Source organism: Chenopodium quinoa, unplaced genomic scaffold (genome assembly GCF_001683475.1).
Source record: "Chenopodium quinoa cultivar QQ74 unplaced genomic scaffold, ASM168347v1, whole genome shotgun sequence".
Classification (NCBI taxonomy): domain Eukaryota; kingdom Viridiplantae; phylum Streptophyta; class Magnoliopsida; order Caryophyllales; family Amaranthaceae; genus Chenopodium; species Chenopodium quinoa.
Window position 1 is genome coordinate 79,708 of NW_018743555.1, and position 72,089 is coordinate 151,796.

At 36.6% G+C, this 72,089-nt stretch overlaps 1 protein-coding gene and 1 long non-coding RNA gene across 2 annotated transcripts; one reads left to right on the plus strand and one right to left on the minus strand.

Moving 5' to 3' along the window:
• Nucleotides 1-43,840: 43,840 nt before the first annotated feature.
• On the plus strand, nt 43,841-45,890 carry LOC110740275. Its single transcript, XR_002515007.1, has 2 exons — nt 43,841-44,050; nt 45,409-45,890. It is a non-coding gene; the product is annotated as an uncharacterized LOC110740275 (long non-coding RNA).
• A 3,160-nt stretch (nt 45,891-49,050) lies between these two features.
• On the minus strand, nt 49,051-50,291 carry LOC110681596. Its single transcript, XM_021857750.1, has 2 exons — nt 50,193-50,291; nt 49,051-49,575 (listed from the first exon to the last, which is right to left on the minus strand). The coding sequence occupies exons 1-2, from the start codon at nt 50,289-50,291 to the stop codon at nt 49,051-49,053; spliced, it is 624 nt and encodes a 207-aa protein (XP_021713442.1).
• Nucleotides 50,292-72,089: the final 21,798 nt, after the last annotated feature.

Sequence of the window (72,089 nt, forward strand, 5' to 3'; positions counted from 1 at the left end):
CAATAATAAAAACATGATGTCTACAACATAATATCAATAAATCAATTAAATCACTTACTTTGATGCCTCGTACCTCTTTCTAATAACAAAATACACACGTTAGTAACTTCAAGGAAAATAATAAACAAACAATCAAATTAAATAATTGAAAGAGAGATTTGAGACCAAACCCTCAGAAATTAAAACCTTTCACGTCTAGGGCGAAGGCAACTTCGAATATGGCTAGGTGTTTCTAGATCTTGTGAATGCGGAATTTTGTATGAAAAAGCAAGAAAGAATTTAAGAAAGAAAAGAATGCTAAAGAACTAATGTTTGTTGAGAATTGATGAATGAGAGATGTAGATGATGAATGATTGTAGATGAAAGCTTGTGAATGAAGAGAATTCCTGAAAATTGGTAAATGATAGATGTTGACGATGAATGAAAACGGAGTTTTTGATACGATATTTATAGAGAAAATCAGCCAAAAAAAGATAATTTAACAAAACAGAGTACGACGCTCAGGAAATAAGGTTGGCGCCAACCCTGGCTAGCTGACGCCAGGCACCAGTGGCTAGCGCCAGGCGCCAATAATGGCTAGCGCCTGGCGCCAAGCCTGATTCCAGGCACCAAGGCCTGAGGTTGGACGTCAGTCTTGATTCTAACGCATTTTCAAAAATCCGATAAGTTTACCGTACTGGAGGATAAAATAATATAATTCCTTCGAAAATGCTATTTGATTTTGATTAAAACTCTGAAAAGTCAACAAAGTCAACCTATCAATGCTAATTGAATTAGGAATGAAAAGAACCTTCTAGAAGATTCTAGAAGACTAAAACCATTCCTAATTGCATTAGGAATGATAAATCATATTAGGCCCTCCCCTAGATCATTGGGCCGCACATAAGGCTCAAACCGGGCCCAGTTTGGTAAATTGGCCATAACTTCCTCAATATTCATCGGAATTGGGCTTATAATGTATCATTGGAAAGGTCTTTGCAAGCCCTATCCAACTACACTACTACTGGACCCATAACATGGACCAACCAAACTGTACTGGCTGTTTTCTAAAAATAAAGTTTTTAAAAATAGAGAGAAGAGAAAAGAAATTAAAACTTTCCGCAACACTAGACCTTTCCACACTTTCGTTTCATTCGATTATGATTTGACGTGAAAGGTACTCATCACTGGGTTTGGTTTTGGGGAGACACAAATGGGTGTCTACAGAAGCCCCCACTTTGACTGAGTTTGGAGAAACGCAAGTTTCGAAAAACGAAAGTCAAAGTATCGATAGGGACGGAGAATGATTCAGAACGTTCTGCGATCCTAAATCACTCTTGTAACGCCGATACCTGCAAAACTAGCATTAGTTAAACAGATAAAAGAGTTAAGAAACGTGTATCTTGCACCGTCGAGCACACGTCTCTGAGAGTAACCAATTTGCTGCCGCTTTACTGTTGTTTTGATGACCTTTTGCAAGCTAGAGAATGCCATCCCGCTTGAAAACCGCTACGCCTGTAACTTCTTCCAAATTAGGAGATTGTTTCGCCTGAAACGATCCTCCTCTGCTATGATAATATTCCGCGTCCAAGGGACTACCATCAAAGATTATTTCTTCTTGAAACAATCCTCATCCGCATTGATAATATTCCACGTCCAAGGGAATACTATCGAAGATTATTTCTCTTGAAACAATCCTCATCCGCATTGATAATATTCCACATCCAAGGGAATTCCATCGAAGATTATTTCTCTTGAAATAATCCTCATCCGCATTATGATCATCTTCCATGCCTAAGGGAATATGATCGAAGACAACTTCGCCCGAAATTACCTTCAGTTGTTTGTGACAACTTTCCGCAAGCTAGGGAATGTCACTTTGCTGCTTTGACGTTCTGAACAAAGAGCTTCTTTTTTCCGCTGTGATAGTCTTCGAAAAGATCACTGCTTTTTAATATTTGCTATGCCAGTACGTCGGTGCTTTGCTGCTTGTGAACCAGTATGTCGGTGCTTTTGCTGTGATGACAATCCTCTTTTCTTTGGGAATAGTTGCCAACACAACTCTTGTATGATGTATGACAATCCGATTTAGGGAAAGTTGTCAATGCCACGTAACAATCCATCCTTGGAAATGTTGTCACGATGAAGCAAAAATTCGTACCTCGGAAAATTTGCCAAAATCCAATTTTTGGAAAAGTTGCCAATGCTTCGTAACAATCTTTCATAAGAACTTTGCTACGATCGACAATCCACATCTTGGAATATAACTCTTGAAAGCAATCACCTTGGAAATTTGCCAACGCTATGCGACAATCCTTTTGGGAAAATATTGCCACTATTGACAATCCCTGTCTTGGAATATTTGCAAAAAAGAGTCGACCGACAATCCACTTCGGGAAAATTTGCCACTTGTTGAAATGAATGACAATCCACGTTGAGGAACTTTTGCCGATATTTATGATGAATAGAAACCTACAACAATCCTTTGGGAAATTTTTCTATACGGAACTGAGTGTATGACAATCCAATCTCGGAAAACTTGCCAGCGATCTATGAATGTATGACAATCTGAACTTGGAAAAACTTGCCAAACAGAGAAGGAGCACAACAATCCACGCTTGGAAACTTTGTCAGAGATGACAATCCAATCTTGGAAAAATTGTCGTCGAAGAAGATGCACGACAATCCATTTTTAGAAATATTGTCAGTTGGGGATGACAATCCAATTTTTGGAAAACTTTGTCGTTTAATAAGAATGCGCGACAATCCATATTTGGAAATATTGTCGTTTAAGTGCTTGCTTTTGAACCGATTGTAATGAGTCAGTGTCTTAGGCGCTTAAGCTAAGTGAGACGATTTTTTGTCAGGTCAATCACTTACTACGATTGTAATCGAGCCGACTACTAATCATGTCAAATTGCTTATAGGGGCTAACTGGCGTACCAAGGAACCCGAAATTACTGCATGAGGTCGAAATCACCTTCTGGGAGGCTTCGAGCTCTGTCGTTGCTGAGATATTTCTGGCGCCAGGCGCTGGAGTAGGGTCTTCCCTGTTCTGCTGCACCTGTATTATTTTGACTATAGAACTTTGCCAATTTCTTTAATTATCTTAGGGTTGACCTAAGGTTTAATGTTGCTTGACTCATCGACTTGACACGACTCAAGGTATAAACTTGACTCGATATGTTTGACTGACTCGATATGTTTGACTGACTCGAGGTTGACTCGACTCGAAGTGTAATGACACATGTGTTAGACTCAAATCAAAGTGATATGACACGACATGACTCAATGTGTACATGACTCGTGTGTGCATTGTAATGTGATCATGCGACTTGAAAATGCAAAAAAGCAAAAATTTTCCGTCAATTTTGTGGAGGGTACCAACTTTCTCCCGAAAAAGAAAGACGTGAAAAAGAAAATCAAAAGTTTGAAGATGCATGTTGAATGAGCTTAGTAAAATGTTTTTTGATACTATCTCTCAAGGTTCAAGGATTAATCCATCCTAGGCTATCTCAACTGTTGACTCCATGATGAAAGTATTTGGGTAACTTAGGCACAGAGGCTAAGCACTTCATACTTCTATGTAATGACAATTATGATTGATGAGTGATTTTGATATGACATGACATGCTTCAACGTTGCGATTTCATGACAAAGGGTTCCTAAGGGAAATATATTTGGTCATGTATTTGTGCAGTGTGTGATAGTGACACTAAAGCTAGGCCACAAGAGCTAAGTGTGTGGAAAATATTATTTTTAGAAGAGTCAAATGATGGTGACTCTTAGGCTAGGTAAGCTAATGATGTAGGGATCAAGCCCCCAAGTCTAGCTCTAAATGAATAGGGATGAGCATTGGAGATCCCTTGATATGATCATGGTGTAAGTGTGTGAATGTGAATATGAATGCATTTTTATTACGGCCGCACCTCGATGTGAGGTTGCCTACATATCCGTTAGGAATCAGGCCGAACGTAGCTCTAGACGAACCTCGCACAAGTGTGTATACCTCAAAAAAGGTCTTTTTAAGGGTTGTAACGTGGTTACGCTAAAGGTTATAGAAAAAAGGGATAAAGGCTCAAGACCCTAGATAAGCCCCCAGGTGCAACCTTGCTTTTGAATATTTGTATTTTCATGCTTGAGGTTTTCTACTCTTTTTTTAGCTCTTTCTTTTGTTTAGCATTTATTTCATTTTTATAAGTGTGAGCAATCTCGATCATGCGGTCTATCACTCACTTGGCATTAATGTTTCTCAGGCACGGTACCGAGCATTGGATAAGAGACGCAATCTGAGACGTGTTCATATCGAAGACATTTTCATATCAAAGTCATTGGAACACTTGCCCTTTTGTACACTTTTATTTATTTTTTGCTATTTTAATCTTTTTAATTTGCTCAAGCTTTCTTTAGAATTGCATAAGTTTCACACCATCCTATCCCAAGGTTAAGTAGATGTAGGTTGAAAAAGGAAGGGTCTTTCGTTAGACGAGGCTCAAAGTGGTTTACCAAAAAAGGATGTATAATTGAAGGGTGAAAGATAATATAATGTGGCTACAAGGGGTGCCTTAAATCATTGGTATACCTTGTGCTCAATTCGAGAATGATTTTGTTTTTTATTTATTTTTTATTTTTTTTAATGAAATGCAATGCGATGATCATATGCAAGGAAATAAATGCTCATTTTATTAAAAGGGAAAAATAAATGGAGAATCTACAAAAGGAATCTTAAGGGAAAAGAAAGGTGCCTATGCTAGACTTATTGGGGAAAGGAAAAAATGAAAAAGAACTAGAAAAAAGAGGTCATGAAATCTTGTCATTGAAGCTCGCCTCTTGTCTTATGTCATTCGCTTCATCACCATCCAGTCTTCTCGCTAGCTAGAGGCAATGGGATCTTGTTTGCTTCTATGAGATCTTGAATGAGGTTTTGAAACTGTAGCATTCATCAGTGGTATGACCGTTTCCTCGATGGTACTTGCAATAGGAATTTGGATTCCATCTCAAAGATCGATTTTCTGGTGTTGGATCCTCGGTAGGGCCAATAGGTTTGATTCATCCTCGATCATAGAGATGATCGAAAGCAGCTTCGTAGGTCATTTCAATGGATGTGAACTCTCGCCTGGGTTTCCTTTTAGATCCTTGATTGTCCATGGCTAAGACATCATTATGGTCAAAGGTACTAACATTATTACTAGAGTGGGCGTTTTCGGAAGAAGAAGGATTGTCGCTCTTCTTTCCTTTCCAGCCACCGTGGTTATTATTGTTAGTAGCTTTTTGCTTTGCGAGGTCATCTTCGATTTCAATTCCAATGTCATAAACGACTTTGAAGGTATTCAAGTTGTGTTGATATTTTAAGTGATTTGAATACTTTTCTTGGAGATTCTTGATAAACATCCTCACAGACTCCTTTTCGGTGGGGACCTCAATCATCTTGGTGGAAGTTTCCCTCCATTTATTAAAGAAAGAAGTAAAGCCTTCATTCTCTTTTTGTCTTAGCATCTCAAGTTGTCTATGGTTGGTTTCAACTTGGATATTGCACTTGTACCTATCAACGAAAGCGTTCACTATCGATTCACAGGTAGAGGTTTTCTCCTTGTCAAGGGAGAAGAACCATTGTTGGCAAACGGTTTCAAGAGATAGTGGGAACAGAGAGGGGAAAACCTTCTTATCGATACCCTTAATGCTCATTATAGTTTCAAAAGCTCTTAGATGGAAGTAAGGGTTATCTGTTGCCTTCAATTTTGGGATGTCAGTGGCGTTGAACTTATGTGGAAGAAGTTCCTTGTCCAGCGAGACCCCTTGTGAACTCATGCCCTGGAATTTATAGTCACTAGATAGCTTGCTGAGACTCTCTTGCATGAGGTTCATCTGTTGTTGCTTTACGGGGTCATCGACCCTAAGTGCGAGAAGTTTCAGTGTCTCAGTCACAGTAGCCAATTGGTTCTTAAGATCATTAACTTCTTCTTGAGTTGCCATTATCTTTTTAGCCTTCCTCCTTTGGCGAATCGGTTTATCAAAAAAACGAGACTTGAATAAAGAGGTTGTCCTTGATTAATCGCCCTTCTCTCCTCGACCAAGTACTGTGGAAAAGGAATTTGGGGATACTTATTGTTAATTATTGACTCAAACTTTATTCAACATGCAATGGATGGAGGAAATGAAGAAAAATTGGAATAAAATGTGAAAGAAGATTTAGATGGAAGGATATGAAGAATTAGGAATAGAATGTACCCCCAAACTCAAATGACGGAAAGACCGACTCATGCATGGACCTACGACATGGTCATGGTGATGTGTACTCAAAGTGTGTGCTAAGGTTAGTGAGTGTAGGTTACATATTAAGACTCATGTCATGACCATGTGGCTAGACTATGTGACCAATACTCGATTAATGACTTGACAAGGTGTTATTGATAGCGAAAATGAACCGAATTAATTAGCAAACTGGTTAATTAGACCCTAGGTGATTACTCGACCAATAATCCAAACTGTCGGCCAAGCGACAGGATTGGCATCACAATGTGGAGCTTGGCGCCAGACAACATAGCTGTCGCCAGGCGCTACACACCATAGTGTGGCGCTACAGCTCAGACCTTGGCGCCAATAGTGGAGCTTCGGTCTGGGACTGTTTTCGGTATTATTAGTCAACTGGGGTATGCCTAAAGTCGTACTAGGTCAATTCCGATCGAAAAATTAGACTTTATAATTAATTAATTAATTAATTAGGCAAAGTTCTTTAAGTCATTAATTGATTTATTCTCAACACAAATCAACAAACGGTTAAGAGAAACATAGAATATATATGCACAACAAATAATGCACAATTAGTCAAGTAGGCACAATATGATGCAATGAGTTCGCAATCTAACCATGGCTCTAGTTCTCTAAAGTCGGGATATGGTTTAGTCAAAGAGGGTCCATGGTTAATTGTCCGGATGCACCGCGCGAAAGCCTAACCGTGAAGGGTTGGCGCGAGTGGATGGGACACCGCGAGTTTTAGAAAAAACTCGCTTCCATGGTTTGGTGAATTCAACATCTCGGATGTACCCTTTATTGCACGGAGCGTTCAATCGGGTAGATGGAGCATGAATTCCCAGAGGGTTATGTCCATATGTAGAACACATATGGGTTTCAGAAAAGTGAGGAAAAATTCAATCAGGAAGTAGGATCGAGCAAACAATACGAAAATCGGTCGAAATTAGATCGCATATTTCTGGCTCGGTATTGGGGGAAACTGGCGCCAGCAATCAGAGACTGCATCCAGCTTTTAACTGTAGCGCCTGGCGCCAATACTGGCGTCCGGCGCTACGACTAAAATGCTGGCGCCAAGCTCTGGCCCCTGACGCTACATCCCACATGCCTCAACAGCTTTCTGTACTCGATAAATTTTTCCAGTTTCGCGCAGTGTTATTTCAGTCCTAGTTGTGAAAGATATTCCTCAAATTTCCTACGTGTAAAATCCTATGTTTTTAACTCATTACGGATGGTCTTTCCAATGAGATCTTTTTTATGCATATGACAATAATGTTAATCAAAATTACGCACATGAAATACTTAGAACTTTTCGAGTCTCATCCACTCATTCTAAATCTTTGCCGAAACAAATTCAGGAATTAAAACAGAAATCCTCCCCAGTGGAGTCGCCAAAAAACTGTAGGGAATAATTTCAAGCCTTAAATCCCACTAGCTCGAACCCCACTGTGATCATACACTAAAGTACGGTGGCGTCCAAAAGGGAAGAAGATAGAGCAAAAAAGTCGCCAACAAGTTTTTAAGGATCTTGTAAACCGTTCATAGGATGAAGGTTACACCCCTTAACGATCCAAGAGATCGTCAACTCCATAAGGTCATGAACCAAATAAGGGTTCGGGGATGAAGGTACAAATCAAACCTAAAAGAGATTAAACCTGACCTAATAATAGGCCTCTACTTTATTCTGATCGTATTCATGTGCGCTTTCTAACTAACATGCAATCAATAGGATTAACCCTAAACCTGTTTAATCTATGTTGGTTGAATATAATGCACAAATAAATCTATTATTGGCGATCACTTGAAATTATAATCATATTAACCCTAAACAAGATTATTAATTATCTTATTAAGCATGATTACAAGTGCCAATTCCCTTTAAACATGCATCAAAGGTGTGATCAAGCAATAAAGAATAAATAATGTATCAAGCAACATAATCAATAATAATCATGAAGAATAATAATAATCATCATAAAATTATAATCATAATCAAAACAATAATAATCATAAATAAAATAATCATTATCAAAATAATAATAATAATAATAATACTCATAATCATCATAAATTATAACAATTATAATTATAATCATGTTCATGTTAATATTAAAGCATAATAAAAATAGCAAGATCCTAGGCATGATACTAACAAGATTAATAACAAACCCTAGCATGTCACTAAGCAATAAAAATCAAATCTTTAGCCCTAACATGGTACTAACATGAATTAATATTAGGAAGACCATAGGAAGCATCATAACAATCATATTTAATATTAAAAATACCCTAGACATGATACTAGGAATCATAATAACAATAATAAAAACATGATGTCTACATCATAATATCAATAAATCAATTAAATCACTTACTTTGATGCCTCGTACCTCTTTCTAATAACAAAATACACACGTTAGTAACTTCAAGGAATATAATAAACAAACAATTAAATTAAATAATTGAAAGAGAGATTTGAGACCAAACCCTTAGAAATTAAAACCTTTCACGTCTAGGGCGAAGGCAACTTCGAATATGGCTAGGTGTTTCTAGATCTTGTGAATGCGGAATTTTGTATGAAAAATCAAGAAAGAATTTAAGAAAGAAAAGAATGCTAAAGAACTAATGTTTGTTGAGAATTGATGAATGATAGATGTAGATGATGAATGATTGTAGATGAAAGCTTGTGAATGAAGAGAATTCCTGAAAATTGGTGAATGATAGATGTCGACGATGAATGAAAACGGAGTTTTTGATACGATATTTATAGAGAAAATCAGCCAAAAAAAGATAATTTAACAAAACAGAGTACGACGCTCAGGAAACAAGGTTGGCGCCAACCCTGGCTAGCTGACGCCAGGCACCAGTGGCTAGCGTCAGGCGCCAATAATGGCTAGCGCCTGGCGCCAAGCCTGGTTCCAGGCGCCAAGGCCTGGGGTTGGACGCCAATCTTGATTCTAACGCATTTTCGAAAATCCGATAAGTTTACCGTACTGGAGGATAAAATAATATAATTCCTTCGAAAATGCTATTTGATTTTGATTAAAACTCTGAAAAGTCAACAAAGTCAACTTATCAATGCTAATTGAATTAGGAATGAAAAGAACCTTCTAGAAGATTCTAGAAGACTAAAACCATTCCTAATTGCATTAGGAATGATAAATCATATTAGGCCCTCCCCTAGATCATTGGGCCGCACATAAGGCACAAACCGGGCCCAGTTTGGTAAATTGGCCATAACTTCCTCAATATTCATCGGAATTGGGCTTATAATATATCATTGGAAAGGTCTTTGCAAGCCCCATCCAAATACACTACTATTGAACCCATATCATAGACCAACCAAACTGGATTGGCTGTTTTTTAAAAATAAAGTTTTTAAAAATACAGAGAAGAGAAAAGAAATTAAAACTTTCCGCAACACTAGACCTTTCCACACTTTCGTTTCATTCGATTATGATTCGACGTGAAAGGTACTCATCACTGGGTTTGGTTTTGGGGAGACACAAATGGGTGTCTACACAAGCGTTCTTTAGAGGATATGCATTCAATTTTGGTGTAAATAGTTTCTCCTTTAGCCATTACACCATGTTTCTTCTCTACCCATATTTCTATTATGTAGAGTCAACTTTCCTTTTCTCTTTGCCTTTAGTAGTGTCTTTCTTTCTAGGCATCATAGGTGTTTTAAATTAAACCTTTTCACCTAAGCGTTCCTTAACAGGAGCTATCTTGTCTCCTTAACGATTCTTCACATTGTATTTATTTTGATCTCTATTCTCTTCCTTTTTAGGCCTATCATGTTACACATCCTAGGACAAAGAAGGAGGAACCTTTTGAGTAAGCATCAAGCCTCTCTACTTCCTGTGACACAAGAAATTCATAAGGACAACAAAGATCACCAAAAGAAATGGTTTGAGCAAGGCCGTACTGCCTTTTTACCCTTTAGGGGAATAAAAAGTAAACTTGGATAAGCTTAGAAGACGACAGAAAGGTTTCTTGTTGAGACGAACCATCTTCTCAATTTTCCATCAAGGGATGATCCATTTGATAGCAAAATCACAAGAGGCGAAAAATTTACTCCACGCCCGACGACCCATCTTTATGGAAAAGCGTTTCTTTATTTCACCTCACAAAGCAGTTTGGTGTATATTTTTCAATAAGGACTAATTAATTCTAGCCTCTCCATTAACCACATCTGCGAAAATTCAAATTAAATAATTAGTATTACTATAAAAAAATATATGTTTTTGATTTCTGTAATTAAAAATATTATTTTTCTAACTGTAATAAAATTGGAGAGCCTCAAAATGTGCTTTTTGATTTTTCTTTAATTCATCCAAACTAAGCTTTTTGATTTTTCTTTAGCGTTTCTCCAACAATTAAAGGCATTGGATTCCTCCCTGATTCAATTTGTTCCATGACAGACACTAAATTGCTTAACCCTCACGATTATTACCACTAGTAAGGAGATATTGGCTAAACATGCAAAAGAGAAAAGCTCTCCTCCTATAAACATGAAAAGACTCATAATATGGTCTATCAAAGTAGTGGCGTGCAAATTCTTTCAGATTTACTACAGTTCCATCTACAATATTTGTTAGATCCCTGTCTTTCAGATTAAAGAAACGCTCAAAATCTTTATAATAGTATTCGCTAATATTAGGAATTACCGCAAGATCCATGGAAGGAAAGCCTAGAATAGCACCAAATTCTTACGATAAAAGACTAATTTCATCATAGCCTAATCTAAGGCAATGAGTGTCTGGATCCCAATATTCTAAGGCGGTATGAATAAAATCTATATCTATGTCTACCCCTTGATACCATAAATACCTCCCAGATGAAAGATAGCAAGCTCTTTTCTCTCCCTAGCAGTCAAAGATCGGCACCACTCACAAGTAAAATCATTAAAACTCTTACACATGATTGCTTAAAGAGAACTATAACTATTTTTTTAATCTGTTAGAAATATACAAAATTTGGCAGATTTCGGGGATATTTATGCACAAAACTGGTACAGTTTGTTTTATGAAAGGATTCAGAGAAAAAAAGTGTTGTCGCCAGACGACAAGCACAACTTTTGGCGATGAGGCCTGTCGCCTAGCGACAAGGGACAAGGTCAGCGTTTGGCGACAGAGAGTCAGTTCGACGATTGCTTTTCCGCGCTATGAAAATCATATGTTTTTTCGATTTTGATTCGATTTTGTACATTGACTTTACGTTTTTTATCCTTTTCAAACACTTTTTCGATTAATTTAAGCTTAATTAATTTTAGGCTTACTTTTCAAAGCCAAAATTTATTTTTTATTTTTTTCTTTTTGGGGGAGTAAGTAGGATACCCTCCATTAATAATAAAAGTGACGGAAATTTTTTGCGAAAAAAATATGTCAATTTTTTTCACACACTCACATGCACATAAAATGAATAATAAAAATGCAAAGGCAAAATAAGCATAATAAGTTTTTATATACAATATGTCTTACATAAAAGTCATATAATACAAATTAGCAAAGTCCTACGAGTCAAATAAAATAAACAGAGGAACAGCTACGGTGCTGGAGGACGCAAATGGGGAGGCATTCCTAAAGTGTCAAAGAACAAGGTAGATCGTGGAGTATGCCCCTCACCAGCTCCAGGATCGCCGACAATCGGGATCGACAAAGTGGGGCCAGCCCATCAAGGCTCACCCTGGTGCTGAATAACCAATGGTTGAGGCTGCGGCGGCTGCTGCGACGATGGGCCAACCTCGTACGTCCCACCATCCCTTAAAGGAGTCGATGGCATGTCTCATTGGCCTGTCGGCCTAGCATATGCACCCTTAGATAAAGAGCCTGAACCCTCCGGTCTCTTAGGTGGAGCCGTCTCTTATTGGCCACCCTCACCCCTGGAAGAGGTACGAGGACGCCTTGAGTCGGACCTCTCTCTTCTAGCTTAGGTCTCGTCCGAGTGTGTGGAGGAGGAATAAGTTGTCCCTGCAAAAGTAAACCATGTCATATGCTAAATGAGTAAATAAATCACGAGATAAGGATAGGAGAAATACCGCTGCAGTGTCGTCACGACGATAAGAAGCTCGATCCCTCAATCTCACCAACTGGTAGCGAAAGGCGTCGAAACCCCTCACCATCCTCGTAACCACCTCGCGAGAGAACTGTCAAGAGATAAATTAGTATCAATCAAAGATATATGTACAAGTATGTAAAAGGAAAACAAATGACTAACCCAAGTCTGGTGTCGTGGTATCAACTGCTCGATAAAACTGTGATCCGGAGGAGCCAGATGAATCATCTCCTCAACGGGGCCACACATCCCCTAATAGGTTATGGACACATGTGGAGAAACAAAATCCTCGTGCACATCTTATGAAATAAACTGGGTAATCAATACTTATTTGGGGGCTATACAAGAGACAAATACATAAGATAAAGAATACCTCCTCTCCTCCCTCTGGAAAAACAAGTGGTGGAGCCAAGAGTGGCAGTAGTTCCTATGTGTAGCATAGCTCCAAAAAAGCGTGCGTCCGCCAAGGTGTGCCCTTTGGCGCCCTACTCGCCAAGATCCTCAACCTCGCCTTATTGAAAATATGTCGAGGAGGGCAAGCGAGAACAATAAAAGCCTCCGAGGAGTGTTGTATAGTCACTCTCTCGCCTTGATACACTACAACATCATACGTCCCCTGGAAGTACCGAGGCTGAGCGGTGTATTGCGCAGCAAGCGCAAAAATGTCAAAATCGGACCACGGTCGAAACACCATAGCCGGATCCTACAAAATGCATACTTATAAGACAAAATCCTTCTAAAGATATAAAAAGGCAATCATTTGAGGAACATACCGAGAGGATCAACTCTCGAACGCGCCTAGAAGTAACATTCGCACTGTGACGGCCTCCCCAACCGGCAACAACTGGGAGCTCGCGAGGTGAAGGTCTCGCCGACGCAAGAGATGGAAAGTACTCGCAGAACCAGCTCTATGAAAATAAAGAAATGTCAATGAATGCCAAAATAGATTTAGAGCTAAATTTAAAAGAAATAAAGTGTTCGAAAAGCTGGAAATCACGTTGTCTCCCTCGAAGGAGCTATGACGACTAGTAAGTCGTAGTCCGACAAAGAAGTCCGCGTAGGCCAAGCTGGCCCAATCATACGACCCGACCGAAGGAAGGTCGCGAAGAGCAGGAAAGTAGTAGAGTAGCACTCGACTACCTCTGTCAGGTGAAAAGGTCCCTGACAATAGGATAAGAGCAAAAATGCGCACCCGCTGCTTGGGGGTGGTCGCATTGTCCTGAAAGGCTGCCGCAGGTATGGTCCGGTGAATGCACCTAGTGCTAAGCTGCGTCGGATCAGCCTCAGCACAAGCCCAAATAGTGATAGGGCCCAACAACTCTAGTACCTATGGAGAAAAGAGAGTGATCTCGCCATCGAAAGGGAGCGGGACCAAGGTGAAATCCAATCTCGAGATGACACTGAAGTCAGTAGGGGTAATAGTCATCTCACCCCAAGGAAAATGGAAGGTGTTGGTGGTGTCCCAAAAGAACTCAACCAAAGCTCGGACTACGTACTGGCTCTTTCCGAAAGAGTACATAGCCTAAGTAGCTCGGAGCAAAGGAGTTAAGCCACATGACTCCCACAGAAGGCGTATACCGTTATGGTCGCGGAAGTATGTATCGTACAAAGAGCCGATGATCGTGTTTCCAGAACCATGACTATGAACCCTCTTGCTATAAAACCCTCGTCAAACGTGCTTTGAAATGTGGAACTTAGGCGCAAAATACAGAGTGCGCTCGTCCCACTCTGGAAACCTCCCTAGGGAAGAAGAGGTCCCTACATCGGCATCAACGGGATCGTCCTCCCGATGAGCCTCCCTAGAACGAGAATGAGAATCCGAACCTCGTCGTCTAGCCATGATATATTATGCAAAATACAAGAAAATTAAGGTTCTATAGTATCTAAGGTTTGCCTAGCCGCATGATACTATGTTCGCAAAAAACAGAGTATGTAGTACTAAAACAGAGCATAATTTCAATTCAAGCATAAATGGCAATTTTCAGCAATCAAACAATTTCTTGCAATACTATGACAAATATTGTGACAAATTTAACAAGAATGGCTAGCAAAAACACGAAGGACAAGTCATATTGTTTTCATGAACTCAAGGGGTTCAACGACAGCAATTTGTTAATTTCTTCACCAAATTGAGTAAAACAAGTCTGAAAATGCTCTAAACATGATATATAAACATAATCAAGCAATTTCAAATCATTAAAATCAACGAACAAAGCGAATTAAGCATAATTGGGTTCAATTTTTTTGAATACCCGCGCACAAACATCTTAAAATTCAGAAAAAACCAAGTTAAGTTTGAGAAAAACTTACATGGATCGAGAAAATAGATGAGATGAGATTTAATTTGCAATAAATTTGAACAAATTTGGTGGACAAACGAGCAAGAATGACCGATTCAAAGTCCCAAGCGAAAATGAACAATAGCAGCAGCAGTCACGCAAATGAAGAAGAAAGAAGTTTTATTTTTAAAACCCGACATGAGCGCCAGATGACGAGTTTGGTGCCAGCTGCTGACCTTGGTCGCTTGCGACGGAGCTAAAACCTAGCAACAGTGCGTTCCATTGTGCGCTGGTGCGGCAACAAAATATATGGCCCTCATTAATGACTATGTTGACCTTATGCAACAACTTTGGGTTCCTTGGTACGCTAGTTAGCCCCTATAAGAAATTTGACATGATTAAGTAATCCGCTCAATTACAATCATAGTAGGTGATCGACCTGATAAAAGATCGTCTCACTTAGATTAAAGCGCCTAATTATTGGCTCATCGCAAAGGCACCGACATAATGGTTCATAAACAGCAAAAGCACCAACGTAATGGTTCATAAGCAGCAAAATGTGTCAACGTACTGTCACCGCGGAAATTTCAGCGAATATCACAGCAGCAAAGTTAAAGCGAGCTTTAAGGATCAACAAGCGTTGGTTTTCGATAATTTTCTTTAGAATATTCCGGTGAGGATGGCTTCAAGCGAAGTTATCTTTGACGGCGTTCCCTAGCTTGCGGAGGGTTGTCACGGAAAACTGAGGATGACTTCAAGCGAAGTTATCTTCGGCGGCATTCCCTAGGATGTGGAAGGTTGTCAAGAAAATAGGATGGCTTCAAGCAGAGTTATCTTCGACCGTGTTCCATAGCTTGCGGAAGATGGCCACAAAATGGTAGAAGGTCGTTTCAAGCGGAGCAATCTTCGATAGTGTTCCCTAGCTTGCGTAAGATTATCACAGCGGAAATTAGAGGCAGTTACAAGCGTAGCAGTCTTCAGGCGATATCCCCTAGCTTGAGGAAGATCGTCACAAATCAGTTACTACAGAGACGTGTGCTCGATGGTGCAAGATACACGTTTCTTAACTCTCTTATCTGTTTTAACTAATGCTAGTTTGCAGGTACCGGCGTTACAAGAATGATTTAAGATCGCAGAACGTTCTGAATCATTCTCCGTCCATATCGCTACTTTGACTTTTGTTTTCGAAACTTAAGTTTCTCCAAACTCAGTCAAAGTGGGGGCTTCTATAGACACCCAAATGTGTCTCCCCAAAACCAAACCCAGTGATGAATACTTTTCACATCATTTGACATCGAACGAATTGAAAGTATGGAAAGTCTAGTGATGAGGATGTTTTTTATTAAAATATTTCTCTTTATGTCTTGAAAAATATTTATTTTCTTACTCTATTTATGAAAAATAGCCAGTCCAATTTGTTTTGGTCAATGATAAGGGTCTAATAATAGTGTAGTTGGATTGGACTTGCAAAGAGCTTTCCAATGATATATTATAAGCCCAATTCCGATGAATTATGAGGAATTTATGGATTAAATTAAATTAGGCCCAATGATTTTAAATGTGGCCCAATGATCTAGAGGAGGGCCTATTAATTGTTATTCCTAAAGTGATTAGGATTGATTTTAGCCTTCTAGGAATATCTAGATGGTTCTCTTTAATTCTAATGAGATTAGGATTGATAATTATATTTTTAAAGATGTTTTATTTTGAATAAAATATGTTAAATCTGATTTTAAATCTGCTTAGACGCATAATTACTTGTAACCGGTTTAAAAGGTAATTATGCGTGTAAAAGCGCGTTGTACTTTTGAACCAGTGCGAGACGACAGAGTCGTCGTCTGGCGCTGACCTTCGTCGTTTGGAGACGAACTCATCGTCTGGCGCTGACTCTTGTCGATTGCAATATGAGGTATTTTATTTCGAATATGATTTTCTTCGATCCCGTGCTATTTTTCCTATAAATAGGGGTCATCTTTCCCTGTTTTCAAATCACTTACATCTACAATCTGAATCACCCAGAATTCTCTAATCCTATTATCTCTTTCTCTAAAAGCTAGAAGCTTTCTCTCTTCTTTTTCTAAACCTTCCATCTCTCAAAATTCCTCACACATTAGTTCTAGAAGCACCTAGCTAAGTTTGAAGTTTCCTTCTGCCTAGACGTGAAAGGTTTGGTATTTATGAGGGTTTGGTCTTAAATCCCTATTTCGATTATTTAATTTAATTGTTTTGTTTATTATTTTCCTTGAAATTACTAACATGTGTATTTTATTATTAGAAAGAGATACGAGGCATCGAAGTAAGTAATTTAATTACTTATAAATTATTTTGATACTAGCATAGTGCCCGTGCAATGCACGATTTATAAATCAAATTATTAAACCCGTAGGAAAAATAAAAATAAAAACAACGGTAATTCATTTACTATTAAAGGACTTGGTTACTAATTGTCAATAAAAAAAAAGTTAAAGGAACGTTATTTGAATAGTATTTTATGTTATTTGAATTTCTTTTAATTTTTTATAATGTTATTTTATTAATTGAAAAATAATTGAATAATACTGCACATAGCTATATAATAATTGGACTAATTTATTTTATATCTCCCGTTGAGAAAAAACTAAAATTTTCTTATCATACCATTCGCATCAGTAGCTACAATAAATCTAATATATACATGTCTTATTTACCCGTCACACTCATTCAATCTATAGACACAATAATAACCTTATATTTGACCTACCAGAACATATATTTTCCTAACTTAAGCATTGTGCCAAAAACTATATATTATATAATAATCATATATATAACCAACAACTGATTAAATATAGTATACAACACAAATACTTCGTATATAGATATGGATACTGATAATTTTATATAAATAAAATATACGGAGTATATATTACTATGATTTATCCCTACCTTAATTATAAAATGGTTAACAAAACTCTTATAATAGTGCATGGACATTTATATATCTAAAAATGTTCTTTTTACATATATTTCCCCCCATTTAATTTTAAAAGCCTTAAAATTGTCTCTTGAATTCGCTAAATTGATTTAAAAGGTTAAGTTTATTTCAATATTTAAAGCCATTTACTATTTTCATTTCCTTTTGTTTTAATTTTTCTATTTAGAATTTATTAAACTATTAGGTTTCAAGATCGAAGTCAATATCTTTTTACCGTACAATCACTAAATCAAAGTCGCTCAACTAAAGTTTTGGACATTGCATAGCTACACACCGATCCAACACAATTAATGATTACAAGCAAATAGTTTTAATAAAACTACGCATTCGATATAAGTTATTAAACAATTTAACTATATATACATTTTGATAGGTTTATATCTTTCATATTAACAAAAATTACAAATGTTATTATTATATTTTGAAAAAAAAATTTAGACTTTGGAGTTTTGTATAAGATAGATAGAGGATAAGTTAATTCTTGTCATATATGCATTGAGTTTTGGGTGTTCTATCCGGTTCACCCTTTGGGCTAATCCAGATTTGAGGATATGTTCTAGGCTATTAGGTTCCAGTCCCCTTCCGATTGTTGTTGCAGGGGAGCGAACACAAGTCCTCCCTACCAAGTGTAGTCTCAATCACCACTACACCAACAACCAAACACTTGGTATGGAGGACACGTGTTATAAAAGATTATATTATATACATATACTTTTTTATATTTTAAGAAATATTATATTATATACACATACTATTATAGTTAAAAGTATTATTATGTATAAAACAACATAAATTATTGCACATGATTGTTGTATATCTAGTATAGTACATGAGCAATGCACGATTTTTAAATCAAAATGTTAGTTTTTCTAAAATAAATTCATTAGTAATAACATTGTTAATACGAATATTACAATTTAAAACACGAGTAATAGTTATAATACATTTTATATCTATCCTTTTTTCCGTCAAATGTCTAATTTAATTTAACTTTTATTCTTCTTCTTTAGATTGACTATTGGTTCATTTTTTTTATTTTTTTTTAATGCAAGAAAAAAAAAGGTCATTGTAAAAGACATTGTATAGAAAATGAAAGGTCGTTTAAAATTAAATTTTTGTTCAAGATTATGTATTTTTTTCCAAGACAACATTTCGGCTTAGAATTCAATGTTTGTCAAGGAGTACAACAAATGATAAAAGTAATTTTTACACTATTTTTTATCTTTATCAAAAACTTTTGTATTCAACCGATTACTTGAATTGAATTAAGGATAACTTGTAGACTATTTTGGGTAACTTTTAAATAAAGCATAAATAACTTTCATTCATTACAGGGTAGCTTTTATAATAGGTGCACAATATTTTATTGTACATCTGATTTTTTTTAAATGTTTGTATTGATTTCATAATTGACGTCAAACTAACTTCTATAGATTTTATTTAATTTTCATAAAAAAACAATATTAGCCTTTCAAAATACGAAATATTTTTCCCTCAAAAAAAAAATTACGAAATATTTGTTTCCTTAATTATGCCACTTTAATATTGCTTCAAATTAGTTACAGTATTGTTCTTTAACTTGATTATAAATAAAGATTGCAAAGACTTTATGGATTATTTGTAGTATTGGAAAGTATATATTTATTATAAAAAAATTAAATCAATATTTATGTTAGGAAATCATGAAAATCTTATACATGTATAGAAACTTGCTTTTATTGTTTGAAGTTTAACAAAAATAACTATGCTTGAATATGTAAACAGTAATATAGATATATTTTATACAAGATAAGCCAATGAGAGAGTGACATATGTCATCCTCACATTGAGGCGCTTGTCTTTTAGTATAATATATAGATAGAAATCACGCTTAGATTATTATTTTGATTCCTATTATCATGTTAGGATTTTTTATTGCTTCCTAGTATCATGTAAGGGTTAATTAAATTTCTAATATCAAGTATGATTATTAAGGTGCTTCCTATTTCTTTCCTAATATCAATTTAGTATCAAGTTAGGAATAAAGCTTTGATCTTTGATGTTTAGTGACATGCTAAGGTTTTTTTATTAATCTTGTTAGTATCATGCCTAGAATCTTGCTAATAATATTATGCTTTAACATGATTATTATAATTGTTATGATTTATTATGTTGCTTGATGATATAATATTTTATTGCTTGATCACACCTTTTATGCATGTTTAAAGGCAATTTGTACTTGTAATCACGCTTAATAAGATAATTAATAATCTTGTTTAGGCTAATTTAATTATAATTCAAGTGATCGCCAATAATAATTTTGTTTGTGCATTAATATTCAACCAACATAGATAAACAGGTTTAGGGTAAACCTATTGAATACATCTTAATTAGAAAGCGCACATGAATACGAGAAAAAAAAAAGTAGAGGCCTATTATAAGGGCAGATTCAATCTCTTTTAGGTTGAATTTGTACCTTCATCACCGAACTTCCAGTCATGGTTCCAAACCTATTGGAGTTAACGATCTCCTAGATTGTTAAGGGGTGTAACCTTCACCCTGTGAACGGTTTACAAGTTCCTACAACTTGTTGGCGACTCTTTTACTCTAGCTTCCTTCCCTTTGAACGCCACCATGCTTATGTGTATGATCATAGTGGGGCTCATGTGTGGGATGGCTCGAAATATTCCCTACAAAAGGCAAAGATTTCTTTGAATTATTTCAGCAGAAGGTGCAAGTATGCAGCCAACCTTAACGGTAAGATGATCTCTATCCCCACCTTAACAGTTCGCTCTGAACGGCTGTCGTCCAAAGGAATATCAATGTGCTCACCAGCCGGCTAGGGACGTAGATCATCTTGTACGGAGGGTGATCCCATCGTAAGGGGTACTCTCCTTATATGCCCTTGGCCACTTAAAAGCCTAGGACTTTACACTTGTTAGGGTGTATTAGGATTTGAATTCTTGACTATTTGATGGACCTTGAATTAGAAATGATTCTATCATACACGGTTTTTTGTAAGGAACAAGTAGGAGTCGCCAATGAGTTTTAGGAAAACCCATAAATCTCGTTCATGCCTTTCTTCCAAGTAGAGTTCAAGGGATATTTATCATGAATCATAAGTTTACCCATGCCCAAATTGGTCTACATAAACCAGAAATGAGTTCGAGAGCGAGGGTACCAAGATAACGTTCCCTTTAGAGGGGAATCACGATCCTAGCCCTAGTGCGGCCTCTACTAGCTCTTCCTTTGCACAATTTCATCACCAAATAATACGCGCAACATGATACCTAAAAATATGTTAATTGATTTTATTTACACACATTAATCATATAGGAATTACATTGCAAAAGTCGTTATTCTTATTTGATCAAATTCGTGAAAAGAACAAGAAGTAAGCAATATTCGCCTTGTCTTAAGTGATAAAACAATCAATTAATTATTCAAATTCTAGTCTTGATTAACGAAAGAGTTCTATGTGAATTAATTAGTTAAAAGTTTTTTTAGGTGATCAAACAACACTAATTAATCAATTAAATTTGTTTAACAAAATAAAAAAAAAAGTGATTTATCTAAGTGCTCAGGAAACTAACTGTTCTTCTATGTATGCTTAGATCTCCTTCTTAGATGTTTATGAACCTTTTTTATTCTTTTTATATCCAAGGGATTCAATGGATAGATTAGGGTTGAAGAGTAGTTGGGAAGAAAGAGGGAAAATTAGTATGATAGTAAGAGGGTTTGAGAGATTAGGGATTTTAGAAATTTAGGGTTTTTAATTCTGATTTTCCCTTTTATTTTTAGAGTTGTGCGAAGACCCCTTTTTATAGGCGTAGGAATCTCAGTTTAGGTTTTTAGAGTCGCGCCGTCAGGTGTCATGCGCAACTCTATGAGTTGCGCTGGGGTGCCACACGCATCTCAATGAGTCGCGCGCACCAGTGAGTTGCGCTGGTTTGCGGTTTGCCTTATACGAAAACGCGTTTTTAAAACTTTCATAACTTTTGAATTGCAAAGTTGGATTTAGGCGTGTGAGATATCATTGGAAAGCTCTGGATGTCTACTTTCCAATACCGTTAGAATTAGGTTACAATCTGTTATGGATCAAAAATTATAGCCGTTGGAGTGAAAGGGTGTTGGTTTTGGGCCCAGTTTAGTGTTTTGATCATAACTTCTTCGTTTTTGCTCAGAATTGGGCTTATAATATACCGTTGGAAAGCTCTTTGAAAGGGATATCCATCTGTATAGGCCTTTCATGGGAATTTCATGGTTGGTTTATCTGTTTGGCTCGGTTTTGAACAATGTAGGTTCCATTGGATCCAATCATTGCATTTGACGCATTTGGGTCCATTATTAATCAAGTTTAAACATGTATGAAAACGTTTTAGGCCTAATTAGTAATCTTACAAGGCTCTAAGATAACTTGGTCTTAAATATGGGTTTTTAAATTACTTCATAATGCTTTTCGTAGTTCATAAACAATTCAACGTTGATCCAGCATGAAGAACGGGTTTTGTAACATCATCGCACTTCCTTTTCGGGACAAGAGCCAAAAAGTAGGTGTCTACACATCTTAATGTTCCACTGTCAGTGATTTCTATTTCTTCTTGTTCTTCACCTCCACCAGCTGATCAATTTTTCTTTTCTTTGCGGCTGCTGGAGGGGATGAATCAGGGTCCTTGACATCGTCAAGGTCTATTGGCTCCTTTGTCTTACCGGCTGCAGCAGCCGTCGGCTTGACGTCTTAGAGATAACACTCCCTTTGTCGTCTTCTGATCCCCGCTGAGGAAGCCAATAGTGCCATTATCCTTTTCATACTTGAGAAGCATGAGAGCTGGGATGATGACGGCCTTGCACTCGTAAAGTGGGTCTGCAAAGAATAATGTTGTAGGCGGTAAGCTCTTTAACCACCAGGAACCGGACGACCATGCGTCGCCCTTTTCCCTTCTGACCCAGCCGGATGGGTAGGACAATTTGTCCGACTGGGTGCACGACCCCCTCCTCAAGCCAACTAATGGATGGGAGACGTCGTGCAGATTGTCCAGCTTGTAATTAAGCTTGGAAAGACACTTATAGCTGATGAGATTAGAGGAGTTATCCGTGTCTATCAGGATCTGGCCAACCAACTGGTTGGCGAACTTGCATTCAATGACGACTGGGTTGTCATGTGGTCGGCGCATTTTTCCCCTATCCTACTCAGTGATGAGGACGTGTGGGAATGTCCCACTACAGGACACCTATCCGTCATCAACTGAATGAATCATCTTCTTGAGATGATCCTTGGTGCCCCGAATGGTCGGGCCACCACATGCAAATCCGCCTGCTATGGTATAGACCGGGTCCTTGTCGGTATCCAAGTTACTAGTAGGTTGTCCAGTCTTTGACGACTGCCCCTGTAGACACCTAAAAATGTCTCCCTAAAACCAAACCCGATGATGAACAACCTTTAATCACCATTATTGGTCAGGTTGAGTATTTAATTTTTGGAGTGCTTAAATCCGTATTTCCATTTCATAAACCAACCCAATTCCTAGCCCATTTCCCCAAACCATAACTTATTTTCCTCTTTTCGTGCCTTAAAACCCAAAATAATTCATTTCGTGTCCTTTAAAATCAATCATTTCGTGTCCTTTTTATAAAAACGTTTATTCCAATTTATTTTGGTCCATAATCTGGGTCTAATGATTGATTATTTGGATGGGGCTTTAAAAGAGCTTTCCAAAGATATATTACAAGCCCAAATCCGAGTTATAACGAATAAGTTATGGCCAAAATATTAAACTGAGCCCAAACCGAACCTAAGCCCACCTTACCTACGTCCCAATGATCATGTAGAGGGTCCAAATTATTTAATCCAATTCCTAAAATAATTAGGATTAATTAGAAGCCTCTATAAGTTTCTAAAAGATCTTAATTATCCTTTTTGAAAAGATAAGATTGAAGAATTTGAAATTGAATAAAACTTTTCTTTTTGAAAATCCTATTTATATCCGAATTGAAAGACATTCAAAGATAGACAGATATTATTTTTGTGACTCATAGTTTTTATCCAAATTTTATATGGTTGGATAGCCCTTTAAATTAACTTTCCAATGATATATTATAATATCAATTCCGAGCTATAACGGAAAAGATATGAATAAAATGTCAAACTCTATCCAAAACTGACACCGTCTCACTATTTCGGCTATATATTTTTTTCTACAAAATATTTTATTCTTATTTTAATTGGGTTAAAAAGTAGATTTCAAGATCTTTCCAACAATATCTTATTGATCTTATTCCGATTTCTGGTTCAAAGGATATGATAAAAACAAAAACCGCAAAAACTGTTGTCTATCGCAAGAGTTTTATCCGATTCGAATTCTTATCTTTTCTTGATTTGACCCCTCTTTTCCCCTTATAAATAGAGGTCATATCTCCCCTTTTTGAATCATCAATAATCTTGATCGTCAAATAATTCTCTTCTCTCTCTTTAGCCTAAACACTAGCCTCCCTATTCTTTTATTCTTCCCTTAAGCACTCCAAGGAGTCCAGAAATACCTGAAGTTCTATACTTAAACCAAGGCGTGAAAGGTATAATTAACTGAGGGTTTGGACCAAATTAACTTTACTTTTAATTTAATTTAATTTCCATTTACTTTATATTTTTTTTGAAGTTACTAACAGTTTATTCATGATGTAGCAATTTAAAGGAACGTGCGGAATGTGAGTAATTAATTAATTTAATTACTCTTATTTTATTTTTATATTTCTAGTATCATAATTAGGTTAATTTATATTTGATTTGACCAACGCTATTAATGTTGAATTGCTTCCAATATTAATGTTTTAATATTATTATTATTGATCACCATATTGCATGTTTAAAGGGAATATGTAATTGAAAATCACGACTAATAAGATAATTTGGACAACCGGTTTAGGTTCCTTTTTAATCTTGTTAATTAATTCAAGTGATCACAAATATTTTAGAATTATATGTTGCATTAATATCCAACAAATTTAGCTTAATAATAGTTTGGAGCAAATTGAATCTTTGTTTGTATGCCTTTGAGATCGCAAGAATGCTTTTCACTATAAGAATCGAGTAGAGGCCAATACGGGAGAATGTGACTCCATGACTCACTTCGTACCATCATCCCCGATCCTCCTTTCGTGGTTCCGAACCATATGGAGTTAGTAAACTCATGGATTATGAATGGGGTGTAACCTTCACGGGTCAATCGTTGTTGCCTTCGTTGTCCCTTATTCGTGGTTGCCTTTTATGATCCGTGAACGGTTTACAAGTTCCTTAATTAAAAACTTGTTGGCGGCTCCCTACTTTATTTGTCCCTAATCGTAGTATGTCAAATCCCACTTCCTATGAGTGCCAAGCATATTCACAACATGCTTTTAACGTAGGCGCACTTCGAGAGACGCCTACAACCCTGGATTAGTCTTAGAAGCCACTTTAGACTTCAAGACGTAGAAATTCAGCAAGCCCTTGTCGGCCAGTTGGTCTAACGTCCGCTTGAGGCTATAGGAGTCGTTGGTGTTGTGGCCCACTTCCTCATGGAAGAGACAAAATTTATTCTTGTTCCGCGATTGAATGGATGTAACACCCTAGAAATTCCTTCCTTTAAAAATAACTGTTTTGCCCTAGTTAAAACTTTAAATAAGAATATCTAAGAAATTACCGCCATCGTGAAAACGGTTAAGGCAATTATCAAAGACACACAGCGGAAGACTAATTTCAAAACCATTCAAAACAAGTCAACTTAAAAAATCAATCAACGAAAGTAAAGTCAAACCAAAGTCAATGAAGTAAAATTAAAATCAAACTACAACTTAGAACCATTGTAGGCCCTTATTAAAAATAAAACCGAATTCAAAACCTTTCGTTAGTCATGCATAATAATAAAGTCATAAATAAATAAAGCATTAAAAATATCATATACTTATAGAAAGTAGCATGATTCGCTCTTCACTCATGCCCATTCATGAAAATGCTTCATCACCTAAAAAGCTTCTCTCTACTTGTTTCCATTACTCTTTATTAAAAATGGGTCATTATAGGGCCATGATAAAGACAAGGCCAACAAACAAACAAAACAGACAATCAGCAAAGTTGAGTACATAAGCGTAATTAACACACTAGCATACAATTTCCTATCAACACACAACTTACCTCATTGCACCTGTTTTTCAAGCATACAACATTCAATAAAATTTCTCACTAGACACTACATAATTTGTTATAATGTTGAATATGCATCGAACCAGTTTCCCACTCAACCTCCCCCAAATAAATTGAGGTTACTCACACGGGAGCTAACCGTGCCAGCATCAATAACCACTCATAGGTGGCGGAATTCCTGCACATAATTATAATAAAAGGAATGTACAACGCCCTGTACTCCAGTAGAAGTTATGATCAAATATAAAGTCACATAACTCCCCCCCATATGTTCATACTCAAGGTATATACGTTCCAAGAATTTTGGTGCGTAATCTCTTTCACTTTACGTTATTCATAGATTATTAAACTTGGTGATGACTCTCAAACCATAATCATTTAATCAACAATAATTATTCAAACCATCAAATATACCAATTTAATTCTTGAATAATTAGTGACCACATAATATTTAATGTTGAATCCTTTTTAATTCTACCTTGATGCCAATGACACCTCAAACGCACAAAGCACCACAAATCTTATCCCTCGGTGTTAAAAACACCTTAAGTGCACTAGGGCACCAACATACAATTTATTCTTCGTGTACATAGACATTTATATAGCTCTCTCCTCATGCTTATAGCATCAATAAAAATTATATAAACCATAATAAAGTTCCTTTTCAATATTCCAAACCAAATTAAACATTTAGTTTAATTAAACATGCTCTCCAACATGCCACAAATAAATATGTGGTTCATAAATAATATTCCAAATTAAACTATTATTTTCCGTTCAATAATCCATCACAAATAAATCATGCTTCATAATCCAATCACCAATAACATCCAAATCATAATTTTCAATCCAAACCTAGCATGATACTACTTGTAATCAATTAAACACATTTAGCATGCTACTACATCAATGTAATTATGTTAAGTACGTGAACGTACCTTGTATACGATCTTAAAATCGCCACGACTATAGAAATCGCTCACTTCAAAGTCTCCTACAATTTAAAATCATAGAAGAGGAATAAAATCCTCTCTACACAAATTTCTAGCAATATATACTATTATAAAACCCCTCATAATTTAATTAAAATAAGCTAAAATTATATTTAAAACCCCATACTTTAATCCCAATTAATGGGTAATTAAAATTCCTTAAGAAAACTTGATTATAAATGCTCTACCGAAAATTCCAGCACTATATTTTAATTAAAACTTGCTGTAATTAAGCCTTAAAACACTTTAATCAAAGGTCTAAACCATTATACATCATAAACCTTCAATAGTTTATAAATAAAGAACCTAGGGTTTCAAAAATAGGGGATTTTTAATTAAAAACATAATCTGAAAATTAGTTAACATAATACTCATAATCAAACATCAAAATTAAATCCTAAAACTCATAATTTACATTTAGATTTAGGAATAAATTGGTTTTTTTTTTGAAAAAAAAAATAAATAAAGATTCAATTTTTTTTTTTCGAAAACCATGGCAGTCGACAACCACCAGGCTGCTGCCGGCGCCTTGCTCGGCCAGCTGCTGGCGGCCATCGCTGCTGGTGGTTGGCTGGTGGTGGTGCAGGGGAAGCCGAAAAGAAGAAAAAGGGGAAGGGGAAAAAGAGAAAGAAAAATAAGGAGAAAAGAGACAGAAGTTTACCTTAGGTTTTCTCCACTCTATGCAAAGTTTGATTTGCCTCATGTGTGGAATATTTAAATCCCTTCTCTAGAAACCCTTTTTCCCTAACTTTCCTCTTTTAATTTTCCTAATCCCATCCCTAATAAAACTTTACCAAAATAAAACTTTCCTTAAATTAAACCCTAACTTAATTTAATTAATTAAATAAATAAACTTTCCTTTTATAAATATTTCCAAACTTATTTAAAATAAATATTTAAAATACTTTAAATAAAATAATTAAATTTGATTAAATACTTCTTAAAATACTTAATTTAATTAAAATACGTATAAAAATACGAGGTATTACAGCCTACCATCCTTAAAAGAAGTTCGTCCCGAAACTTGGGAAACGAAATTCAAAGTTTTTCCTCACTTGGTATAATATTGTTGTACTTTTTGTCATACCTTTACCTTTTTGTGTCTCGTTTAGAATACAATAACTCAAAATACTCGTTAAAATTGTGCAAAAAGCACAAAAATAACTGAAAATATAGGGAAAAAGCGTGAAATTCTACCACATTCTACCCCCCTAAAAGAAAACGAGTTACGTTCTCGTAACTCAACATACCTAAAATAACTCTGGGTATTTCTTTTTCATTTCATCTTCTGCCTCCCAAGTGGCTTCCTCATACTCTTGGTTAGACCATAGCACTTTCACAATCTTAACATTCTTAATGCGTATACTACGCACTTTACTGTTGAGAATTTTGACAGGTCTTTCTTCATATATAGGTTAAACTTTTGTCTAGCTCAATGGTTTCAGGTTGTAGCACATGGGATTTATCAGGTATGTACCTTCTTAATTAAGACACATGAAATACATCATGCACTTTGCTTAGCTCCATAGGTAAGGCCAATCTATAAGCTAATTTACCTATTCTTTGCAGTATTTCATATGGACCAATGTACTTTGGGCTCAGTTTACCTTTCTTTCCAAATTCATTACTCCTTTCATTGGTGATACCTTTAATAACACCTTGTCACCAACCTCAAACTCCTCCTTTCTACACTTCAAATCCGCGTAGCTCTTTTGGCGATCTTGCGCTACTTGAATCTTAGCTTGAGTTTCCCTTACTTGTTTCACTGTATTTTTGATCATTTGAGGCTCTAGAATCATTGTTTCACTTATATCGTTCCAACAAATTGGACTACGACACTTTCTCCCATATTATGCCTCAAATGGAGCCTTTCCAATGCTTACATGATAACTATTATTGTAGGAAGATTCAATCAAATCCAAGCTATCCTCCTATCCTCCTTGGACATCTATAACACAAGCTCTCAACACGTCCTCCAAGGTTTGAATGGTTCTCTCAGTTTGCCCATCTGGTAGGGTGAAACGCTGTACTCATCTTAAGTGTCGTACCAAAGTTTTCCTGTACACTTTTCCAGAATTTTGAAAGAAACCTGTAATCTCTGTCAGACACAATATCCTTTGGAACTCCATGAAACCTCACAACATTCTTGATGTAAGCTTTTGAAAGTTGCTCCATCTTCCAAGTCTCCTTCATTAGTATAAACACAGCAGATTTTGTAAGTCTGTCCACCACTACCCAAACGGTGTCATTTCCCCTCTTTGATTTTGGAAGGCAAGTCACAAAATCCATTGAAATGCAATCCCACTTCCATCCAAGAATTTCCAATGATTGCACAATTCCCTATGGCCTCTTGTGTTCTATTTTCACCTTTTGGCAAGTCATACACTTTGCTACAAATTCCGTAACTTAATTCTTCATTCTAGGCCACCAATACACCTTTTTCAAGTCCTCATATTGTTTATCCCCTTCTAGTTGTATTGAATAGGGTGTATTGTGTCCCTCTTCCATTATCTTTCTCTTCACTTCCTCACACTTTTGAGGTACACACCATCAACCTTTGTACCTCAAACTTCTATCTTCATGAATTTTGAAATCTGTAGCTTTGCCATGCTTTATTTTCTCACGAATCCTATCCAATTTCACATCTCCGGCTTGGTTTTCCCTTATCTCATCGAATATGGTTGGCTTCATAGTCAAATTCGCAAGAATGTCAGCTGGTACTCCCCATTCTACAACTTCTAAATTCATTTTGCTCATTTCCCTACATAACTCATCAGCCACTATCAAGGTATTTAATCCATGTCTGGTCTTACGAATTAGAGCATCTACAACTACATTTGCTTTTCCATCATGATACTGTATGTCTAAATCATAATCCGTCGTATACTCTAACCATCTCCTTTGCGCGAGAGTTCAAATCCTTTTGAGTGAAAATGTACTTCAAGCTCTTATGGTCTGTGTAAATTCTACATTTCACTCCATACAAGTAATGACGCCAGAACTTTAGTGCAAAGATAATTGCAGCAAGTTTCAAATCATAGGTTGAGTAATTTACTTCATGGGTCTTTAATTGCCTTAATGGGTATTCAATCACCTTTCCATTTGCATAAGCACACACCCCAAACCATTCTTTGATGCATCACTATACACATCATAAATACCACTATCATCTGGCAGTGTTAGCATGGTGCTGTAACCAACTTCTGTTTCAAGAGTTGGAATGCTTCTTCACACTTATCATCCCACTCAAATTTCTTGTCCTTCTTCATTAGAGTAGTAATAGGTTTAGAAATCTTTGAGAAATCTTTCACAAAACGCCTATAATATCATGCTAGACCTAGGAAACTCCAAACATCAGACACTGTTTTGGGCGTAGGCCAACCCTTCAGAGCTTCGATTTTGGCTGGATCTACTTCCACGCCATCCTTAGACACAAAATGACCTAAGAATAATGCTACCTTTTCCAACCAAAATTCACACTTCGAGAACTTTGCATAAAGATTGTTTTCTCTTAGTGTTTGCATAATTGTCCTCAAGTGTTCTACATGCTCCTCCTTGTTCTTCGAATACACCAATATATCATCTATGAACACTACTACAAACTTATCCATAAATCGATGAAACACCCTGTTCATCAAATCCATAAAGACTGTTGGAGCATTTGTCAATCCAAATGGCATTATCGTAAACTCATAGTGTCCATATCTTGTTCTAAAAGCATTTTTAGGAATGTATTCATCTGCAATCCTCAACTGATGATATCCAGACCTCAAGTCAATCTTAGAAAACACGGTTGTGCCTTTCAACTGATCAAACAAATCATCAATATTAGGAAGTGGATATTTTTTCTTTATTGTCACCTTAATCAATTCTCTGTAATCAATGCACAACCTCATGCTCCAATCTTTCTTTTTAACAAGCAGAACTGGTCCTCCCTAAGGAGATGCACCTCGGTCTGATGTACCCTTTAATTTGTCCAACAAATCCTACAATTTCTCCTTTAACTCACTCATCTCTACAGGTGCCATCCAGTATGGTGCCTTGGAATTAGTGTTGTCCCTGGGACTAAGTCTATGGCGAAATCAATTTCTCTCTTGGGTGGCATTCTAGGGATCTCGTCCAGAAATACATTCAGAAATTCATTCACCACCTCTATATCATCTAGCTTAGTTGCCTCCTCATGATCCATGTTTCTCACACTATAGAAGTACATTGGATGTCCCTTTTTCATGTACTTTGCCAACTTCAACACAAATATCAACCTAGGGAATTTGGCTTCGCCATGCATCCAATAAGTCACTGCCTCGCCCTCACTTGTAGTCATTTTCACTTTTTGCGATCGACAACTTATTTCTGCATTGTACTTGCTCAACCAATCCATTCCTAGGATGAAATCAAAATCCTTTAACCCAAACTCAATGAGGTTGGACTGAAACACTTTCCTTCGATCTCTAAAGGTACATTCCTAAAGGTTTTGGTACAATTCACTACCCCACTCGTTGGAATGGTTATTGGTAAATCTACTACTTCTACTGTTTTCAAACAACCTTTAAGTTTCAAAACAACTCTTTTTGAAATAAAAGAAAAAGTTGCACCGAATCAAATAAAACTTTAACAGGAATAGAGTGAATAGAAAAAGTACCAGTGATGACATCTTTTGTGGAATCAGCCTCATGCCTACTCAACACATTTAGTTTTCCTACAACTCCACTTTTCTTCTGATTATTCCCATTGTTGTTGTTATTGTTTTTCTTTGCTCCATTTTGCTGCGCTCCCTTATTCCCATTGAAGTTATTGTTGTTTCCATGAAAGTTCCTTTGGGTCCCTCCTGAATTGTTGTTTTTTTTTATTCCCATTAGAACCTTTGGAGAAACACTCGTACTCTCTATGCCCCAACTTTTTACAATCACAACAAACAATCATATTTCCATCACAGTCCCTTCCAGAATGGTTATTCTTGCACCTCTTGCAAAAATAACGCCTCTCAACTCTGTTATTCCCTTGGTTATTGTTTTTAGCCCCTCCACTGAAGTTACGTCCTCCTTGACGATTGTTACCTTGGGAATTATTATTATTGTTGTGGAAATTGTTATTATGGTGGTATTTTTGCTTCTTAAAATTGTTCTGGGTTACCCGTTGGTTCCCAGAGTTCTGTCCCACCTCTTTCCTCTTTTCTTTCACTTCCGCATCAGCCAATTCCTTCTTTTTCTTCACCTCCAAAGGATACAAGTGCGCGGCTCTACCATACACTTCATCCAAGGTTTCAAACACTTGTACACACAAATTCAACTGTAAATCACTAGTCAAACCACTCTTAAACTTCCTAGCCTTTGTCTTCTCCATAGAGACGGACTCTTCAGCAAAACGAGACAACTCAATAAACTTGGTATAATACTCAGTCACTGACATTTCCTCCATTCCGAGGTTTGAGAAATCCTTGGCCTTCTGCTTCTGTAAGAAGCTAGGGTAAAACTTGTCTATCACCTTCTCTTGGAACTTAGTCCAATTGAATCCAGGTAGCGCTCTAATAGTTCTCTAAGTTTGCTGCCACCAAAGATCAGCTTCACCTCTCAAGTAATAAGTAGCACAACCCACCTTAGAATTTTCTGGGCACCCAACTACCCCAAACATTTTCTCAAACTCCCTTAACCAATTTTCTAGTATGGGAGGGTCATGCTCTCCTTGATAGGTTGGTGGTTTTCTTTGGGCCACCTTCTTGAAAAGCTCACCCTGAGCATCCACATTGTTGGTTGAATTCCTAGCCAACTGTTGGGCTACAACTGCCAACTGTCTCACTACTTCATTCTAATCATTTCCATAATTTTGCAAATTTTTCTATAATTAAGTTGATTTAAGTTTTAGTACGAGTAATAATATGAATTGTGAATCACTAAACAGAGTACTCCTTGCTCAAAAATATTGATTTGTAATCATATATATATCACAAGACTTGTGATAAGAGAAAAGCATTTCCGTTCATATCCATTTTGAAAAGAAAAAGAGGTATAACCGCCTTCAACCCTTTAATGAAAAAGAGAACCACTTAGGGAGTAAAAAACTCTTTTGGGGATAAAGGGACTTGAACCCTCACGATTTTTAAATTCGACGGATTTTCCTCTTACTATAAATTTCATTGTTGTGAGTATTGACATGTAGAACGAGACTCTATCTTTATTCTTGTCCAATTCATTAGTTCTTCCAAAGATCTATCAGACTATGGAGTGAATGATTTGATGAATGAATATTTGATTCTTTTTTTCAACTTGAAATCGATCAAAAAAAATTCTTCCATTTATTACCAGAATTATTTCCCCCTGCCATTTTGCTTCTCCTGAATTAAGATCAAGGGTTTATATTAGAAATGGCTTTGGTTAGCTCTCAAGGCATACACTCATCTATTACTTAACACCCTTGAAACATTCACAATAAAATTTGAAGCTAACAAATTGGGATAGCAAAAGCTAAAAATACCCTGAATTTGTAGCTTTGTTAATCAATTATTGATTTCTAATCAACCATGCATTTAATAAAGCATCACATCAATAATAAAAATTAATTCCCATAGATCCCCATAGCTTAGAAATAATTTATTAGAATTAGCTTTCTTGGAATTTTAGCTATTGGGATGGTGATGTGAAATATAAGATCTTTTTGGAGAATAAAATGAATTGTTTATCAATATAATAATTTAAAAAAAAATAAATAGGATTTTTATTAATTAAAATAAACTAGAATTACCAAAATAATATTGAGTTCTAGAAACTTATGTACTACATAAGCTCACTGACTCACTGTGGTCATGCCACTTATTAATTCAAAACTAAAATAATAATAATTATAATAATAATAATAATAATAATAATAAAACGTAATTAAAACTGATTATCCATAACAAGGAAAACTATAAAATCTAATCCTTTAGGACATTGTCTCTCTTGTCAGTGGATTGTTTGTAGCTTTCAGGATCAAACTCAGAATCATCTGTCTCTTCCATAGGTTCAGGTGTTTCAGGTTCGGTTCTACTTGTACAAACTCTCCCTCTTCCTCCTCATAAGATGAGATATTTATAACAATCGGAGTTGGAGATGGATTTGGATTTGATATCTCCATAAGTGAACTATCTTCTTGTTGTTGTTCCTCATTTTCTGCTTGATTTTCCCCTGAAGAAGAAGAAGAAGAAGAAGAAGAAGAAGAAGAAGAAGAAGAAGAAGAAGAAGAAGAAGAAGAAGAACTCTCGAACTGATGACAAGGAGGAGGATTATTCCCTACCGTATTGTTATAATAATAATCAGGGTATGGAAGGTGCAAATGTTGACAATGTGCTTTTTCAACCCTAACGAGGTAATTAGTTAGGAATGCATAATCTGGATACCATTGACCATAATAATCTTTGTATTTGTGGTAGTTTGGGATGTCTCCTAGAAGATAAAAGTCAGAAAATCTTTCTTTGACAACAAGATAAGGAGGCTCTTCTGGGAGACAATGAACAATCATTATTGCGATCAGGGTTGTCATAAACCCTATCTCGTAAGACATTAGTCATATAGGAAAAAAATATCGGATCCTTTCTACATAATCATAGCGGTGTTCATTATATTTCTTACCGAGTGTGCCCAACTTGGTGAATTTGCTAGGTAAGATCGGAATCCTGTAAAGGAAAAGACTTAGAAAAGAGTTCCCTTCCAAAAAATAAATAAATAATAAAGTTCTTGCATGAATTAGGTTCAATGTTCAATCAAACAATTTTAATCATTCCTAATCACATAATTACATGCTCACAAGTAATCCATAAACATGATTAAACATCAAAAGCTAAATATTAATGCATACAAGAACATGATTATTTCTAACCTATACTCCAAATTTCTTTCCTACCCAATATCACCAACATGATTTTTAAGAGCTATTAACACATAATACTTACCTTAATCCTTGCTTTCCTGGAAAATGAACAAACTAAAAATATTTTTTGATTCCTTTTTAATTAAATTTCTCGAAATTAAATAAGAAATAAGACCAAAATTTCGGACCTCCCTACAAAAAATTTTGGACCTTCCCTCTTTAAAAAAACATTTGGACCATTTAAAAAAAAAATCGTGCCTTTAAAAAAAGGAAAAATTAGAAAAAATAATCCCAACATTCATCAATTTTGGTACAATAATCCCAACTTAGGATTATTCTAGAATAATCCGAACTTTAGGGGGGGGGGTCTTCATTTTCTTCAGTCCCAAACCGGTCAACGAGAGTCAACAACCTTTAATAAGAGGTCACCATGACACGTGTCAACTTGTCATTAGTCCAAATAAATAAATAAAATAAATTAAAAATCAGAAATAAAAAAAAATCCCCCCAAACCCCCCGACCACCACTCCCCACCCGCCGAAACACCTCCCCCTCCCTTCCCCCACCCACGAAACCCTCCCCCTCCCTTCCCCAACCCCGTAAAACCCTCCCCTCCTTCCCCCACCCCCGTAAAAACTCCCCCTCCCCTTCCCCCACCCTCGAAAACGGCCGGAAATTAAGTCACCTTGCCGTTTTCGGCGTTTTTGGGGGTGGGGGAAGGAGAGGGGAGTTTGTACGGGGTAGGGAAGGGAGGGGGAGGGGTTTCTGGGGTGGGGGAAGGGAGGGGGAGGTGTTTCGGCTGGGGTGGGAGGTGTTTTCGGGGTGGGGGAGGTTTTCCGGCTGGGGTAGGGGGTGTTTTCGGGGTGGGGCATGGGAGGGGCTGGTGGGAGGGGGTGGTTTGGGTGGCGGTTAAGGAGGAAGGGGTGGGTTTTATGTTTTTTTTTTTAATTTTCAAAGTTTTTTTTGTTTTTTTTTAATTTTGGACAAATCATGTGTTGACACGTGGCTTTTAAAAAACATAAAAAAAAATTAACCTTCTCAACAGGTAACCTGCCATTAGGACTGAAGAAAATAAAGACCCCTTAAAGTTCGGATTATTCCAGAATAATCCAAACTTGGGATTATTATACCAAAATTGATGAAAGTTGGGATTATTTTTTCTAATTTTTCCTAAAAAAATTTCGGACCCTATTAGAATAATAAAAAAAAATCGTTTAAATTTAATCAATTAATTTTTAATCCTCCCAAAATAAATTAAATAAAATAAAATAGAATCAAAAAAATTCTCTAAAAATTTAACCAATAAATAAGTACTTGGCCAAGTTTAAAACTAAAACACTTTAAAACACATTTTTGGCTTTAGTGGTAATAAAATCTCAACCAAAGCTCCCAGGTACCACTTTGTAACACCCTAGAAATCTCTTCCTTTTAAAATAACTGTTTTTCCCTGTTTAAAAGTTTAAATAGAAATATCTAAGATATTACCGCCACCGTGAAAACAGTTAAGGAAACTATCAAAGACACACAGCGGAAGACTAATTTCAAAACAATTCAAAACAAGTTAACTTAAAAAGTCAATCAACGAAAGTAAGTCAAACCAAAGTCAACAAAGTAAAATTAAAATCAACCTACTATTTGGAACCATTGTAGCCCCTTATTAAAAACAAAACAGAATTCAAAACCTTTTGTTAGTCACGCATAATAATAAAGTCATAAATAAATAAAGCAATAAACACATCATATACTTATAGAAACTAGCATGATTCGCTGTTCACTCATGCCCATTTATGAAAATGCTTCATCACCTGAAAAGCTTCTCTCTACTTGTTTCCACCACTCTCCATTAAAAATGGGTCATCATAGGGCTAAGATAAAGACAAGGCCAACAAACACACAAAACACGCAATCAGCAAAGTTGGGTACATAAGCGTAATAAACACACTAGCATACAATTTCCTATTGTTGAGCAATTAGGTTTTGATGATTATAAACTAATGATGATTTTCTATCTAACGTGTATGTTAAGTTGTGCATAGAAAGAGCAAGTTATGCTTGGAACAGGATACAAGGAACCTGAGTAATGACATGTATATATGTAAGGAAATTGAGCAATATAGGATAAGCAATAGAGGAACAAGAACAACGATAAGTGTTATGGTTGATAAGCATGATGATGGCTAAGGAACCATGAAGGTAACTATGTAAACATGTGTTTACATATGTTAGCTTCATAAGGTAAGTATCCTATACATATATAGGTTATGTATGTGTAGGAGTCTTTTAATTTAGTTTAGTTTTCTTTATTGTTTTTATAAATGAAAAAAACTAACCTTCTGTTTTACTTTGTTATCCTTAGAAGTTTGCTCAGTTTGTCATCATTAAAAAGGGGCAACTTGTTGACCCTTATGAGGTTTTGATGATGATAGTTATGATTAAGCAAACTTCCATTTAATAAGGATTTTCTAGTGTTGTGATGTTTGCAGGTTCAGTAAGCGTTGAGGGCTGAATTAGGAACTAAAACAGAGGAACTTTAGAGGATCCATGAGGATACAAGTAAAGTTAGAAACGGGTTGTAACGACCTGGTTCCGGTGTAATGCTGGGGCAAACCCTAAGATCCAGAATATATCAAGACTACAGGACTCCAGGACAAGAGTTTCAGAGAAGCAACATGAAGACAGAGAAATAGAAGTATATTGCTCTAGGATTCATGTAAGTATGTTGGACATAAAATTCGGTCTGGAATAAGTCTATATAGAACCAAGGTTAACTCCAAACAGTCAATGAAATTAGAGTAACTGACTTGTCAGGAACTTGGAGACTGTCAGAGTTCAGGAACCTAATAGGAACTTAAGTATTCACGTCGTTAAAAGTCGGTTTTAATGATATATATATTTACCTTATACGTGCATATCTTTTAGGGATTTGGTTTTACTGAATAAAGATATTTATCTTCTAATAAATCCCTTTTGGAAAAAGATAAGATTGTTTAAAAAGTATTTTAAACAAAAAGATAAGTTTTGAATAAAATCTGATTTTATGCTAAGTTTATCTTATTATTATTGACAATTTTTATTCTTAACAAAAAGATATATTTTCGGAAAACTGATTTTTAGAAAATATCTTTTAAACTTATCTTTTCATAAAATCTATCTTTTTCAAGATGAAATGAATAATTCGAGTGTACTATAAATATGCTCATATGCATTCATTCAAAGATGAGGCTGACGAAGTGTAGTGGTCGTGCTTAATGGTTTTATCCTTCACCACGAAGCTAAGTTAGTCCTCCTGGTCAAAGTTCCTATCAGGTTTTTGGTTACAGTACGTCTAGTGAGTTCCAGACAGATCTTGAGTGTTCAACATATTAGTTTTATCTCTTTATTCATAGATATGTATTTAGGGATATTCGATGAGATCTTGTAATGGGAAAAAGGGTTTTGAGTGTTTTGTATTTTGGGGTGAGATTGTGAATTCTCTTAAATTCACGCTTGTGTATGAGTTTGAAATCTCGTAAAATTCGAGTGGTAGTTAGTCACCCTGAGTGTGTCTTGGGTTGCACAGTGAGTGAAAGGAACCTGAGAAGTGTCTTAGGTCACTTAGGAAGTGTCCTGGGAAAAGGGAGAAAAAGGGTCCTGAGAGGTGTCTTAGGTCTGGTAGGAGGTGTCCTATCATATAGTCAAGTGTCCGTGGTGGAACTTGCAAAGCAAAGGTCTGTGTAATAGGTTGTACTAGGAGAGTTGCCTATTATAGTGGAATTTGTTTATAAGTCCCAATAGGGCCGAGGTTTTACTTCCAGTTAGGCACTGGATGGTATCCTCGTAAAACTTGTTGTGTGCTTTAAGTTCCTTTACGTTTTGTTTTTAATTTCCGCATAAGTTCCGCGATTGGAACCTACTACCATTCACCCCCCCTCTTGTAGTAGTTCATCTAAAATAACACCTATCAAATTAAAACTTACCTCGTTGCACCTGTTTTTCAAGCATACAACTTTCAATAAAATTTCTTACTAGACACTGCATAATTTATTTAATGCTGACTACGCATCGAACGGGTTTCCCACTTAACCTCCCCCAAATAAATTGAGGTTACTTACACGGGAGCTAACCGTGCCAGCATCAATAACCACTTATAGGTGGCAGAAATCCTACGCATAATTATAATAAAAGGAATGTACAACGTCCAGTAGAAGTTATGAACACATATAAAGTCACATAACTCCCCCCATATGTTCATAATCAAGGTATATACGTTCCAAGAATTTTGGTGCGTAATCTCTTTCACTTTACGTTATTTATAGATTATTAAACTTGGTGTTGACTCTCAAACCATAATCATTCAATCAACAATAATTATTCATACCATCAAATATACCAATTTAATTTTTGAATAATTTGTGACCATATAATATTTAATGTTGAATCATTTTTAATTCTACCTCGGTGCCAATGACACCTTAAACGCATAAAGCACCACAAATCCTATCCCTCGGTGTTAAAAACACCTAAAGTGCACTAAGGCACCAACATACAATTTATTCTTCGTGTACATAGACACTTATATAGCTCTTTCCTCATGTTTATAGCATCAATAAAAATCATATGAACCATAATAATGTTCCTTTTTAATATTCCGAACCAAATTAAACATTTAATTTAATTAAACATGCTCTCTAACATGCCACAAATAAATATGTGGTTCATAAATAATATTCCAAATAAACTATTTTTTCCATTCAATAATCCATCCCAAATAAATCATGCTTCATAATCCAATTACCAATAACGTCCAAATCATAATTTCCAATCCAAACCTAGTATGATACTACTTGCAATCAATTAAACACATTTAGCATGCTACTACATCAATGTAATTATGCTAAGTACGTGAACGTACCATGTATACGATCTTAAAATCGCTACGACTATAGAAATCGCTCACTTCAAATTCTCCTACTATTTAAAATCATATAAGAGTATTAAAATCCTTTCTACACAAATTTCCAGCAATATATACTATTATAAAAACCCTCATAATTTAATTAAAATAAGCTAAAATTATATTTAAATCCCCATACTTTAATCCCAATTAATGGGTAATTAAAATTCCTTAAAAAAACTTGATTTTAATACTCTACCAAAAATTTCAGCACTATATTTTAATTAAAACTTTTTGTAATTAAGCCTTAAAACACTTTAACCAAAGGTCTAAACCATTATACATCAAAACCCTTCAATAATTTATAAATCAAGAACCTAGGATTTCAAAATTGGGGCTTTTTAATTAAAAACATAATTTGAAAATTAATTAACATAATACTCATAATCAAACATCAAAATCAAATCCCAAAACTCATAATTAACAATTAGATTTAGGAATAAATTGGTTTTTTTTTTTTAAAAATAAAGATTAATTTTTTCTTTTCGAAAACCATGGCAACCGACAACCACCAGGCTGCTGCCGGCGGCGGTGGCTGCCTGCTGCCGGTGAATGGCTCGGCTGTTGGTGGCAGGCTCGGCTGGCGGCTGGCTCGGCCGGCTGCTGGCGACCACCGCTGCTGGTGGTTAGCAGGTGGTGAAGAAGGGGAAGCCGAAAAGAAGAAAAAGGGGAAGGGGAAAAAGAGAAAGAAAGAAAAATAAGGAGAAAGGAGAGAGAAGTTTACCTTGGGTTTTCTCCACTCTGGGCAAAGTTTGATTTGCCTCATGTGTGGATTATTTATACCCCTTCTTTCAAAACCCTAACTTTCCTCTTTTAATTTTTCTTATCCTATCCCTAATAAAAATTTACCAAAATAAAACTTTCCTTAAATTAAATCCTAACTTAATTAAATTAATTAATTAAATTAACTTTCCTTTTATAAATTATTCCTAACTTATCTAAAAAAAAAATTAAAATACTTTAAATAAAACAATTTAATTTAATTAAATTACTTCTCAAAATACTTATTTTAATTAAAATACGTATAAAAATATGAGGTATTACAACAGAGCTCTTCATAAGATTCGACTTCTCAATAGTCAGTCGGTCCTTCACCCCTGTAAACATGGTGTAATAGTCTTTATTAAATTCATACCGTGAGACATATGATTTGAATTCTTTCTTTTTCTTTTTGACGGCTGGTTAGGTTCCTTAACTGCCCAAACTTCTTTTCTCTTTTTGCTCTCTTCAGATTTTCTGAGCAGGCTGAGCAGAACGACTCTCCTTTTGCTTGTCGGACTTCTTAGAGTCCGACTGATGGCCGGACGAGCAGAGGTCGGTAGCCTGAATAAAGCTTTCCGCCTCTATCAACGCGTCTTGAAGGGTGAAAAACCTTTTTCGAACAAGGTCGAACTTAAAAATTCGACCCGTCCTTCAGATCCTTGAAGAAGTCAATATAAGCTACCTCGTCAGACAACCCCTGGATTTGGATTCTCACCAGGTTAAACTGCCTGACATAGAAGCGAAGCCCTTCTCTCTCTCCCTACCGGATGGTGCTTAAGTCGAGACTTGTTTTCTTGGTAGGGATGTTCATTAAGAATTTGGAGGTAAAAAGGAAGGCAAGCTTCTTAAAGCTATTAATGCAACCGGCTGGCAGGTTGCCAAACCATTGTTGGGCGATGCCCTTAAACGTAGCCGAGAAGCACCGACACCACATAGGATGGAGTAGGCCATAAAGTGGTCCTCCGGATTGGTGGTACCGTCATAGGCACCCACCAACACATTCTCAACCTTGGTAGGTAGTGCCACCTCGGTTATCTTCTTGGTGAACGCAGAAGTTTGTTCACCAATTTTGAGCAGACGGAGCTGCCAGTCCAAAGGTTGGACATTGTATGCCGCCTAAGCTCTAAAGAGGGATAGCTGCATGAAATGAGGAGAATATTGGTCATACACTATAGGGGGTACATACAAGGCATTCCCAATCATCTGAGGGCCAGAGTGGACGGTTTTACCGCCTGTACGGCTCTCATGCAAGGATTGAGTATTCCTTGCAAATGTATTCTTAAAGTTGTCTAGAAAGCTCGACGTAGAGGCTGACTCAGACAGCTACTGATTTCGATTCTACTCGATGTTATGTCGAGCATTGGTGTAAGTCTTCTTGGTGCCATCCAGCTCAACAACACGGATGACCTTCCTTGTGCCTGTCTGGAGCAGAAGGATCTTTGTCCATTCAATAGTAGGCGTAGTCTTATCCTTGGGATGTGGAGTAGGTTGCCTATCCCTGAATTGCTTCTTCCTCGCAGTTTGAAGAGACTTTTTGGCCGGCTGACCCTTACTAGAGCCAGCCGTCCTCTATTCGATCAGGTCCTTGATCTCACCCTTGAAACTTGTCATGAATATCATGAGCTCATCTCTGGTGACTGGATCCTAACCTCTTATCGATAGGGTTTCCACTTCCGGCTGACAAGGGGGCCTTATTATACCCGCCTGGCTTTCACCTCGTTCCAAAGTATTTATGACACGGATGCGCCTAGATATGAGTGACCCATCTCTAGCCATGTATGTTTAGACAAGGGGATCATCCTCCTCCTAGTCTGTAAAGACCTCCGACTGATGAACCTTAGGGTTAGGAGTCGGTATAGACTCTTGAACCATCCTTTAGGTACTCTCCCCACATACGGCGCCAAATGTTTTGGGTGTTTTTTTTTCTCTCGGGAGAGTTATAGCTCAGAGACTGATTTGACTACGCCTGTACCTGCAAAACAACGGAGACTCCGGGTGGTAGGAGCTCTGCCTCCGACGATTAAGTTAGAACGCGTAGGAGAATGAAAAAGGTGCGGAAATACAAAGAAAACCTTCTCGGATTCCGAGATCAGGTGCTTTCTCTGATGTAAGAGAATGCAGGGTAGTTGTAATCAATTGTAGGTGCCCCCAAAATGGGGGAAATCTCCCTATCTATAGGGTCATCAGGAAATGTGCCCTTGATGAGGTCATTCTGACCTAATCCTGTTGGGCTGCGCCAAATTACGACTTTCTCGGGATTTGGGCCCTTAAAGGCCGTCTTTTTCTCCCAAGTTCTAGGAGTGACACGTGTCAAAGGGAGATTGGTTCAATTTAGACCAATCTTAGTATGACACGTGTCACGACATGATTGGCCTATGTTGCATGGGTATAATTACCCAAAACAAGTCTGATTTGAAAAAAAGTATGGGGCCCTTGTCAATATTCTAATATATTTTGTAATTTATTTAATTTTTCCCTTTTTTTGTGTTTTTTAATCATGTAATATTTGATATTAAAAAAGAAATTAATTTGGTGGGTCATAAATTGAAAGTGATGTTTGTATACTTTTAGAGAGTCTCACCATTGGAGGTAAAAAAACAACTCATTTTGTATTTCAATACTAAATCTTGAGTCTCACCATTGGAGATGGTTTTATGTTGTTTTTTTTAAAAAATTCTCCGTATTTGAAGTACATTAACTCCAATTATATATTTTTTCTCTTAAATCTATTATATTTTTTCTCTTTCATCTACTCTCTTTGGTCAAAATAACATAAACACTTTTGAGCTTTCATACATTAACCAACCACGCATTGTGTGCATATTTCTAGCAATACTAACCTTGTATCAGAATAAGTATACCACTTCAATAATACAGTCGTATCGTAAATTCGTAACAAGTGCATCACATCATCTAATGTCTTTGTACTTTAAGGATCAAAGTACAATGACTTCCTTCATTATTCATGATCAAACAAATGGATTGGTGAAGCTAGAATCCTAAGTGGAATACACGCATATTCTTAGCTACACAGTATTTGGGCAAATCTCAGTTAGGACATCTAAGAATTTGCTAGGGATTTAAGGGTAATAATAATCAAGCTACAAATATCAAATATAATGACCAAGAGCAATAATAAAGCAATAAGTAATTAGTAAGTAAGCAATAAATAAGAAATAAGACAAGAAAGATTAGTTTAGAGATACAATACTGAGTAAGGACAAGCTTCCTTGTTCAGTAGGGACATAAATCCGCAACCATAAGCAAAATAATTAGTTTATATCAATACACCAAAAACTAGATTAGAGATCGCAAAATATAGAACGGTTACCAAAGATAGGCGTTCTCCAGAAGAATATAGAACGTATTGATATAAGAGGTGTTCTGTATGTGAATACATATGGAACGGTTAGCATAGTTAACTGTTCTCTATTTCTTTTTACTGAAATAATTTTTAAAAATAATTAATTATTATAAATTATATAGAGCGGTTATCTTAACAACCGTTTTGTATTGTATTAATTAATTGGTTTTTTTTAATTATTAGGAGGAAAAAATATACGGAGTAATAATTTGCCCAAATTAATTAAAGGCGGCTAAAAGGAATATTGAAGCACACGCTCAATTTCACTTTCACTTTAACTAATACCTTAAAAAAAATACTGCATGTGTTTATTGCTGCGTGAAACCTCCATATAGTATAACCTTCAACCTCCAAACGATGACTGTTTGCCATACCACCGCTCCACTGCCACACCACCGCTCCACCGCCGCACCACCGCTCCACTGGCACAGAACTTCTGAGCACCGCACCACCCGCACTCCGCTGAGGTAGGTTCGAATCTTCTTGTTATAGAGTAATTGAATTTTGATTATTTGTCAATCAAACCGCATGAATCATTTGAATTATGAAGGAAACATAAGTCAATTCATAGTTTTCATCTATTTAATTAATTTGCAATTTGAGTTTTAGGTGATTGAAAAAAAACCTCATAGTTCTAGTTTTAGGGTTAAATTCAATCGATTGTTTGTATGCAAATATTTCAGTTGAATTACAGTAAGTTCAATCAAATTACCCTTAATTTTGTCGAATTTACATTTATTTCAATAGTAATAAAAATAATATTAGCCAAATTAATCTTACCTGAGTTCAATTTAGAACCCTAATCAGATAAAGAAAGAGGGGTAGGGGAAATTGATTACCACGGGATTATTGTGCTCTATTCATTTCAAATACTCTGAAAACGGGGATTTTCGGAGATAGAAGCTATGAAACATGTCAAGGAATTGACTCAGCTGGGTCCTCATTCTGTTGGTTCTGATGCTCTTGACCTCGCTTTGAAGGTTCTATATATTTCTTGAGTATTATGTATCTCATTCTCATAGTTCGAAACTTCTTTTGTCTTTAAATTATGTGCCAATTTAGCTAGTGTGGCAAATCGATTATTATTTTTGCAATTTGGCAGTGGGGTTGATAGTGGTTCTTGTTATCTACAATGTGATTGTTATATCCTGTTTCTGTTTTTATTAATCATTTTCTATAGGTGTTCTACTAGGAAAGCTGAACATCAACAAAGATTACGCAGATTATGAATAAAAAAAGTGTAAAATAAATTGACTAAAGTAAAATTAGCAATGTACCACCGTATTATCCTTACTATTGGATACTTTGCACATCTCATTAGCTAAGTGATTATTGGGGTAAGTTGATAATGTGTATTTCCAAGGCAAATGTGACTAATTAGAAAAAGAATAGTTGTGATGTTTTATCACTGGCTCACAACTTGAAAGTAAAAAATTCCATTCGAAATTAGAAATTGCTAACTTGTTTTGACAAAAAAAATATGTGTAGCAGTATGTTTGAAATCTGATACTTTTGATTTGAAGGATCCTGGGTATTAAAGTTTCTCTCTTGGTTTTTTTTTGTTTGACTTTCACTCTTTATTTCTCTCTTGGTTTTTTATTCTGATACTCTGATTGTGTTGGCCCTTAGCTATCTGGACTTTTGTATGCCCTCTATCTACTAAAATTTGCATACTTGATAAGCCTCTTCTCTTGGCTTTTGCATCACTCGCCTTTCACTTAAGTGATCCTTGCGATTTTGTCTGCAATTATTTTACTGAATACAGTTTCTCTAAATACATCATTTTCAATCTTTCTCTTAAGGTTTTCCTTTTCTTCTTGGGCAGTATGTGCTGCTTGCTGCAGAAAAGATAAAAAACACATCTCATTGGGAAGTTGATGTTGAGGTGGAAGAGTTTTATGTCAAGGAGGGTGCAAATCATCTTAATGGCAGCTTATTTGTAGGGAAAACACTTATATATGCTAATCTAAATCATATTATCTTGAGGATCACCCCCAAATATGAATCTGAAGCCAAGGAAAACTCTGTTTTGGTTTCATCTCACATTGATACTGTTTACTCAACATACGTACGTGATTATAATATCTTTCACTATTGTTTTGACTTTTGACTATCTCTGTATTTGTGACAAGCTTCTGAAGAAGAGTTTAGTAATATACTTATTTTCTTGAAACATCTATATCTATGTATGCCTTTCTGATGGACTAGAGCTTGGATCTGTGTTTCATGTCTTTAAAGGATTGGATGGAGTTAATCTGACGCTATTAAATTATATATATGAAGTATATTTTGATGGCTTTCGTCATATCTGGAAATATTTTTGTTAATTTTATTATACAAAAATTTATATTGCACGTATACAGGATCATAAATTTTCTTACAGGATAAATGTACAAGATTTTTTTTTTTTTTTTTTTTTGACAACACCTGCAAATATTCATTCATTCATGTAACAATTTCCACTTTGTCAGAAATGACAAAGGGTAAAGCAGGGGGTGGACATTCTTCCATCCATAATTTCTCCTCTGACAAAGACAAAGAGAGTTTAGCAATAGAATGGGCCACCTTATTACATTGTCTAGGCTGAAACAAGAAACTACTAACATCACATAAGCTAGCAACAGCTAGAGTATCTTCAACAATCACTTGGGCAGGGGTCCTTTCTTTGGATTTCAGCTATAAGAGGTTAACAAGATGCAGGCAGTCTGAGGATATCACAAGACGACGGAGGCCAACTTCAAACGCGAATTTGATCCAAAAGAGTAGAGCTTCAGCTTCAGCATTGCAGACATTGCCTTCCCCAAAGAAAGATTTGCCACCAGCCATCATAACATCACCAGTATTGTCTCTGACAACCATACCCAAGCCAATTTTTCCATCCTTGGAGAGTGCAGCATCAGTATTTAGCATATACGTCCCTGCTGAAGGGGGGGTCCAAGAAAGCACCCTTTTGATGTTTGCATAGCTTGTAGGAGGGGGGTTACGAGCATTAGCTGCTTCAAACTCACCAAGGAGGCTGAGCGTTTTTTCGCACGCAGACATAGCATCTGGTTTCTTCTTTTCAAAGGTCCACATGTTCCTCAACTCCCAAATTTTCCACCAAAACATCATGAAGATTTCTCAACCTTTGTCAATGGTGAGTTTCTTCTTCATCTCAGCACACCAGTCCTTTATAGAGGACATAAACCATTCATTTGTGTCCAGTCTCAGTGGCGAAATCTTCCATAAAAACTGGCTTTCGGGGCATAAAGCGATCAAGTGCATAATCGTCTCGCTCTTTTCTCCACATCGAGGGCAACAAGGATCAATTTACATACCCCTTTTGCACAAAACTTCACGCACAGGGAGACCATTTCTCACCGCTCTCCACATAACCAATTTCACCTTTGGCGAAACATCAGCTTCCCATATTTTCTTCCATAGCTTTGCATCAGGTTCACCATCAGACGGACCTGCTATACTCTTGCTTCTTTGCATCTGTTGATGGTATGCCGATCTGACAGGAAAAAAACCATTTTTGGTACCCTTTTTAGAGCAAAAAATTATCTTGATTTCTCGGTGACAGACGAATTTTTTCAATGGCTTGAGCCTCAACTACAGATATCCCTTGCACCACATTCCAGAACTTATGGCCCTCTTCATCAGTTTCAATCCATTCCGAGACCAACATTCTTCTATCATCTTCAGAATTTGGGGATGAAAATAGACGAGTCCCAGGCAGACTAGGCACCCAATTATCCCTCCAGATTTTAATGTTCCTTTCATTACCCACCACCCAACTTGAACCTTCTTGTAACAATTCTCTTGCACTCATGATAGAGCGCCATGTATAGCTTGTGTTGGGGGGGATTTTAGCTTCCGAGAAAGATGAACGGGGAAAATATTTTCCTTTTTAGGACCCTAGCTGCAAGAGAATGGGAATTCTCAATCAACCTCCAACATTGCTTAGCAAGCAAAGCAGTGTTAAAAGCACTCATATCATGCAGCCCCAAACCACCCTCTTTCTTCGATTTGCACATTTTTTCCCAGTTAATCAGAACAAGTTTTCTTTCTTTGTCTTTTTGCCCCCACCAAAAATCTTTGCACAAAGCATTAATATTGTTGATAATAGATTCCGGGATCTTGAAGCATTGCATGGTATATGTAGGGATCGCTTGTGCCACCCTGATTTTAGTAGAATTTCTCTTCCCGCTCTCGAAAGGTACCTCTCTTTCCACCCCTTGACCTTCTTCCAAACTCGATCTTGGATAGCTTGAAAAACAACTTTCTTGGATTGGCCTATATAGGTAGGGAGACCAAGATATTTCTCATGTCCTTCCACTTTCATCAAGTTCATCTTCAAATGAAGCATTTCCTGCATATCGGCACTAACATTACGACTGAAAGAGACCTCTGATTTTTCCAAGTTTATCTTCTGCCCCGAAGCCATCTCATAGGCAGTGAGAATTTCCATGATCGCATCCGCTTCACTCTCATTAGCTCTAGTGAATAGGAGGCTGTCGTCGGCAAAAAACAAGTGTGATATCGGATCAACATTCCTGCCAAGTTTCACCCCGTGGACCATACGGTTTTGCTCGGCCTTCCGTAGGAGTGCAGAAAAACCCTCGGCACATATAAGAAACAGGAAAGGTGAGCTGGGATCCCCTTGGCGGAGACCCCTACTAGGCACAAAGCTCGAAGTCGGGAAGCCATTAACAAGAATGGAATATGAAACCGAAGAAAGACATTTCATAATAAGTGACACAAAATTCTGATTGAACCCCAATTTTAACATCATTCCTTCAATGAAATCCCACTCCACACGATCGTATGCTTTGCTCATGTCTAATTTCATGGCCATGTATTCCCGAATCCCTGACTTCTTCTTCTGAAGGTAATGGAACATCTCATATGCCACAAGCACATTATCTGTTTTTAGTCTTCCGGGTACAAATGCGCTTTGATTTTCACTAATAACATCAGGCAGAATGATTTTTAGCCTATTAGACAGAACCTTCGACACGAGCTTGTAAAGAACGTTGCACAGGCTAATTGGAGGGTAGTCCTTGGTGGATTCACATTGATTCTTTTTGGGAATAAGAACAATGTGGGTATGATTTATGGGGTCAATCGGGGCATTGTTATTTAAAATATCAAGCACATATGAAACAACATCATCCCCAGCAACATTCCAGAATTTTTTATAAAAAAGAGCGGGCATACCATCGGGGACGGGGGCCTTGGTGGGATGCATCTGCTTGAGTGCACAAGTGATCTCATCTCTTGTATAAGGTTCAGAAAGCATGGTATTCATGTCGGCAGTGACACGGTTCTCTACAGCATCCAAAACCGGTTGCATTTCATTCTCCCCATCCAAATTGAACAAAGACTGGAAATAACTCTCGAAAACTACTTCAATCTCCTTTTCATCTTTTCTCCATGTTCCCCCATCATCATAGACGCCTTTAACAGTGTTCCTTTGTCGCCTCTATTTTTCCTTCTTATGAAAGAAATTAGTATTTTTATCGCCCTCTCGAAGCCAATCTTGGCGACTTCTCTGAGCCCAGTATGCTTCCTCTCTTCCTTCGAGTTCATCTAATTCCGAATCAATCTTTCTCATCTCCGCAATGTTTCTCTCGGTTGGAGGCAGATTCATAAGAGCAGCCATTAAATCCCTGTGAGAACTAATTTCTTTTTTAAAGTAAGTAGACTTTTTTGAACTACATGACCGAAGTTTCGAAGAACATGCTGCAATTTTTTGTTTAGCATCACAACTTGGGTCCAAGTTCCACGCATCGGAGATTATATTTCCACATTCATCATCACGAAGCCATTCTTTTTCAATTTTGAAGCTCCTCCTCCTATTTCTTCTGCCACGGTTTACTAATAGCTGAGCCTGAATGGTGATTTTTAGTGGTACATGATCAGAGCGACGTCGAGGTAAGTGCTCAACCTTAGAGCAAGGGTAGAGATCAATCCATTCGTCTGTAGCTACGAACTTGTCCAACCTCTCCTATATGTTATCTATGTCAGCCCGATTATTGCTCCAAGTGAAATACGACCCAGAAAAATGCAAATCACGAAGGTTACATTTAATCATAGCATTACGGAAACCATCAATCTCATTCTGATTCTTTGGGTTGCAACCAATTTTTTCACTATGCATGAGAGTATAGTTAAAGTCACCAAAGCATAGCTAGGGCATCACATTGTCCTCACCCAACCTTTCTATGAGCTTCCACGTTTCTTTCCTCCTACTTTCATCAGGATAACCATAAATGCCTGTTAAGTGCCATGTTGAACCATCATCGTTTGTTAAGTTGAAGTCCATATGGTTCAGAGAAGATGTGACCAAAGTAAGATCCAACTCGTCCTTCTAAAACATGGCCAAACCACCACTCCTATGCCTTCCTTCACCACTACAATCAACACATACAAAGTGCTCAAAATTCAGCTTTCTTTTTATACTCTCCCACTCTGTACCTTTTAACTTTGTCTCCGAGAGGAAGACAAAGTGGGGATGTTCGATGGTTACTACGCCCTTAAGCGCATTCTCTGCCCGGGGGCTCCCCAACCCCCGGTAGTTCCAAGTAAGGCCTATCATTGCTGTTCGCAGGGCTGCAAGGCAACCTCCGCTACCGTCATTATGTGAAAATCATTCCCCTTTCTCTTTACAACTCTCTCATTTTCTACATCCCCTCCAGTGTATTCTTCAGTCAGTTTGTCCATTTCCATAGCATTCTTCCTCTTGCCTCGATCGCTCTCAACTTTGGATTCAAGTGGGTAACTTCTTGTAACAATGTTGACTTTCCTTAGCTCACGTGTAGGGGGTTCCCCCACCATCACTGTCATGGGCAGTTAAAGCAGAAGAAAGCAACTGTCCAGGGGTCAAAACTGCTTCTGATTCTGTCATAACCCCTTCATGTTGCACAGCTGCAGTGATCCCAATAGGAGCCTCGGTTGCCTTACTTTGCTCCCCACTTTGCATTATTGCTACTTCTTGCAATTTTTTCTGCATTAGGGACACTTGCTTTTCGGCTTCTTTGTTGATAGTCTGACTCCCTTTTTTAAAGAAAAGACGTCTTGCACAACTACTGCCTTCAGCCCCCTTGTCACTTGTATCACCCTTGTTTGACTGCCAGGGAGATGCTCTGAGGTTCTCATTTAACAATCTCTTTGGATTTTCAACATGTATAGCATCATCGCAATCCTTCTCCCCATGTCCAAGCTTACCACACACATAGAAAATCAGGGGAAGCTTTTCATATTTCACCTCAAAAGTTTTTTTCTCTCCACCCCTCATCTTTAGCCTAACCTCTTTTACCTGGGGCTTTCGAAGGTCGATCATAGTTTGGATTCGTAGGGACTTGTTGATACCCACGATATCCAATTTATCCATGGTCAAGTAAGTGCCTACGTTATCACCAATTGTTCGAGCATTTGCTTCATTACTGCTTCCAGCAAACGGGAGATCATAAACCCTAATCCAAAAGGGTGATTGGTATAGGGGAGTTTCAGAAGGTTTTTTTATCTCCCTGTACATCACATAGGGCTAAAGTATGGCGATAAAAGTGCCATGGACGGGCTTCCATAACAAATTCTTTATCCTTCCAGTGATAAAATTGGAAGAAAAAGGTGTTCTTACCGATACTGTTCTCCTCCAGTCCATACTTTGGATTCCAGATGCGTTTCATAGATGCAATTAGGGCATTGCTATTGATACTTCTTTCCGTCCAGACTTTCCCCACAACCCCCAACGCAACCTTAGATTCATCATCGTCCTCAGTGTCCAACTGTCATTCGCCTTCATCTCTACATTCATCATCAGTAATTTCATGATTGGGAGAATTATCACCCATTATGAAAGGAAAAAAAACAGGACAAAAATCAAAAACACAAACGAAGAAGAAAAAAAAAAACCTTTGAGAATTAAAGAATCAAAACCCAGCAACTGCTAGGGCAAAATCCTCCCAAGAGAACTACTCTAGAGGGAACGTTAGATAGAATTTATTTTGGATAAATGTACAAGATACAAAACAAGAATACAACAAATACAGGTCTAAAATGAAATACAAAAATAATATAAATTATTAAAATACCAGATTAATACAATACGAAGTATAAATTACGTAAAAGGGTAATTCGAATAATTATGGCCAGATTTTTTTTAAAAAAAAAAAACATTTAAGAACTGCTATCTAACTTTAACCGTTCTCTATTGTAATTCAATATACAACGGTTAAATGGCCTAAACCGTTATTTATTCCTTCCTTGGTGTACGAATTTAAGAAGGGAAAAGAGAACGGTTGTGACTAACAACAGTTCTCTATTTGTTATTATATAAATCGCCTAAATGACCCCTTCTCTATAGCAGAAGAACGCCCCTAAGGCGATCTATAAAGCCTATTCTAACAGTTCTCTAAGGCCTTTTTTGTAGTAGTGTATTGAGGTATGTGCGAGCGTAAATGAATGTTATATTGTCTGATTTTGCTATTTATACCTAGGAGCCACTAGGGTTACAAAGATATCGAATATATTTGACCACGGAAGATCTTGCATGACTTTATCTTGTTTCCCTGTGCAGTAGGTGTATTCTTAGCAAGTATCTTCGTGATTGATATTCTTGATCTTGCTTTCCTTGTTTGCCCCAATAAAGCCGTTTTGCCTGATTTGGTGTGTCTCTTGATCTTGGACTGGTGCCTTAAATGTGTTGGGTTGTTTATTGATACATGCCCAACAATTGCCCCTAATTTTTATGTTCAAGTATTGAAGGTGAAAATTACCTAAAGGAAGGCGTTGGAGAATTTTTGAATTTTGGAAGTTATTTCAATGGTTAACAAAAATAAGGAACGTGGTGGCAATTTTAAGGCAAGTGTCTTGATAATCGTGAAGAGGCGGTTTATTTCTCTTGCCAGTATTTATTGGGTGTGGAGGCTTGCATCAAATCATTTTACTTTTTGTCCCAATTTTGAATTTTCCTCAGGTATTTTCTCTCTCTTCTCTGTTCTTTTCTGTTTTTTACTTCTTTGTTTATCTTGTGTTTTGCGATGGGTGACGCTGTGAGAGTAGTGTTTGCTGGGGTTGATGAGGGTGTGAAGAAGCCGACCTTTCCTACACAGAGCGTCTTCCCTGCTAAAGATGTCTACCTTTCTCATGTGACGAAGGAGGATGTTCAGAGAATCGCTACTGTTGCGCAATTTCCTGATGGAGTTGTGGTGAAAATCCCATCTTCTAGGGAGAGGGCTGATTGAACTGCCCTTGGTTGGGTGTGTTTCTTCGAGTATCCCTTTATGATTGGGCATACTTTTCCTTTCTCTCCCCTTATTCGTCAATTTCTGCCTAGGGTTAGGTTTTCACCTTGTCAATTATTGCCCAAACTTGGAGGGTTTTGAGAATTCTCGATTTGCTAAGTGCAAAATTAGGTATAGAGCTTGATGTAAGGGATTTGTGTTATCCTTACACTATTAGGACCAGTGGAAAGGGTCGAGTTGGACTCCGTTTGAAAGATGGTGTTGGTCCTTTGTTGACAAATTTGGAGAAGGCGTTTGACAAGAATTGGTACCACAAGTTTTTCTTTTTGAGGATTGACTCGTTGGGTGATTATTGTGATTTTTTTATTGACACTGTTAAAGCTGAAGGTATTTTATTTTCTTGTTTTCTTTGTGTTATTTTCCTTCTTTGTTGATTTGGGCTTATTTGCTTGATGGCTGTAGTGAGTAAACTGAAGCAGAATTCTCAATCTCCATCTCTTATTGATAAGTTGTAAGAACTGAGTGCGAACGAGAGGTCTTTTATCAAATTGATGCAGCCTGAAGCGGTTGTCCAGATTGAGACTTTGGACGATTCATATTCTGATCAGAAGGCTGCCCCAACTATGTCTCAAGGTACGTTTTCCTTTTTTATGTACTACTATATTGTTATTGTGTTGTCCTGCTTGTTGTATTGCTGTGTTGCTCTTTGGTACTGCCCTTTTGTTGGGAATGTCATCTTTTTTGTTTGCTTTTGCCTTGTTGGACATCTGCTGAATGTGTTGTATGCTTTGTAGATACCTCTAGGTCGTTGAGATCTCATGATTTGCTTAGTTCTTCCTCCATCCTGGGTTGCATTAGATCGCAGGCTTCTTCTAAGGGTCCAGAAGATGTCCTTGCCCTGGCTAACGTGATTCCTCTAAGGAGTGCTCCTCCTCCACCTTCACCTCGCAACAATCTTAAGAGAAGATTGGAGATTCCTACTAATGTTGATGCTGTCAACTTTCTTATGACTCCTTAGCCCCTCGTGTGGGTAATTTGCTCTTCCCGGCCTTTAAGGAGCGCCAGTCCTCATAGACTTTTGCTGACCTTTCTCAAGAGGCTGTTGCGCAGTCCTTTCAGGTATAGTATACTTCCTTAAAAAAATCAACAATATTGAATATCTAGATGTGTCGTCCTGACTTTGCTGTGTGCTATTGCAGAGTTTTCAATCGTGTTTAGGTGTTTTGAACAAGGTTTCAGAGTTCACTCGGGCTTATGATGTCATGAATAAGAAGCGTGATGCCCTTGCTGATAAGTACAAAGCTCCTACTGACGCTCTGAAAGCTGAAAGGACCAAACACAAGGAATGCCTTGCTGAGCGGGATGGGTTGAAGAGTACTTTGAAGGATGCTGCTAATGACTCTCTTGATGCGGCTAGCTATTACTTTGGGAAGGCACGCTTGGAGATGATGGAGGACTATCAGCAGGGAAAGCATGAAGCGTGGGACTATGCTGTTGAGAAGTCTGCTTTTGAGAAGACCTTTCCTGCAGGGACTACTGCTCCTGGCACATTACTGTTGAGCTATGATGATGAGGAAGTCAACTCTCCCATGAACGAGGATGTTAACTGTAGGGAATAAATTTCAAGCGTTAATCCCCTTTCTTGAACCCTACTGTGATCATACACTAAAGTACGGTGGCGTCCAAATGGAAAGAAGATAGAGCAAAAGAGTCGCCAACAAGTTTTAAGAACTTGTAAACCGTTCACAGGGTGAAGGTTACACCCCTTAACGATCCAAGAGATCGTCAACTCCATAAGGTCTTGAACCAAATATGGTTTCGGGGATAAAGGTACAAATCCAACCTAAAACAGATTGAACCTGACCTAATAATAGGCCTCTACTTTATTCTGATCGTATTCATGTGCGCTTTCTGATTAACATGCAATCAATAGGATTAACCCTAAACCTGTTTATCTTTGTTGGTTGAATATAATGCACAAATAAATCTATTATTGGCGATCACTTGAATTATAATTATATTAACCCTAATGAGCGCGGGGAAATTATGTCGTTGACTAACCTCCTCACGGCCAAACAAAATTTATTATAATCCTAAACTAACCCCTAAACAAGTCTAGTGGTAAGTTCGGAGTCGAACCACAAGGAACGGTAATGTTGGATTGTTCTCGATCTAATGCTTAAGCTACGCCGAAGTCGGTTTATGGATAGTGGACACTACAACTACACTAACACACATATAAAGATCAAGATATTACAAAGTCTACTAGGGGCAAAGATCCACTTTGAACAATTAACAAGTTAATGGGAATCGATTTGATAATCAATCATGCAAAGAAAGAATTAAAATGGGAATTAATTACCATCAAGAGCAATCTCTCAAATTCCTAGCCTAGATCCCTCATTGACTTGCTGCATAGAAGAAATTTACCCAAAATGCAATCAAATATATAAATTCTAATTCACAATCCCTTGTCAAACTAGAACTAACATGCAATTAAGTTTGCTATCTTGGGAGATCAATCCAATCTAAAACAAACAACATGCCATCATCAATTCAATCAATTTAATCACACAATTATCATCAAATTTATCTCAAATAACTCAATTAACCATAACAAAGCTTCACTCAACACCTTGTAGAAGGAAATCTACTCAAACATGATTAACAAAGCAATTAATAAAGCATAAAGAGAGAAGAGAGTAAGAAATGCTCATTGATATAAAATGGAGATCTTCAAATCATCAAATTCCTCCTTTGATTATCCAAAATCCATGAAAACCATTGTTTCTCTCACTTTCTCTCTCCAAAATTTGAGAGTTTCTCTCTATAAAAACCTAAAACTACTGAAAATATGAATTCTCTCTTCTAAAATGAGCAAAAAATCTATTTATAGCCCTTACTAAATTGCCTAGGAAGCTCCGCAAAAAGTCGAGCAGCGCGTAGATGAGCGGGCGTGCACCCCTCAGGAGCGGGCGCTCCAAACCTTCTGCCAAACTTCAAAATTGCACACCCTGTGAGGAGCGGGCGTGCGGCCTTGAGGAGCGGGGCTCCTGGCTGCGGACTGGGCAAACTGCTCAGCTTCAAATGAGCATATCTCCCACGTTTTACATCGGAATTGAGCATATGACCCGTCGTTGGAAAGCTCTCAAGATAAGCTTTCATCTCCAATTGGAATCGCCCCAAAATGTTTTGTAGATCAAAATATATAGGCGTTTGAAGTATGATCTTTGCAAATCAAGTGCACATTTCTTCATTACTTGTTCTTTTATGCTTTATATTTCTTCAATCTTGAGCAATGAACTTATCCAAGTGTTCCTAAACATAAGAGTAAACCAATAAAGTTTAATCTAATGTCATAAGCCACCAAAATATGCAAGAAAAGCCAAAATTGAGCAATAACGACATTTCACACATAAACATGACAAATGTAGTAAAACGTTATTAAAATCAAGTAAAAAGATAGTAAAACTATGAAAAACTAACTAGAAAACTCCTAAAAATAGCGACATAAATGACACTTATCAAATTCCCCCAAGCTTAACTTTTGCTCGCCCTCGAGCAAAACAAAAGAAACACAAGGGAATGTGATGCATTTTATACAAAGAAAACTAGAAGGGAAAGAATATACACTAACTCACTTTCGTAGGAATCACGAATACATTTAGCGTATGCATCAAGAACTTTAAACCCTTAGATTGCTCTAGAGGACGAGTAAGCTCTCGTAAGGGTGTCCTAAGAGTTTAACCCATAACTCTTGACAAAAATCAAGGCAAGGCAATAAATAAATAAAATAAAATAAATCGAAGTAAGAGAAAAGTTACTAGCGTTCTAGAGTGGACTTTTATGATGGAACAAACACTAATGAATGTCAATCTTTCTAAAATAATAAAGGTATGCACGTTCTAAGATGTCCAAGGTTGATTGAAACATAACATATGCTAAGCATAGAGAACTAAAGGAAACACATTCCACCTTTTGTTTCAACCAATCAAACCACGTTCTCTCTACTAGTTTCAAATCCACTTTCAAGTTAGCTTCTCATGATTCCACGAAGAAACCGGAAAATAAATAAGAAATTAAAAACATTGAGAAGGTTACCCGACATCTTGGCTATGCAAACTCGCTCTATAGGCTTGATTCCTATTTCCCGCCATCATTGAATGACTTAACCCTCTAGGATCAAAAGGACTTTCAAGGTATTAACATATAAGCTAGGAGAGTAAAGGTGTGGAGAACTCTTGAAATTGGTGGTAAACCTATGTGAAGCACGGGTGGAACTTCTTCCACAAGATCCAAACGATTCCAAAACAAAAGTGCCAAGTATGCTTATTAAATAACTTTCCCCCAAGCTTATTTAACACAAAATAACAAAAACAGGGAGAACAACAATAACAAAACCCTTTTTTTTTTTGTGCTTTACATTCTTCTTTACTTTTTTTTTCAATAATTCCTTTTTCCAATTTTTTTTTTTTTTTTTTTTTTTTTTTTTTTTTTTTTTTTTTTTTTTTTTTTTTTTTTAAATGTCCTTGCCTCTTTTAACTTTGGACGGCTTTTTCTCAAAATGTATTTGGTTTTATGCAAAAAATTATATACAACACATACTTGCTTTGCAAATGAACTTTTAATTCTAAACTTGCACCATAAACAATAAAACAAGCTCCGAAACAAAATTGCTTCACAAACTAAAGGTAGGATTTAAAGTGAAACCAAGGCTGGAAGGCTTGTATTAAGGTTAGAGAAAAGAATGTATATGGCTCAAATGGGCTAGTAATAGGGGCAATTGCAAACCAAATCCAAAATTGAAAATTAATCCTATAAAAAGAGAAATGTCTTTGTCATCCCCTAAAGTGGCTCAGTCGCGATCTTGGGAGCTAAAAGTCAAGTTCTAGATATGAGAATGCAATAGTCAAGGATCCAAATATGCCGCTCAACAAAGTATGATGAAGGCTAGAACAATTATACATCACTAGGGATAGCAATAACTAACTCTTGATTTCATATCCACTATAGAGAGCAACTCCATCTTACCACAAGCAAGTGAACTAGAGCTTCATGGTCCCAAAGTTCTTAGCCAACTACCTTAGCATACCATATCCTAGAGTCAACCTAACACATTCTCAAACCGTGCACACCTCTAAAATTTAGGAAGAAAGACATTCAAGAATACAATTCCAAAAGTATTATGTCCAAAGCAAGAACAAAAGAAAATACATTGCAAATTTGCCTTGATAGAAACAAAACTCTTTTTGTGATTTTCAAGACATAGAAAATGGAAAAGCATATACAAATGTGCATGGAATATATATGAATCAAAATCTAACAAATATGATAGAATACCCTCCCCCAAGCTTGAATGAGACAACATGCTCAAACATAAATCAAATAATCCATGGGAGGGGAAAACAAGGAGATCAATCCAACAACCCAACATATCTCCTGTTTCAAAGCCACTTTAGGTATCAACCAATGGAGAAAGAGCAAGGAAAGATATTACCTGATTTTAGGTGGGTGTATATACCCGCAAATGACCCAATTAAAATTTTTAAAGCCACTCTTCTCAAGAATTGAATCTTGTTTTCCATATGATAGCAATTGTGGTGCCAAACTTCCTTGATTCTTGATCCAAATCAATGCACCAAAGTATATCAAGTTATGTACCTAGAAAAAGGCACACAAACATTTCCATGAGAGAAAATCTATTCTAAAAAGAAAAGAAAATGAAAGAATTAAAACACGGGTTACTTCCCGAGAAAGGCTTGCTTAAGGTCCAAGCTTGACCGCTCTAGTAAATAATATTGCAACGATCGCAAGAGCTTGTCAAATGCACTACTACACATCTCATAAGATAACAAGTAAGCAAATGATATAAGAAGGGCATGCACCAAGATTAGTGCACGCAAAAGAAGGTGAAGAGGGAGTTTCCAAGAAGAAGAAGAATCAAAAGAAAATTCAAGAAAATCAGAAAAAGAATAGAAAGGCAAACTCTCTTCACAAAAATCTTTTTGGGTGGCAAAATCACCATTTTCCTCAATTGAAGACGAATGAGGGACATAAAAATCTTCATAGGCAAGGGGGTCCCCAATAGGCTCATTAACAAAGGAAGGAAGGGATATAGGAGTGTAGGGGATATGGTTGAAATTCCTTGAAAAAGGGACATGAGAGAAGGGGATAGGAGCAATGGTCTTACAAATGGTCTCTTCTTCACCACCATTCCTCAAATCACCAATTTGAGCATGAAAATCAATCATAGAATCCTCAAAAGAAGAACACTCATGATCATGATCTCCCTCAAACATCCAACTTCCAAGAGGAACTACATAATCCCCTTCACTACAATCATGAACAACAACTCCCTCAACTTCCTTAAAGCCTAAAATCTCAAAGCCATGCATGAATGGATGCAAATTCATTTCAAAATCATCTCTCTCCCATAAAGCATTCTTAATGAAATCACTCAAAAGGCTATGGGTTTTCATTTGACACTCAATAAACACATTAGACATAACCTTAAATGAATCCAAATAATCATGGATAAAAGGATCACAATCATGCACTTGAGACTCATCAAGATGGGAAAAAGGGTTAGGATTTTCAAAATCAACACTCTCTTCATTCTCAACTCCTTCACCATCACTCATATGCTCACTAATGGGATCCTCACACTCTTTGGTTGCTCAAAATCATCATCATCATCCTCAACACACACATTAAATTGGGATTTTTCACAAACAAGCATCAAGGGTGACAATTGGCTTTCTAACTCTTCTTTTCTTCTCCTTCCCTCCTCAAGACGCTCCTCATTCTTTTTCATTATCTCTAATTGACCTCTCATAGAATTAAGAATCATTTCATTACTAGGCCCAAGCTCATTATCAAGCTCAATGCACCTAATTTGAGATTCAAAAGTAGCAATAAGGGATTCAAAAGGTGTTGAAGGTTGAGGCTAACAAGAGAAGAAGAAGTACAACCAAGATTGGAAAAATCAACATTAAGATCATGAGCATATACATCACATTGGGGAGTGGGGGCACAATCAAACACATGAGATTCATCATTAAGGGAACGAAGCACATCACAAGAAGGCATGGTAAATAATGAAGAATATTGAAACACACCATTAGCATCAACTTGAGCATGTACCTCATCATCATGAACAAAAGAGGAAATAGAGTTGAAATCATGTGTTTTAGGTTCACTTAAGGGATCATGTAACAAATCATGGGAATTCATGCTAATATTAGAAGTATCAACACATTGCATATCAATAATAGAATCATGATTACCCTTATTATAGACATCCCAAGCAAACCAAACATAAAAATCCCAAGCATCATCAATTGATAATGCTCTAAATTCACCATTATGCATGCATTCAACTTCATCCCTAGTTTGCTCATTCAAACCAAAATAACAAATCTCACAAGCCTCCCAAAGACTACAACAATCAAAATCCAAATATCCCTCAAGTCTATTGAAATATTCACAAAAAGGCTCATTGTCATATTGAGGAAACGAGTTACTTGCCATTTTTTTTTACAAAAACAAGCAAAAATTAAAAAAATAAAATAAAAAGAAAAGTATACACAAAGACCTAGACTCAAGCAATCAAAAACAATCAAGCATTGACACCGTTCCCCGGCAACGGCGCCATTTTGAGCGCGGGGAAATTATGTCGTTGACTAACCTCCTCATGGCCAAACAAAATTTATTATAATCCTAAACTAACCCCTAAACAAGTCTAGTGGTAAGTTCGGAGTCGAACCACAAGGAACGGTAATGTTGGATTGTTCTCGATCTAATGCTTAAGCTACGCCGAAGTCGGTTTATGGATAGTGGACACTACAACTACACTAACACACATATAAAGATCAAGATATTACAAAGTCTACTAGGGGCAAAGATCCACTTTGAACAATTAACAAGTTAATGGGAATCGATTTGATAATCAATCATGCAAAGAAAGAATTAAAATGGGAATTAATTACCATCAAGAGCAATCTCTCAAATTCCTAGCCTAGATCCCTCATTGACTTGGTGCATAGAAGAAATTTACCCAAAATGCAATCAAATATATAAATTCTAATTCACAATCCCTTGTCAAACTAGAACTAACATGCAATTAAGTTTGCTATCTTGGGAGATCAATTCAATCTAAAACAAACAACATGCCATCATCAATTCAATCAATTTAATCACACAATTATCATCAAATTTATCTCAAATAACTCAATTAACCATAACAAAGCTTCACTCAACACCTAGTAGAAGGAAATCTACTCAAACATGATTAACAAAGCAATTAATAAAGCATAAAGAGAGAAGAGAGTAAGAAATGCTCATTGATATAAAATGGAGATCTTCAAATCATCAAATTCCTCCTTTGATTATCCAAAATCCATGAAAACCATTGTTTCTCTCACTTTCTCTCTCCAAAATTTGAGAGTTTCTCTCTATAAAAACCTAAAACTACTGAAAATATGAATTCTCTCTTCTAAAATGAGCAAAAAATCTATTTATAGCCCTTACTAAATTGCCTAGGAAGCTCCGCAAAAAGTCGAGCAGCGCGTAGATGAGCGGGCGTGCACCCCTCAGGAGCGGGCGCTCCAAACCTTCTGCCAAACTTCAAAATTGCACACCCTGTGAGGAGCGGGCGTGCGGCCTTGAGGAGCGGGGCTCCTGGCTGCGGACTGGGCAAACTGCTCAGCTTCAAATGAGCATATCTCCCACGTTTTACATCGGAATTGAGCATATGACCCGTCGTTGGAAAGCTCTTAAGATAAGCTTTCATCTCCAATTGGAATCGCCCCAAAATGTTTTGTAGATCAAAATATATAGGCGTTTGAAGTATGATCTTTGCAAATCAAGTGCACATTTCTTCATTACTTGTTCTTTTATGCTTTATATTTCTTCAATCTTGAGCAATGAACTTATCCAAGTGTTCCTAAACATAAGAGTAAACCAATAAAGTTTAATCTAATGTCATAAGCCACCAAAATATGCAAGAAAAGCCAAAATTGAGCAATAACGACATTTCACACATAAACATGACAAATGTAGTAAAACGTTATTAAAACCAAGTAAAAAGATAGAAAAACTATGAAAAACTAACTAGAAAACTCCTAAAAATAGCGACATAAATGACACTTATCACCTAACAAGATTATTAAATATTTTATTAAGCGTGATTACAAGTATAAATTCCCTTTAAACATGCATAAAAGGTGTGATCAAACAATAACAATAAATAAGCATCAAGCAACATAATCATAAAATAATAATAATCATGACAATAAAATTATAATCATCATAATAATAATCATATTAATCATAATAATAATCATTTTAAAGAATAAGAATAGCAAGATCCTAGGCATGATATTAACAAGATTAATAACAAACCCTAGCATGTCACTAAGCAATAAAAATCAAATCTTTAACCCTAACATGATACTAACAATCATAAATATTAGGAAGAAGGTAAAAGGCATCATAACGATCATACTTGATATTAAAATTACCTAGACATGATACTAGGAATATCATAATAACAACCTAAGCATGATTTCTACATCATAATATCAATTAAAACCATTAAAGTACTTACTTTGATGCCTCGTATCTCTTTCTAATAACAAAATACACACGTTAGTAACTTCAAGGAAAATAATAATCAAACAATTAAATCAAATAATTGAAAGAGAGATTTGGGATCAAACCCTCAGAAATTAAACGTTTGGGCGAAGGCAACTTCAAATATGGCTAGGTGTATCTAAGTCTAATGAATGCGGAATTTTGTATGTAAAAAGCTAGTTTAGAAAAATGAAAGAGAGAATAAGCTTTAGGAAGATTGTAGATGATTATGGATGATTATTGATAAAAACTGGTTGTAGGTGAATGAAAACGGAGTTTTTAATACGTTATCTATAGAGAAAATCAGCCAAAAAGATAAAATTATTAAAACAGAGTCTGGCGCATAGAAAACAGAACCAGCGCCAACGCTGGCTGTTGGCGCCAGGCGCCAAGCGTAGCGCCAGGCGCTACAGCTGGCGTTTGGCGCTGATCTAGAAAATTACGCGTTTTCTTAAAATCAGATAAAAATTACCGTACAGGAGGATAAAATCGTATTTTTCCTCAAAAATGCTCTTTGATTTTAATTAAAACTCTGAAAAGTCAACAAAAGTCAATTTATCAATGCTAATTGAATTAGGAATGAAAACCTTCTAGAAGAATCTAGAAGACTAAAACTATTCCTAATTGCATTAGGAATGATAAATCATATTAGGCCCTCCCCTAGATCATTGGGCCGCACATAAGGCTCAAACCGGGCCCAGTTCAGTAAATTGACCATAACATCCTCAATATTCATCGGAATTGGGCTTATAATATATCGTTGGAAAGCTCTTGTCAAGCCCCATCCATCTACACTATTATTGGACCCATATAATGGACCAACCAAACTGGATTGGCTGTTTTTTTAAAATAAGTTTTCAAAAACAGAGATAAAAGAAAAGAAATTAAAACTATCTGCAACACTAAAATTTCCACACTTTCGCTTCATTCGATTATGGTTCGACGTGAAAGGTACTCATCACTGGGTTTGGTTTTTGGGAGACACAAATGGGTGTCTACACTAAGGATGGCCCTGAAGACTCAAAGTCTGTTGCTGAAGAGAGGGTTCCTGTTGATAACATTGGGGAGAATTAGTTTCAATGGTCCTGTGTCACCTGTTTGTTCTGAACAATTTTCATTTTCTGTAAGTTGTGTTTGTTTGTACTGCCTTAGTGTTGTTGGATATTTTGTTTTTGTGCTGCCTTGCTGCGATGGATGATTTGCTTGTTTTGTTGCAATTTTGCAACTAAGTAATATTAATGTTTGTTATGCTATGCGTATTTTGTGTTGACTTGTGTTTTTCTTTGTATTACAGTTGTATTACAGTTGTAGTGTGTGTGTAATAATGCTTACATGCATTTGCTGTTGGCGTTTACTTGTTCTACAGGGATAGATGTTTGCAATAGTGTATGCCTTTCCGTGCTCCGTATTGTAATGCGGTTATTATCCTTGCAAAACAGAATTGGGTGAGGGGTGGCCATGGGTTTCCCAAACGGCCCTCCGATGCCAAAGTCAGTACTCGTAGTGAAAATAAAATGAATTGACTAAGTTCAAGTGAAGAAGAGTACCTTTCGTGCTACATTTGGCTGTTAAAGATTTTTTGTTTTTTTCTTTTCTTCTTTTTTTGTGTTTTTGTTGTTTTTCTGTTGTTTTTGTTTTTTTTTTATAAAAATGAAAGAGACTTGAAATGATAACTACGTACCTTTGCTCTTCAGAAATGATAGAGCTTTACGTGTGCTGCGTTCCAGCTTCTTTGCACCTCTTTTCCTTCTATGCTCCTGAGTCTGTAGGCACTGTTACCTACTACATTGATGATTTCATAGGGTCCTTCCCAGTTGGGTGCTAGCTTTCCTGCATTTACTTCCCTGGTGTTTACGCATACCTTTTTGAGGACCCAATATCCTACTTTGAAAACTCTTTATCTGACGTTTTTGTTGAAAGACCTTGCTACTTCTTGCTGGTAGGCTGCTGTAGACACCCATTTGTGTCTCCCCAAAACCAAACCCGGTGATGAGTACCTTTTGCGTCGAATCATAATCGAATGAAGAGAAAGTGTGGAAAGTCTAGTGTTGCGGAAAGTTTTATTTTATTTTCTCTTCTCTCTGTTTTTGAAAACTTATTTTTAAGAAAACAGCCAATCCAGTTTGGTTGGTCCATGATATTGGTCCAATAGTAGTATAGTTGGATGGGGCTTGCAAAGACCTTTCCAACGATATATTATAAGCCCAATTCCGATGAATATTGAGAAAGTTATAACCAATTTACTAAACTGGGCCCGGTTTGAGCTTTATATACGGCCCAATGATCTAGGGGAGGGCCTAATTTGATTTATCATTCCTAATGCAATTAGGAATGGTTTTAGACTTCTAGAATCTTCTAGAAGGTTCTTTTCATTCCTAATTCAATTAGCATTGATAAATTGACTTTTGTTGATTTTTCAGAGTTTTAATCAAAATCAAATAGCATTTTCAAGGAAATTATATGATTTTATCCTCCAGTACGGCAAACTTATCTGATTTTCGAAAACGCGTTAAATTTAAGCTTGGCGTCTTACCCCAGGCCTTGGCGCTAGCCATTGGCGCTTGGCGCTAGTGTTGGTGTCTGGCGCCAGCTAGCCAGGGTTGGCGCTAGCTCTGTTTTTTATGCGTCAGACTCTGTTTTGTTTAATTTATCTTTTTAGCTGATTTTCTCTATAAATATCGTATTAAAAACTCCGTTTTCATTCACCTACGATCAGTTTTCATTCGCGATCATTAATTCTCTAATTCTCTCTTAATCATTCACCAATTCTCACGAACTATCATCAACAATCAGTTTTAATTAGCATTCGCCTACAATCAATAATTCTTTCTTAATCCTTACCTTGCTTTTTACATACAAAATTCCGCATTCACAAGATTTAGATACACCTAGCCATATTCGAAGTTGCTTTCGCCCTAGACGTGAAAGGTTTAATTTCTGAGGGTTTGGTCCCAAATCTTTATTCCAATTATTTAATTTAATTGTTTGATTATTATTTTCCTTGAAGTTACTAACGTGTGTATTTTGTTATTAGAAAGAGGTACGAGGCATCAAAGTAAGTACTTTAATTGATTTATTGATATTATGATGTAGAAATCATGTTTACATTGTTATTATGATATTCCTAGTATCATGTCTAGGGTAACTTTAATATTAAATATGATTCCTGCGATGCTTCCTATATTCTTCCTAATATTTATGATTGTTAGTATAATGTTAGGGCTAAAGATTTGATTTTTATTGCTTAGTGACATGCTAGGGTTTGTTATTAATCTTGTTAGTATAATGCCTAGGATCTTGCTATTATTATGCTTTAATATTAACATGAACATGATTATGATTATAATCGTTATAATTTATGATTATTATTATTTTGATGATGATTATTTTATTATGATTATAATTTTATTATTCATGATATTTTTATTATTTATTATGTCGCTTGATGCTTATTTTATTATATTGCTTGATCACGCCTTTTATGCATGTTTAAAGGGAATTTGTACTTGTAATCACGCTTAATAAGATAATTAATAATCTTATTAGGGTTAATATGATTATATTTCAAGTGATCGCCAATAATAGATTTATTTGTGCATTAATATTCAACCAACATAGATTAAACAGGTTTAGGGTTAATCCTATTGATTGCATGTTTATCAAAAAGCGCACATGAATACGATCAGAATAAAGTAGAGGCCTATTATTAGGGCAGGTTCAATCTCTTTTAGGTTGGATTTGTACCATCATCCCCGAACCCTTATTTGGTTCTAGACCTTATGGAGTTGACAATCTCTTGGATCGTTAAGGGGTGTAACCTTCACCTTGTGAACGGTTTACAAGTTCCTAAAAAACTTGTTGGCGACTCTTTTGCTCTATCTTCTTCCCTTTTGGACGCCACCGTACTTTAATGTATGATCACAGTGGGGTTCAAGCTAGTGGAATTAAAGCTTGAAAATATTCCCTACAGCTGCCATCCTTAATCTTGCATCTTCTCTAAGTTATTCTACGGTATCCAGGTTATGTATCAGTTCGGCTTGATTCCTTTCTTCTGTCATTAATATGTACCTTGCAGTGGGGACTTCTACTTTTGTTGGGATTACTGCTTCGCATCCGTACACTAGTGAGAAAGGAGTGTGTTTTGTAGCACCTTTTGGAGTTGTTTTGTCTGCCCATAATATGTTGGGTAGCTCATCCGCCTATCTTCCTTTTGCACCTTATAATCTTTTCTTCATGTTGCTTATTAGGACTTTATTGCTCGACTCTAATTTCCCATTTGATTGGGGGTACCTCAGTGTACACGTGATGAGGGAGATGTTTCATTCTTTGCAGAACTTTATTATTTTGTTGCTGATGAACTGAGACCCGTTGTCTGTAATGATTTCTGCTGGTACTCCAAATCTGCTTAGGATAATCCTTTTAATGAATGAGATGACATGTTTATCTTTGATGTCCTTGTATTCTTATGCTCCAATACATTTTGAGAAGTAGTCCGTCATTGCTAAGAATTACACTCTCTGTCCTGATGATGGAGGTAGCTTCACTATGTCCATTCCCCACTTCATAAATGGCCAAGGTGTTAGTGTTGGGTGCAACTCTTTGATCCATGCCATTTATGCCACCTTTAGGCTATGTTTTCTTTAATTTCTATGCTTATTTTTAGTCGTTTATGTCGTATTTTTAGGGAATAATTTTTTATTTGCGTGTTTGTTTGTTAGTTTAGAGAAATGCGTACTTTTAATGGTTTTCTTATTATTTTATTCATTTCTCGGCTATTTCCCTCGCTTCTCCGTTCGTTTGACTTGTTTTGTAGGTGTGTCGGGCTTCCCGGGATTTAATAATCAAGGAGGGATCTCAAGTGCATTCAAGGAATTTAACGGAGCCAAGTTAGGGAAGCCAAGCACGCAAGTCAAGCCAATCCAAGAAACAAAGGAAAATGAAGGCTTACAAAGTATCAAAAAGGACCTTTGTGCATTGTTTCGGCTATATCTTGATTTCTAAAGATCCGATTGAGGTGATTCAAGTTGGGTTGGAAACTAGACTTGAAGAGCTTTCCAATGATAGGTCGCACGCCTTCATTCAATTCCTTGATCGTGAGTTACAACCTTCCAAAGTTTTCCCTGCAAATCTTCCACAACCTACTTCTGCCGATTTTGAGCATTAATTCTCCGCGGGCTGGCCGCGGGCTCCCCCCGGACGCGGGCCTTCGCCCCGCGAGCGCAGGCTTTGGCCACGGGCACGGCTTCTGGGGTGTCCGCGGGTGCGGGCTTCTGGGTCTTTTACGATTTTAAGCTTCTTTTCTCCTTTTGTTTATAGATTGTTTTTGGGGGGTTTTATTATCATTCATTCATGTAATTCTTAGTTTTTAGAGTAGTTTCTATCTTAGGTTGAGAGCTTCTCTCTCTAGATTAGGCTAGATTAGGAGTAGTTTTAGAGAGAGAAAGTGAAGGATTTCAATGGTGATTGAGAGATTAAAGATACAAGGGTGACAATTATGTTCAAGATCTTCTCTATTATTAATGAGCATTCTTAACTCTATCTCACCTTAATGATTTGTTTAATTTCATGTTTGTTTGGATTGACTTTGATGTTTGATGCTTGATTAGTGTAGTTATTATTGATATATAGTTGATTCTTGATTTCCATAGTTGTTAGTTGTTATATAGATGATGATTCTTGAGTAGTTGTTTGGCTAGGAATTGGGTGAAACTTGTATGATTGATTAATTGTGATTAATTTTGGAATTATGTTGATTGATTGTTGAGATTAAAGTGATTAATGAAGGTTTGCATGTGTGTAATTCGGTTAGGCCTCGAGAATTATGCTAGATTGCATTGTAATTGCTAATGACACGAACAATTGATTTAGTAATTGCAATTATCGATTGGTTTTGATTGTGATTCTCTTAGTTTGTTATTCATAGTGAACCCTAGCTTAACAGTTAGGAGATAGCTCTTTGATTCCAATTGATTGCTCTTATCATTAGTCTTCACAACCTTTGATTGACTTGATCTTTCCAAGTTGTTGCAATTGACATGATTACTTGTTGATCCCCGTTCCTAGTGTTTTATTTCTTTGGTTACTTGTTTTGTTAGTTGTTAGTATTCTCCCTTTACCCTTTGATTTCGACCTATCTTAGGCGCATAATTGAAAGTGCTTGAACATTACCGTTCCTTTGAGTTCGACCTTTGACTTGCCTTATACTCGTATTTAGGTTTGTTAAGTGTTTATAAATTTATTTTGACCGAGGGAAGATTAGATAACGACCTAGTTTTCCCCTCCGTCAAAATGGCGCCATTGCCGGGGAACGGTGTCTATTTTTGAGTGTTATTTATTTCTTGAGTCTAGGTCTTTGTATATACTTTTCTTTTATTTGATTTTTGTTTGTTTTGTATACAAATGGCATATTTCTCGTTTTCTCAATTTGACAATGAGCCTTTTTGTGAATATTTCAATAGACTTGAGAGATTTTTAATTTATAATTGTTCTAGTCTTTGGGAGGCTTGTGAGATTTGTTATTTTGGTTTGAATGAGCAAACTAGGGATGAAGTTGAATGCATGCATAATGGTGAATTTAGAGCATTGTCAATTGATGATGCTTGGGATTTTTATGTTTGGCTTGCTAGGGATGTTTATAATAGGGGTATTCATGATTCTAATATTGATGTGCAATGTCTTTATTCTTCTAATATTAGCATGAATTCCCAAGATTTGTCACATGAGCCCTTGAGTGAACCTCGAACACATGATTTCAACTTTATTTCTCCTTTTGTTCATGATGATGAAGTGCATGCTCAAGTTAATGCTAATGGTGTGTTTCAATATTCTTCATTATTTACCATGCCTTCTTGGGATGTTCTTCATTCCCTTGATGATGAATCTCATGTGTTTGATTGTGCCCCCACTCCCCAATGTGATTTATATGCTCATGACCTTAATGTTGATTCTTCCAATCTTGGTTTTACTTCTTCTACTCTTGTTGAGCCTCAATCTTCTACATCTTTTGAATCTCTTGTTGATATATTTGAGTCTCAAATTAGATGCATTGAGCTTAATAATGAGCTTGGGCCTAGTAAGGAGATGATTCTTAATTCTATTAGAGGTCAATTAGAAAAAATGAAAAAGAATGAGGAGCGTATTGAGGAGGAAAAGAGAAGAGGAGAAGAGTTAGAAAGCCAATTGTCATCCTTGATGCTTGTTTGTGAAAAATCCCAATTTAATGTGTGTGTTGAGGATGTTGATGATGATTTTGAGCAACAAAGAGAGTGTGAGGATCCCACTGGTGAGCATTTTAGTGATGGCGAAAGATTTGAAAATCAAGAGAGTGTTGAATTTGATTATCCTAACCCTCCTTCCCATCTTGATGAGTCTCTTGTGCATGATTGTGATTCTTCTATCCATGAGTATCTAGACTTGTTTGAGGTTATGTCCAATGCGTACTTTGAGAGTCAAAAGAAAACCCATAGCCTTTTAAATGAGTTCATTGAGGATGCTTCATGGGAGAGAGATGAGTTTGAAATGAATTTGCATCCATTCATGCATGGTTCTGAGACCTTAGGCTTTAAAGTTGTTGAGGGAGTTGTTGTTCATATTAGTGATGGAGGGGATTATGTTGTTCCTCTTGGAGGTTGGATGTTTGAGGGAGATGGATATCATGAGTGTTCTTCTTTTGAGGACTCTATGATTGATTTCCATGCTCTTATTGGTGATTTGAGGCATGGTGGTGAGAAAAAAGTTCATTTGTGAGACCATAGCCCCTTTTCTCTTTTCTCATACCCCTTTTTCAAGAAGATTCAACCATATCCCTTACACTCCTATTTCCCTCCCTTCTTTTGTCAATGAGCCTATTGGGGACCCTTTTGTCTATAATGATTTGTATGAAGCTCATATGTCCCCAATTGAGGAAAAGGGTGATGTTGCCACCCAAAAATATTTTGAGGAGAGTTTGCCTTCCTTTTCTTTTTCTTCATATTTTGTTGAATTTTCTTTTGATTATTCCTCTTCCTTTTCTTGGCATCTCTCTCCTCATTTGCGTGCACTATCCTTGTTGCACGTACTCTTCGCGTCATTTGCCTACCTTCTCTCCTATGAAATGTGTAGTAGTGCATTTGACAAGATCTTGCGCGCGTTGAATTATTATTTTCTAGAGCGGTCAAGCTTGGACCATAAGCAAGCCTTTCTCGGGAAGTAACCCGTGTTTTATTGCTTTCATTTTCTTTTCTTTTTAGAATAGATTTTCTCTCATGGAAATGTTTGTGTTCCTTTTGCTAGGTACATGACTTGATATACTTTGGTGCTTCTATTTGGATCAAGAATCAAGGAAGATTGACACCACATTTGCTAGCATATAGAAGGCAAGATTCAATATTAGAGGTTGTTAGCTTTGAAAGGTTAAAATTGGGTCATTTGCGTGTATTTACACCCACCTAATATCCGGTAATATCCTTCCTTCCTCTTTCTCTAGTGGATGATGACTTGTTGGACATATGTTGGTTTGATTGGATTAATCTCCTTGTTTTTCCCCTCCCGTGGAATATTTGATTTATGTTTGAGCATGTTGTCTCATTCAAGCTTGGGGGAGGGTATTCTATCATGTTTGGTGGAATGTTGATTCATATATGTCATGCACCTTTGTATATGCTTTTCCATGTTCTCATATTTTGAAAAACTCCAAAAAGATTTTTGTTTTTATCAAGGCATATTTTCAATGTGTTTTATTTTGTTCTTGCTTTGGACATAATAACAATTGGACTTGTATACTTGAATTCTTTTCTTCCTAAGTGGTAGTGATGTGCGCTGTTTGAGATTACGTTTGGTTGATTATAGGATAAAGCATGCTAAGGTAGTTTTCTAGAACTAGGGGGGTCATGAAGCCGAATTCTAGTTGTTTGTGGCATGGTGGTAGTTGCTCCCTATCTTCGATTTGACAACCTTAGTGAGTTTTTGCTACAACCATGTGAGATTCATACTTTTTCAAGCTTTCAACATTTTCTTGCATGAGTGGCGTGGATCCTTGACTTTCACAAACCTAATCTTGAATCTTAACGTATGATTCCTAAGACCGAGACCGAACCACCTAGGGAGGACAAAGGCATCTTTTCGGGGTGGTACTTTTTCTTTTCTGGGATAGTTTTCATTTTCTTCGGTTTTTGGGTTTACATTTGCCTACTTGCTAACCCTTTGAGCCTTTTCCCCTTATTTTCAAGCCACGTCTTTAGCTCTTGAGCCTTTTGTTTCATTTTCATTTTCATTTTTTGGTTTTTGTGAAGCAATGGTCATTGTTGTTGAAGATTGTGGTCTATAAGTTTGGAACTTGGTTCAAGTTTATGAGCAAGTTTGTGTTGTATATACACTGTGAATATTGGCATATGTCTAGTAAAAAGTTGTCCAAAGTAAAAAAAAAAAAAGGCAAGGACAAAGCAAGTGCAAAGTTTAAAATGACGTTCAAAGTTAAAAGAGGCGAGGACAAAGCACTAATAAAGAATTATAAAAATAAAATAAAATAAATAAAAAAGAGTGAAAAATGCAAAAATATTTTTATGTGAGTATTCTTCCTTTTTGAGCATTGAGGACAATGCTCCATTTAAGCTTGGGGGAAGCGTTCTCACACTTTTTGTGTATATGTTTATGATCTTAGCTTTGA

What these genes read in the sequence shown, in the direction of transcription:
- LOC110681596 (XM_021857750.1), bottom strand. Translation starts at nt 50,291, where the DNA reads ATGGACAAACTGACTGAAGAATACACTGGAGGGGATGTAGAAAATGAG. An exon ending in ACATAATGACGGTAGCGGAG is followed by an intron (nt 49,576 to 50,192) that starts GTTGCCTTGCAG and finishes GATAACATATAG; the next exon opens with GAGAGGTTGGACAAGTTCGT.